General features: G+C 52.1%; 1 protein-coding gene across 3 annotated transcripts; it reads right to left on the bottom strand.

The window, feature by feature from the left end:
* Positions 1-12,564: 12,564 nt before the first annotated feature.
* STAM (signal transducing adaptor molecule) lies at positions 12,565-68,942 on the bottom strand. Of its 3 annotated transcripts, XM_068146403.1 has the most exons (14): positions 68,774-68,942; positions 52,301-52,385; positions 44,064-44,139; positions 43,881-43,976; positions 43,237-43,383; positions 42,492-42,582; positions 35,536-35,728; positions 34,500-34,594; positions 31,400-31,488; positions 29,478-29,565; positions 25,830-25,884; positions 24,868-25,021; positions 21,628-21,803; positions 12,565-19,383 (listed from the first exon to the last, which is right to left on the bottom strand). In XM_068146403.1, the coding sequence occupies exons 1-14, from the start codon at positions 68,811-68,813 to the stop codon at positions 19,134-19,136; spliced, it is 1,635 nt and encodes a 544-aa protein (XP_068002504.1). In that variant the 5' UTR covers positions 68,814-68,942; the 3' UTR covers positions 12,565-19,133. The 3 variants fall into 3 exon arrangements, with proteins under 3 accessions (XP_068002504.1, XP_068002507.1, XP_068002506.1); XM_068146406.1 differs by lacking the exon at positions 21,628-21,803 and having other exon boundaries at positions 19,262-19,383; XM_068146405.1 differs by lacking the exons at positions 12,565-19,383; positions 21,628-21,803 and adding an exon at positions 19,405-21,601.
* Between the last annotated feature and the right edge of the window lie 1,274 nt (positions 68,943-70,216).

Raw genomic sequence — 70,216 nt, 5'->3', positions numbered from 1 at the left:
GCAAGGCAAGGCTGGGGAGGGGAGGGCAAGGCAAGGCAGGGCAAGGCAGGTTAGGGCAGGGCAGGTCGGGGCAGGGCAGGTCAGACCAGGGCAGGGCAGGGCAAGGCAGGACAAGGCAGGAGAGGGTAAGGCAGGGCAATGCCAACCAGGGCAGGGCACGGCAGGGCAGGCAAGGCAGGGCAAGGCAGGGCAGGGGAAGCAGGGCAGGACAGGGCAGGGCAGGGCAAGTCAGGGTAGGACTAGGCAAGGCAGGGGAAGGCAGAGCATGGCAAAGCAGGGGAGGACAGGGCAAGGCAGGGCAGGGCTGGGTAAGGCAGGGTAAGGCAGGGTAGGGCTGGGCAAGGCAGGGTAGGGCTGGGCAAGGCATGGACAGGAAGGGCAGGACAGGGCAGGGCAGGGGAAGGCAGGGTAGGGCTGGGCAAGGCAGGGCAGGGCTGGGTAAGGCAGGGCAGGGCTGGGCAAGACATGGCCAGGAAGGGCAAGGCAGGGTAAGGCTGGGCAAGGCAGGGTAAGGGAGGGTAGGGCTGGGCAAGGCAGGGCAGGGCTGGGCAAGGCAGGGCAGGGCTGGGCAAAGCATGGACAGGAAGGGCAGGACAGGGCAGGGCAGGGCAGGGTAAGGCAGGGTAGGGCTGGGCAAGGCAGGGCAGGGCTGGGTAAGGCAGGGCAGGGCTGGGCAAGACATGGCCAGGAAGGGCAGGGCAGGGCTGGGCAAGACATGGCCAGGAAGGGCAAGGCAGGGTAGGGGAGGGCAGGGCAGGGCAAGGCAGGGCTGGGCAAGGCAGGGTAGGGCTGGGCAAGGCAGGGTAAGGCAGGGTAGGGCTGGGCAAGGCAGGGCAGGGATGGGCAAGGCATGGCCAGGAAGGGCAGGGCAGGGCTGGGCAAGGCATGGCCAGGAAGGGCAGGGCAGGGGAAGGCAGGGCAGGGCAGAGCAGGATAGGACAGAGCAGAGCAGGGCAGGGTTGAGCAAGGCAGGCAGGGCAGGGCAGAGCAGGGCAAGTCATGGCAGGGCAAGGCATGACAGGGCAGGGCAGGGCAGGACAAGACAGGGCAGGGCAAATCAGAGCAAGGCATGGCAGGGCAAGGCAGGGTAAGGCAGGGCAGGGCAAATCAGGGCAAGGCAGGGCAGGGCAAGGCAGAGTAAGGAAGGGCAGGACAGGGCAGTGTAAGCTAGGGCAGGGCAGAGCAAAGCAGGACAGAGCAGGGCAAGACAGAGCAGGGCAGGGCAGGGCAGGACAAGGCAGGAGAGGGTAAGGCAGGGCAATGCCAACCAGGGCAGGGCACGGCAGGGCAGGCGAGGCAGGGCAAGGCAGGGCAGGGGAAACAGGGCAGGGCAGGGCAGGGCTGGGCAAGGTAGGGCAAGGCAGGGCAGGGGAAGACAGGGCAGGGGAGGGCAGGGAAGGGCAGGGCAGGGCAAGGCAAGGCAGGGCAGGGGTGGGGAAGGCATAGCCAGGAAGGGCAGGGCAGGGCAAGTCAGGGTAGGGCTGGGCAAGGCAGGACAGGGCTGGGTAAGGCAGGGCAGGGCTGGGCAAGGCATGGCCAGGAAGGGCAGGACAAGGCAGGGCAGGGTAAGGAAGGGCAGGGTAAGCAGGGCAGGGCAGGGCAGGCCTGGGCAATGCAGGGCAAGGCAGAGCAGGGCAGGGCAAGGGAAGGTGAGGACAGGCACGGCAAGGCAATGCAGGGCAGTGAATGGCAGGGCAAGACAGGGCAGGGCAGGGCAGGGCAGAGCAAGGCAGGGTAAGGCAGGGCAGGGCAGGGTAAGGCAGGGAAGGGCAGGGCATGGCAGGGCAGGGCAAATCAGAGCAAGGCTGGGCAGGGCAGGGCAGGGTAAGGCAGGGAAGGGCAGGGCATGGCAGGGCAGGGCAAATCAGAGCAAGGCTGGGCAGGGCAGGGCAGGGTAAGGAAGGGCAGGACAGGGCAGTGTAAGCTAGGGCAGGGCAGAGCAAGGCAGGACAGAGCAGGGAAGGGCTGGGCTGGGCAAGGCAGGGCAGGGCAGGGCAGAGGAGGGGAGGGGAGGGCAAGGCAAGGTAGGGCAAGGAACGGCAGAGCAGGGCAAGTCAGGACAGGGCAGGGCAGGACAGGCAGGGCAAGGCAGGGCAGGGGAGGGGAGGGCAAGGCAAGGTAGGACAAGGCAGGTCAGGGCAGGGCAGGTCAGACCAGGGCAGGGCAGGGCAGGACAAGGCAGGAGAGGGTAAGGCAGGGCAATGCCAACCAGGGCAGGGCACGACAGGGCAGGCAAGGCAGGGCAGGGGAAGCAGGGCAGGGCAGGGCAAGCCTGGGCAAGGTAGGGCAAGGCAGGGCAGGGGAAGACAGGGCAAGGCAGGCCAGGGAAGGGCAGGGAAGGGCAAGGCGATGCAGCGCAGGGGTGGGGAATGCAGGGGAAGGCAGGGCAGGGTAGGGCAGGGGTGGGCTAGGCAAGGCAGGGGAAGGCAGAGCATGGCAAGACAGGGGAGGACAGGGCAAGGCAGGGCAGGGCAGGGCAAGTCAGGGTAGGGCTGGGCAAGGCAGGGCAGGGCTGGGTAAGGCATGGCCAGGAAGGGCAGGACAGGGCAGGGCAGGGCAGGGCTGGGCAATGCATTGCAAGGTAGGGCAGGGCAGGGTAAGGCAGGGCTGGGCAAGGTAAGGCAAGGCAGGGTAAGGCAGGGCAAGGCAGGGCAGGGGAAGCAGGTCACGGCAGGGCAGGACAGGGCTGGGCAAGGCAGGGGAAGACAGGGCAGGGGAGGGCAGGGAAAGGCTGGGTAAGGCAAGGTAAGGCAGGGCAGGTCTGGGGAAGGCAGGGGAAGGCAGGGCAGGGTAGGGCTGAACAAGGCAGGGGAGGGCAGAGTAGGGCAGGGCAGGGCAAGTCAGGGCAAGTCAGGGCAGGGGAGGTCGGGGCTCGGCAAGGCAGGGTAGGGCAGGGGAGGGTACAGCTGCGCAATGCAGGGTGAGGCAGGGCAGGGCAGGGCATATCTGGGCAGGGCAGGGCAAGGCAGTGTATGGCTGGGCAAGGCAGGGAAGGGCTGTGCAAGGCAGGGCAGTGCTGGGCAAGACATGGCCAGGAAGGGTAGGGCAGGGCAAGGCAGGGCAAGCGAAGGCAGGGCAAGGCAGGGCAGGGCCAGGCAGGGCAGGGCAGAGCTAGGCAAGGCAAGGCAGGGCAGGGCAGGGAAGGGCAGGACAGAGCTGGGCAAAGCAGGGGAGGGCAAGGGAGAGCAGAACAGAGCTGGGTAAGGCAAGGCAAGGCAGGGCAGGGCATTGCAGGGCTGGGCAAAGCAAGGCAAAGTGAGGGCAGGGGAGGGCAGGCCTGGGTAAGGCAGGGTGTCCTGGATGGACAAAAAGGCCTCAAAATTACTCTGAATCAGACATTGAGGCAGAAGTTAGTAGATCTGATTCTTTAGGCTTGCTTGAGCATGTCTCAGAGCCAGAATGAGCCAGGTGGGCATGCTTTTGGCCACGTTTGGAAAGAAGGCTTTCTATAGGTTGCAATACCAGGGTTTTATCCCTAGATCTGTGTTGCTACTGGCCATTATTGCCTCGGGAAATCTATAAGTACCAGCCCAAAGAGCCAGAGCCTGGTCTTGCAATTGTCCACGCTCTGGAAGGAACCACGAGCTTTGCTTGGAAGCTGAACCGTGTTTCAGTTCACCCAGACAAGACAGCAAGGACCCCTCGCTGTTTTCAGCTTTGTAAAGCCCAGAGGACAGAGGCACGTCTGGCCGGGCCGAGAGGCGAAACCCCAGAGGACCTGAGTCCCCGGGACAGTTTCGTTTGACTGGAGCAAGGAGCGAGCGCTGCTACAAAAGGATTACAGCCGAGAAACCTCCTCTCTACAAAGCTTTCAGCTGCAAACCCTTTGGGAACAAATCCTGCCTCAGTAATAAGCTGCAGGCACCAACAGAAAGTGAAACGGTGCTCCTGCAGCTTCCACGTGGTCGGGGCCATTTTGGTTTGATCTTAACGTGTGCCACGAGGTATCAGGATCAGTGAGGGATTACAATATCTGATTTTTATAAGCATCTACTGAAGGTCTGTTGCCTTAGGGGATTCTAGAGCTCCCCCCCGCCCCCCGTTGTGGCCAATCGCTGGTTTCAGTGCCGAGGTTGCTTTTCCTTAAGGTGCTGTTTGCTGTTTCTGGATTTTTGTACATATTGTTTCAATTGTTACTTGTTCCTGCTGGGGAGGGATCTGTTCCACGACCCAACCCCTCCAAGCTGTACATAGGTTTTGATTAGTGTTTTTTCCAGGACTTTTGTGAGTGATAAAATTATTAATATTTTTGTTAATCGCTCCGCTTATTGAACATCAATTTATCCTTTTATAGACAACAACATCTGTGTAGCACAAATCAGCCACGAAGATATCAAGTGAGTGCCTGAGAGGAGAGGCAGTGTGTTGAAATTTGAACCCACATGCAATCTGTTTGGTATCAAACCAGATTCTGAGCTAGCTTCTCCGCTGGAGCAAATCTGGCCAATTCCATTACCTTCAGTGGGGCTGGACAAGAGAAGACTCCAGGGTGACCTCAGAGCTGCCTTCTAGGGCTTGAAGGGATCCTACAGGAAGGCTGAGAGGGACTTTTCATATGGGTGTCCAGCACTAGGACAAGGGGCAATAGTTCTAAGCTGAGGGAGAGTAGGCTTAGGCATGGGATGGGAAATACTTGCTCTTAGAACATCTTATGAGCTTTCCTGTCCTCTAGTGGCTGCCAATTGTGACTTGGCACTCAGGTTGGCATTTCGAAAATAGCTACACAACTTAGAAGCTGGAGACATGTTTCTTGTCAGCAGGACTTGGGTCCTAAACTTAAAAGATTTTCAATCATCTTATCTTGCAAGTCCTTAAAATTTCCTGATCTGAGATGGAAATCATAGGCACTTCCAAAATACCATGGTTTAGTTAGCTGACCTTAACCAAAGGAAGTCAACTGGAGCAACTTTCTCTGCCAGTTTTAACTAGAATAGACTAGAATAAACCAGGTTGGAAGAGACCTTCAAGATCATCGAGTCCAACCTATCACCCAACACTACCCAATCAACTAACCCATGTAACCAAGCACCCTGTCAAGTCTCCTCCTGAACACCTCCAGTGACGGCGACTCCACCACCTCCCCAGGCAGCCCATTCCAATGGGCAATCACTCTCCGTGTAAAACTTCCTCCTGACCTCCAGCCTGAACTTCCCCTGGTGCAGCCTGAGACTGTGTCCTCTTGTTCTGGTGCTGGCTGCCTGGGAGAAGAGACCAACCTCTGCCTGTTTACAACCCCCCTTCAGGTAGTTGTAGACAGCGATAAGGTCACCCCTGAGTCTCCTCCTCTCCAGGCTAAGCAGCCCCAGCTCCCTCAGCCTCTCCTCACAGGGCTGTGTTCCAAGCCCCTCACTAACTTCGTTGCCCTTCTCTGGACTCGTTCCAGCAAGTCAACATCCTTCCTAAACTGAGGGGCCCAGAACTGGACACAGTACTCGAGGTGTGGCCTAACCAGTGCAGTGTACAGGGGCAGAATGACCTCCCTGCTCCTGCTGGCCACACTGTTCTTAATGCAGGCCAGGATGCCATTGGCCCTCTTGGCTGCCTGGGCACACTGCAGGCTCGTGTTCATCCTACCATCAACCAGCACCCCCAGGTCCCTCTCTGCCTGGCTGCTCTCCAGCCACTCTGACCCCAGCCTGTAGCACTGCCTGGGGTTGTTGTGGCCAATGTGCAGAACCCGGCACTTGGATGCGTTAAATCACATGCCGTTGGACTCTGCCCATCTGTCCAGCCTGTCGAGGTCTCTCTGCAGAGCCTCTCTACCCTCCAGCAGATCAACTCCTGTCCCCAGCTTGGTGTCATCAGCAAATTTACTGATGATAGACTCAATGCCCTCATCCAGATCATCAATAAAGATGTTAAAGAGGATGGGGCCCAGCACTGATCCCTGGGGGACTCCGCTACTGACTGGCTGCCAGCTGGCTGTGGCACCATTCACCACCACTCTCTGGGTTCGGCCATCCAGCCAGTTCCTAACCCAGCTCAGAGTGCTGCTGTCCAAGCCATGGGCTGACAGCTTGGCCAGGAGTTTGCTATGGGGGACGGTGTCAAAGGCCTTGCTGAGGTCCAGGTAAACTACATCCACAGGCCTCCCCACATCCACCAGGTGGGTCACCTGATCATAGAAGGAGATCAGGTTGGTCAGGCAGGACCTGCCCTTCCTAAATCCATGTTGGCTGAGCCTGATCCCTTGGCCATCCTGTAAGTGTTGTGTTATTGCACTCAGGATGACCTATTCCATGATCTTGCCTGGCACTTGAGGTCAGGCTGACAGGCCTGTAATTCCCTGGCTCATCCAACCGGCCCTTCTTATGGATGGGCACCACGTTGGCCAGCTTCCAGTCCTCTGGGACCTCGCCAGTGAGCCAGGACTGCTGAAAAATTACTGTGGAGAAAAAAAGAATGAAGTCCTGAAAGGCCTGTTTGAGTCTGATGTTTTGTCAGAGCCCATCAGGTGTTCTGGGGATGGGCAGAAGTTGTTCTCACAGCAATATAAGACCCTTTTTTAATTAGAATAGGAAGGATTTGGGATGTTCAAAAGCGTAGTGTCTTGTTCCAGCTCCTGCAGAAAAAACAGTAGCCCCAAATTCTCTGTTCCACTCTTACAGTCCCTTTGCAGCTCACCCATAGAGCAGAGGAATTGGGGGCTAGGTTCTTTTTTTTAGATTATAACCTCAAATGTTGTCTCTTTTCACTCAAAAATGTGCATTCTATAGTATTTTCTAACTTATAAAGTACCTCATATTCCCTGTCACAATCTGAGATCTGCCTCAGGGAGGCTCCCATTGCTGCCTCAAGGCTGCATTCTGACCCACCTGGCAGAGCCATGGGGCCAGTACCTTCTGATGGTTCAGAGCCCTCTTGGACAGCACCTGACAAATCCAGGGCAGGGAGAGAGGTGATGAGAGCCAGTGGGAGGGACTCAGGCCATGGTGCTATGTCTGCTGGGACCTGTCGTGTACCTTAGGGCACTCACAACCTGCTCAGCAACAAGCCAAAACCTACCAGCCCTTGTCCATGATCCTCAGGGTACTTACAGCCCATTTAGCTCCAAACTGAGAACCACCAGCCGTGTTCTATGTCCCTCAGGATGCTCACAGCCTGCTCAGCTGCACATGTAGCATGCTCTTGCATCCACTGGCTCTGTCCCCCTGCTTCCAGGCTCCCTGCTGCTGTCATGCCTTCATGACCTCTTTGTTCCAGCAGGAGCCTGGCCCCAGCATCTTTCATCACTGTCCCACCTGCCCTTCCCAGCTAGACCCTGGTGGTGTTCCCCTGTTTTGCTCCAGCCAGCCCCTGGTAGTCCATAGGCTACTCCCGAGCTTTACCCAACACAAGAAGCCTCCTCAGCTTAATGTCTCAAATGACATGCTCTGATGTGACTTCCCCACGTTTTCAAAGGCGCACACACACTCCCAATGAGCTCTCTACACAAACACATCCCTCACAGCCTTTCCCATATTTCTGCTCTTTTCCTACAGCTTTGCTGCTATCACGCCAACCTCCCAACCAGGCAAACTTGGGCACCCTGTGCCTTGCCTGGCCTTGGCATGCACTCCCATGGCTGAACTCCCTCGAGTGGTCCCTCATTGCCTGCCTACCTCCCAACCAGCTTCTTGCCTTGCCTTGGCACCCCATTGCCTCACCTCTTTGCCAGCAAATGGTGGGAGCAGACTAAGCTCTCTAAGCAGAGGCTGTGGCTCCTATACCCCCACCCCACTCATGGACCTTCTCATAATCCCCTGGGGGTATGTCGTAGTTTGGGCTGGGTGCCCTCTGCTACAGGGGTGTTTCCTGTGTCCACAAGTCCAGCCCAGTGGGTGGACACAGAAAATTAGGTTATTTCCTACCATGATCCCTTGCACCACTATAAATTATACGGCGGGGTCTGGCACTTCCTCTTTCCTTCCTCTCTGCCACCTGGTAACTGGGGGAGAGATCTCCCGGCTATGGGCCTGGTTAGGCCCAAGGCCACGGGGGGATGGGCAGTCTCAGATCTGGCCAGCTGAGACTAGCCTAGCAGTGGGGAGGGAAGGAGGAGCCCTGGGGGTTTTGGGTGCACCCTCAGGTGGGGATGGGATCTCTCTGGGTCTGTTTTGGGGTTCGTCTTGTCACTGTGTTTCTAGTTCTCTGCACGCACTCGCTGTTCTATTTAAACTTTCCATCACTTTTGCAATCTGTTTGTCTGAGTCGTTATTTCTGTGCGTGGTGGGGAGGGGCTTTGCCCCAACCCATTACATTTTGGCGCCCAACGTGGGATTGGCTGCTGTGCCCACTCTGCAGATCGATTGCAAAGGATGGAGAGCTTAAATTTAGTTCTGGGCGTCAGTTTGGGTTTGGCAGTTGGGGCTCAAGTGATGTTGCCGGGGCGATTGTGTGAGTTCTTGTGGATTGTGGGGGGATAACTGGTGTGTGGCCGGTGGCACAGAGCCTCTCCTATTTCAAGCAGGGGTGGTTCTTGACCATCGGCATCGGGGTACCGCTTGAGAACGCGGAACCTGCCCCTCCTCCATGGCGGGGAGCGAAGTGGGGGAGGGGCAGCGGCAAGCAGATCAGAGTCAGGTCCGTTCTCGCTGCGGGGATAGAGCCAGCCACTGCGAGCGGGCGAGCCAGCTCCCGAAACCCTGGGGGCCTGACGGGGACTCCAGCTGGAAAGCCGTTTTCAAGGGCTCTGAGAACGCGTGTATGGCTTTCGCTGGAGAATCCATTTGAGTGTCTGAGGGGTGGAGGTGTGTGGTGAAGGCACATTATGCCCAGATACTGAATCTTGTCCCAGCATGTGGGCAAGTTCCCCCTCCTCCAGGAGGAAGACAAAAGCCAAGGCATAAGCCAAGGCATTAGCCAGGCTTGCACGCACCCAGCGCATGCAGCGCTCGTGCTGACACCAAGTATGGGCATAATTCTAGCTTCACGCTTTCTATAGGCTGAAGCCAGTTGTTTATGAGAGTGCCCATTGGTCAAGCCCAGCCTCGAGGAATCTGTAAGTATCACCCCAGTTGGTAAACAAGTTGCCCCCTCATTCACTTTGTCTCTGTGCTTGCTCGAGAGAGTAACTCTCGAGCTGCAGCCTTTGCCATTGAGCTTATTGTTGTTAGCTTCTGTTATACATACACGCATACTGGAAGCCCGTGCATGGTGAGAAGCCCAGAGGGAGGACCTTTGCTGTTTCTGAGGAGCTCAGCGTTGCTACAGCCAGTCGTACTGACCGGGAGAGCCTATCGTGCCACCAGAGGACTGGACCAACCCCCGAGGGTAAGATCTGCCCAGTTACCAGGGAGAAGGGACTTGATCGATACCGAGTCCACATATGCCTAGCCCCCTGTAGCGGGAGAGGAGCCGCCGAGTGCCGCTCTGAGGAGCTGCTGTATGCCGCTCTGAGCCCTGTGAATCTCAGGAAAGACTAAAGCATTGTTCGTGCCTATACTGCCCCGAACCCAGGACCACTCTGAGAGTCCCGCTGCTCCTTTAAGCTCAGTAAACGAGAATGCGCCGCCTAACGCAGCCGCATTCTCTCCCCAAGGCTGTTTGCATCAGCGCCGAGGACCGCCGTGGGTAGGCTGACCCCTGTAGCTTTGCCTGCTGCCGCTTCATTTGAGCCCGCTTACCGGCCACCGTCATCCCGCCCTGCCGTGCGAGCCGACTTTGAGCGCCGACCCCACGGGCCAACCCCGACCAGGACCGATCCCTGTTGTCTGAAGGGAATCGAATATCTTCCGCGTGCTTTCCATCCATTAGCGCTCAGTTCAAAGTATCCGCATCTAGCAGAGTAAGCGCTGACGCATAGAAAGATTGTAATATTGCTGTGTATAGCCAGAAGCCGCCCGCGTCCCGCCGAGTCGCCATCTAGTGGCCAAGCGGCAGAACTGCACCCTTCATTATATAAATATATAGTCTGTAATTAGTTCAATTAAGTTATAATCATAACACTAAGCCACTTGTGGAATGTATTTCATGAACGTGCACTAGAACATGTATATAAGTTGGTGATTCATAGGTTATTAATAGTTTGATAATTAATAAAAACAATATTTTCCTAATTTATATTTCATATTAATAAATTTAATAACCTCTTCACCACAAGGTGATTTTGACTCCATGCTGCGGCGGTAGGGGTGGGCGGAGCCCTGCTGTGTGCCGAGCGGCGGCGGCGGGCCCGGCCGTGTGCTTGGAGGAGCGGCGGCGGTGGCCCCAGCCGTGCACTCGGGCTGCGGTAGGGCCGGCTCCGATCTCTTTCCCCAATTTTCGGATGAGTTCCGAAAATGGCGCTGAGCACCTGGTTCCACCTCCCTTCTTCTCAGTGAGCTGTGGTGCAGCCCCTCCCTTTCTGGTGGGGAGTGTTCAGCCGGATGCTGTCATGCCTCGGTACACGAACGCCTAGCGGGGGGGCGGAGTGCCTCGGACATGCATCCGTGTAGTTTTGGACCGCGGATGGAAGCGGTTGGTTGCGGCACCCTGAATGGATTGCAAAAGGCAGTCGTGGAGTTGGATTGTTTCGACTGGGCTGCCCCAGGGGTGGAGAATATGCCGCCGAGTAATCATAGGTGAGGATAAAGGCTTGGCTGAGAAGTCGTGAGGCTTTTCCAGGTGACCAGGATGTCCAACGAATCCATGGAGAACTTGCACTGCAGGAGAATGAGCTCTGCATCGCTGGGCGGTTCCATTGGATGAAGGAAGAAGAACTGGAATGGACAGACACTTGAGCCTGAATGAGAGACTGGGTGGATGCCCAGATGAAGATACGGACTTAGCCAGACATGTCATCAGTTTTCTGATTTGATGATGTGTTTGGGTGCAGGGATTATGGCATGAAATAACGGGTGGCTCCTGTCGTAGTTTGGGCTGGGTGCCCTCTGCTACAGGGGTGTTTCCTGTGTCCACAAGTCCAGCCCAGTGGGTGGACACAGGAAATTAGGTTATTTCCTACCATGATCCCTTGCACCACTGTAAGTTTCACGGCGGGGTCTGGCACTTCCTCTTTCCTTCCTCTCTGCCACCTGGTAACTGGGGGAGAGATCTCCCGGCTATGGGCCTGGTTAGGCCCAAGGCCACGGGGGGATGGGTAGTCTCAGATCTGGCCAGCTGAGACTAGCCTAGCAGTGGGGGGGGGAGGAGGAGCGCTGGGGGTTTTGGGTGCACCTTCAGGTGGGGATGGGATCTTTCTGGGTCTGTTTTGGGGTTCTTGTCACTGTGTTTCTAGTTCTCTGCACACACTCACTGTTCTCTATTTAAACTCTCCATCACTTTTACAATCTGAGTCATTATTTCTGCACGTGGTGGGGCAGGGGTTTGCCCCAACCTATTACAGGGTACCAGCACAAGGTATAAAGGCTGCCAGAGAAGCAGCAGGAATTGTTCTTTTTGTCCATTTCAGGTTTCATATTTGCAAAGTGATCAACTGGGACAGTGCCTCTTACTGGCAATGCTAATGGCTGCAGTTGCACCCATGTCCACTGTGTTGGCCACATCATGGGGAACTATTTAGACTTAACCAGGGCATGTGTGACAGAACACAGGACTCACCACAGGCAGGAGACCTTCAGTGCCCTGATGCTTCTCTCTGCCCCTTCCTCATCCTCTGCCTAACCCTTGCCTACTCAACAGCATACAGCGGAGGATGTGTTGATGCTCTTCATCCCTAAGGCTTCCTTGATAATTAAACTAGGGTAAGAGCTTCCAGTTCTACCAAGCATCATCTCTTTAACTGGCAAGAGTGCCAAGATCTTCGGGAGTATGTCTGAGGGATCAGTTTTAGCAATCCAGAAGAATATTGTGATGCTCAAACTGGCCACTGCTTTGTATCCAGGAATTTCAAGGCACTGAAAACTATAAATGCAGTTGTGGGGAGCGGGAGGATGCAGGCTTGAGAAGCAGAGCTAGAAAGGGAGCATGAATCTGGTTTTCACATGGTTGTTGTCCTGCAGTTGCAGAGAGAGAAAGCTCCTTGGTAAGTTGTTTTTTGGAAAACAGCAACAACTTCCTGGTCACATCCCATACAGTGATTGCTTTTACCTGCAGAGGCCCAAAATACTGTGTGGAGAACTCACCTCCAGGATGATATAAAGTGAAAATCTACAGGATTTACTCCAGAAATGCCAAGCAGAGAAAAGAAAGAGGATGTGGTGAAGAAATTGTGGGGTTTTTCTTTCACTGTCTTGTCTTTTCTTGATCTCTCTTGAAGGCCTTTCTTGAACAAGAAAGTACAAGTGGGGGGGGGGGTGGGAAAAGAGAATGAGAAGAAATGTCTTGACATTTCTTTCCTCTTCTTGGCCTTTATTCAATAAGCAATGACAAGTAGAGTAAAGAAAGAGAAAAGGAGAAGAAGAAATGTCTTTGTAATTGATTGATTCTTCTTGACCTTTCTTGGACAAGGAACACAAGTAGAGAAAAGAGAGAAGCAGGTGAAGAAACATCTTCCAATTCCTTATCTCATCTTGGCCTTTCTTGTTCAAGAATGGCTAAGGAGAGAAAAGCAAGAGAGGAGCTGAAGAAATATTTTCACATGTCTTTTGTCTTCTTGGCCTGCCTTGAAATGCCAAGCCAGGAGAAGAAAGAGGAGAACAAATGTTTCCAATTCTTCAATTATTTTTTATTTGCTTTTTGGCCTTTCTTAAACCAGAAAGGGCCAAGCAGAGAAATGAAAGGGAGGAGGAAGAGAAGAAATACTTTCAAACTTGTTTTCTCTTAGCTGTTCTTGAGCAAGAAATGGCAAGAATAGAAAAGAAAGAGAAGGTGAGTCCTTAGATTCACAGCATGGTTTGGGTTGGAAAAAACCTTGAAGCCCATCCAGTTCCAAACCCCTGCCATGGGCAGGGTCTCCTCCCAGCACCCGAGGTTGCTCAAGGCTTCATCCAACCTGGCCTTCAATACCTCGAGGAAGGGAGGACCCTCAACCTCCCTCGGTAACCTGTTCCAGTGTCTCTCCAACATCACTCTAAAGAGTTTCTTCCTAATCTCTAGTCTGTCCTCAAGCTTCAATGTGTTGCCCCTCATCATACCTCCTAAGCTCTTGTCAAAAGTCCCTTCCTAGCCCTCCTGCAGGTGCCTTCAGGTATAGGAAGGCTGCTCTAAGGTCTCTCCAGAGCCTTCTCATCTCCAGGCTGAACAGCCCCAACTCACTCTCTATTACCATAAGAGAGGTGCTTTATCTTTATGGCCCTCTTCTGGACCCTCTCCAACAGTTCCATGTCCTTCTTATGCTGGGGGTACCAGAACTGGATGCAGTACTGCAGGTGGTCTCAGCAGAGCAGAGGGGAGAGTCACTTCCCTGCCCTGCTGGTCACACACTTTGGATGCAGATAAACCACACTGACAGGTAGGTGCCAGTGTTACTTGCACTTAAGCCCAGAGATCACCTTCACTGGCAACCCCAGAAATGAGACCTCTGCACCATATGGGGCAGTGCAAGAGGTCACACGCAGAATCACACAGAAAATACCTGCTTGGAAGAAACCTCCAAGCTCACCCAGTCCAACTCTCCACCCAGCACTGCAGGCTCAACACCAAACCATGTCCCTAAGCACCAGCTCCACACACTACTTCAACACCTCCAGGGATGGGGACTCCAGCACTGCCCTGGGCAGAACATTTCACTCTTGCAGTGAAGAAATGTTTCCTAATGTTCAGTCTGAACCTCCCCTGGTGCAGCCTGGAACCACTGCCTCAGCTCCTGTCCCTTGTCATCAAGGAGAAGAGGCTGCCCCCTCCTCATTCCAACCTCCCTTCAGGGAGCTGCAGAGAGCCTCTAAGTTGATTCTGTGCCACTGATCACAATCCTCTGAACTCCACTGTGGAGCCACTTCGCAATCCACCCCTCAGACCAATGTGCCTGTGCCACACATTTCCCAAGCTGTTCCATGAGGATGTTATGGAGACAGTATCACAAGTCTTACTGAAGTCAAGGTAGATGACATCCAATACTCTTCCCTCGTCTACCCATCTGGTCATGGTTTCATAGAAGGCCAGCAGAAGGCAGGATCTCCCCTTGGTAAATCCATGTTGGCTACTCCTGATAACATTCTTGTCTTCCATGTGATTAGAGATGACCTCCAAGATAAGTTGCTCCACCATCTTTCCAGTGATGGAGATGAGGCTCACCAGTCTGTAGTTGCCTGGCTCCTCCTCCTTGCCTTTTTGGAAGACTGGAGTGATATTTGCTTCCTTCCAGTCCCCAGGCACCTTGCCTGACTTTAAAAACATGATGGAGAGGCACTCAGCAACAGTATCAGCAGCTCTTGTGGATGCACAAGATGAATGGGCAGAGATGTTCCAGTCCCTTGATCATCCTCATAGCTCTCTGTTGGACTCTCTGCAGTCATTCCCTCTCTCTCTTGAACTGGGGAGACCAAAACTAGACATGGTATTGCAGCTGTGGTCTCAGCAGGGCAGAGCGGGAGGAGAACCTCCCTAGCCCTGCTGGCCACACTTTTCATGATGCACCCCCTGGTGCCACTGGCCTTGTTGACCACAACGGCACACTGCTGGCCCAACCCATGAACTTGATGCAATGAATGAATTGGCTTTGCCACACAGTGAACTAAATGCTCCACCTTCAATCTTTTCCTTCATCCCCAAACAGTGCAGGGTTTTCACTCAGGGCCACTCTCTATCCCACGCCTGTGCAGTCCAGCTAAGACTGCCACAGAGTGGCAGCATCGTCGTGCAGCGCCCCCAGCCATGCACCCTGCCCCTCTGCACATTCAAACCAAAGCTGCTGGGTTTAGGTGACAGAGACGAAAAAGGCTTGGACTTCCATCAGCACATGAAGGGCTGAAGATCGAACCTGATCAGTCTGAGCAGGGAACTTTAGACTTGCAGTTTTACACAGCAGCAAATGGAACATTTTGAAACAACCCATTTCAGAGGGCAGGCTGCAGAAAGGTCCTTTACAGGGGGAAGCGAACCTTCTGCTGTCCAGGCCTTCCTGTGCCTCACTGTGCTGTTGGGTACCAGGCGCAGGAAGGTTAATCTGCACTTCCAGCTGCGATGAATAAGGACCAGCTGCAGTGTGTGGCTGGTCAGCTGCTCCAAGATTCAGTACAGAGTACAAAATGATTCTGCTGTTAGCAATGGAGAGTTTGTAAATTTTACTTTACTTTTTTCCTTCCCAAAGATCTCCCCCTGGTCTGTAACTGGAAAAAACTGAGCTCCATTGCTCTTCCAACAGATACACACATCTTCTCCAAAGGAAGCTGCACTTCTGAGGGCCTGAGTGCCATGGCAACTGCTGGAATTACAGATGCTCCTTTTCATTCTGGCTGTGAAATCCAGTAGCCAAGGAATAAAGTAAGCCCTTGACAGATTAAGACTGCGCTGCCTTTGAAGTGCAAGAAAGTCAGTAAGTGATGTTAGAGAAGATACAACAGTGGAGAGGTATGAAGCAGGTCTCCAGTGTGAATCTGCTGTCCTCACATCTAGCTGCAGAGAACTGGAACAGCAGCTCAGGTCTGATCATCATCACAGGGCCATGCTTTCCAACACAAATTTATCTCCTGTGTCATACCACAGCACCTGCAATTTGCCAGAAGTCTCTGAAGTTCTGTTACTCAGATTCATTCCGGTTCCCCCTGCCTCCAAATTCAGGAATGGCAACTGTCCCATGAGGGCCATGGGCGGCTTCACAGCTGCTCAGCAGTTCTAGGTTGCTCCATTCTGCTAGCCAGCTGTCCTTGGCCAGTAACAGGAAGCAAGCAGCTCCACAGGCACCAGGTGCTAAGCAGAGTTTGGTCCATCTGCTGCCACTGCTCCTGCACTATGCCACAACAGCAGGCTGGCAAATCCTAGTGCCCTTCACTGGCTTCCCTGGGATGTTGTACAGGAACTTCTCTGGTATGCCTACAGACACCGAGACACTGGTGCACTGAGGTGCACCAAAAGCACCTTCCAGAGTTTGCTCCAGCTCATGATAACCAAGCCAAGACCATCCCCCTTCTGAAATTCATCACCATTTCTGTATCCCATAATAAGAGGGTTAAATAACAGAGAGTTATACAAAGGATTATCATTGTATATCACTGTATCATTCCATTGACAAGTTACAGGTAAAGAAAGAAGACATTCATCATTAGGCCTTCTGCTGGAACACAAGCAACCAAGCACCCACAGGGATTCTAAACTTTCCAACAGGTTTGCTTGCTGATAGCTTAGCTGCTAGAAGGCTTTTCCACACCCCTCTCTCCCAGTGTGTCAGCGCTCACTACCACAGCAGGACAGAGCTTGCGTGAACTGGGTCCAAACAAATCACAACAAGGAAGCTGAGAATAAATCACAGCAGAGAAGCCTCAGCAATGGCATCTCCATGTTAATGACAGCAGGCCAGCAGAGAGGAACTGAACTGAAATGCAACTGCTCATAACCATACAGAGGGCAATGGGATGAGTGAAGAGATCAGTAGTGCAGTGACAGCTCTGACAAGGTAGGAGGAGGCATCACTTTACAGAGCAGTGGGCATATGAGACACAATCCAGGGAGAAGACAAAATAATATTTTCTGGTAAAGGAAAAACAAATCCATCTCCAAATTCAATTTCATCTGAACAGTGCATCTAAAAGGGAAATCACTGGATACAGGAGGAATGCTAGGACTGACTGACTGCACCAGCTGTAGACAATAAAAACTGCTCCCAAGTGCACTAAACCTGACCATTTGCTACAGGAGGTAACTCAGAGCAGACATGAAGGAAAAGCAAAGCTGTCCACCCATCTGTGCCCTGTTTTTATTGTACTGGATTTAGGGTGCCGCTGCATTTTAGCAGGTGGAGTTCAGTCCTGATGAACACAAATGAAAGGTGACTTTCATTTTCTCAGAGATGGATAAATGCATCACTTGGAAAGCAGAGAAAGGTCAGCTGCAGGTAAGTATTCAGAGCAGAAAGCAGGAACAAGCGTTTCTGTGCCTTATGGAAAGACAACTGCACACATTTTAAAACCAAAGACACAAATGAGTAACAAAGAGTGGGTTTGCTGAGTGACTTCAGGGTAGGGGTTCCACAGGCCATTATTAGGGGACATGTGAAAACCTAAGAACAAACCCAATTGGTGTCAGGTGGCCTGTTGTGATGCTCCAAGCTCCTCCTTGAATCAGGGCCTAAGTAAAAAGTTCTCCTCACCATGGTGACACTGCCACATCCTTAGCAGTGCCACACCTTGCCTCTGTGCTTTTGGAGTATGGTACCTAAAAGCCACAGAGAGTGCTATCCAAATGCTGCAACATGCCCTGGGGGAACAAAATCACCTCTTCAATCTGCTGCCAATGACCTGACACAAAATCTTGGGGATTTTTATCATTTATTGTCAGTATTTCCTCTCCAGTTGCACATCATTTTGTGATGACAGCAAGTGCTGAAGGAATGACAGTTTGTGGGGGGGCTGAAGAGTCCTTGAGAAAAGCAACATGTGAAAACCCACTATTAAAAGCTCCTATCCAAGCACCAGCTGGCTGGCACATCCCTAACTGGAACACATCAGCTATGGGCACATTTTGTCACCAGCCTAGTCAGAAGTGACGTGAAGCAGTCATCTGAAAGCACTGCCAGGCAAACACCTGTGAGACAAAGGCATGGCAGGTAGCTGTGACCAGACCCAGGAGTGCATAGGACAACTGAGGCCAGCTTATTCTGCAGGGTACAGATGCAAGAGCTCATTCCAAAATCACCACACTGCAATGCACTACACAAAAGCAAACAATCTTTGACATAGGCCCCAACAAGGCTGCAAACACAGACCTGATGGTGAAGCCATCTAGGATTGCTTTGAGAGGAAGCAGAGTGGCTGGTGAAGATCAGAGGAAAGCAGGAAGCACAAATGCAAAGCAACAGCAGCCTTTGCACAAGGAACTCTACTCAAGCTGCCTTCCCTTACCATCTTCCCTTTACAGCACCTCAGCCATAGAGGGAAAATCCCACTCCTTAAAGAGCCACCTGGTTACATCCCTGCAGCATGCAAGGCTTTGGAAAAGGCTACCATGCTTCAGGAGAGAATTCAAAGCAACCTGGGTGAGAATGCAAGGAAGACACCTTGTAATCTATTCAGACTATGGAATGGCTGAACAACTCAGACAGTACCAATGGAAGCTGGAACAGATGCTCAAGGCAGAAGTGTTTGTGTAAGAAGAGTAAACAGAACAAATTGCTAAGCAAGGCCACAAGAGAGAAGAAAGCCCTGAAGGTTTGTTCAGCAAAGTGATCTGAGTGCCCAGAACTCTCCCTGCTCTAATGAAGAGGGCTTGACTGAAGCAGCGTTACTCATGGTGTGTGTTCCACTTCCAAACTCCATCAGTTCTCTCCCACCTCAGTTCCTGTGTCCTTGGTGTAACCTCTACCAACACACAGAGAGCACAGTTCTGGTGCTCCTTGTACAAAGTAGTTTGGAAAGAATAAATTCCCTGCTTCTCACGATGAAATGCAAGACCGTGATCTGTTGCAGGGTCCCACACTGTGTTTAGCAGCCTCTGAATAGCAGTTTTAAGAATCACAATTTGCTGTTATCCCCCCAGATCACTTCCTAGTCACCTAGTCCTTTGGTAGAGAAGCCATCTAATGGTCAGGAGATATTTGTGAGCAATGTAAAAAGGAATCCAACCAGTTTGCAAATCCATAGACAGACCTTTAGCTTGTGAGTGTAACCATGATATGCAGAATTACTGCTCCTCCTGCACTGGAAAAAGACATCACAACTGTCACAAAACTCTGAAGTGTGGTTGTCAGTTCCTGATTCAAATAAAAACAGTCAATTCTTTTGAAACCTTGTGTTAAATACATTCCCATGATCACCACAGCTCTAGGAAATGGCCACAATGGCAGGCACATGCCTTATGGACATAACACAAATGCCACAACAGTTTGCATCTGTGGAATTCTCACAGAGCAGCCAATTTTACCTGACATAAATAATCTTGTACCATTTTTTAGGCTTTTTCAAAGGAATCAAAGGTCCCAAATAGATCTGTTCCTCTGCAACATTAAAAAACAAACAAACCAACCCCCTAAAAAGTCAGTGCAAATTGAACTTGTTCACCAGGATAGATTCATAGTAAGCTGAGGATAAAGAAAGTTGAAGGGACTGAAGGAGGAAACTCATACAACTGCCAACTGCCTTTAGCAGAGGTTAGGGAAGATGAGGAATGGGAAGTCCTGGATCCTATAGCAGAGCCTTCTGTGAGTAACTCTGCTGCGGCTGTTGAGGTGGCAGAGGCTGTGGTTGCTGTGGAGGTGCTTGCTGGCTGCCTGCTGGCTGTGGCAGAGCTGCAGAGGCTAAGCTATAGTTTGGCACCTGGGACAGATTAGTTCCAGCATTCTGATAAGCAGCAACATCAACAGCAGCAGGCGGGGGACTGTACACCGAGGCCTGGTTAGAGTAAGTGTGTCCAGCAACGGAGCCACCCACGGCACTGGAACAGAACAAAAGGACACTTGAGTTAACCAACAAGTTACCAACAGAGCAGCAACACCCTGTTCTGTCTTCAGCCCATCTGCAGATACAAACAGCTCTTGCCTCTGGACACCATCCAGATTTAAAACTGCAGCCAATGAACATTCCAATCAGAATTCCAAATTAGAGTCAAAGGTACCTAACACCCTCCCAGGGAGTTGAAGTAGACAGTCTGTACTGCAGCTGGGTTATGGTTGGACCAGATGATCTCAAAGGTCTTTCCCAACCTCACTGATTCTGTGGGATCCTATCTATTGTCCCTTGCACTCCAGCAAAACAGCAACCCCCAAGCCCCTGAGACAGCAGAATGATCACATGCAGCACATAGGAACTCACTTCACTCCATGTTGTGTCGCCCCAGATGATCAGCTCTGGGGGACAGAAGCTCACAAATACTTTGGTAGCTCAGGATGGATGCTGGACCAATTGGTTGACAAGGAATTGGCTTGAACATTGCACTCAAAGACTGTTGGTCACTAGCTCAGTGTTGAAGTGGAGACCAGTGACAAGTGGTGCTCCTCAGGGGTCAGTGCTGGGAGCAGTGGAGTTTGACATCTCTGTCAGTGACATGGGCAGTGGGGTTGAAGCACCCTCAGCAAGTTTGCCAACGACACCAAGCTGTGTGGTATGTTGACAGGCTAGAGGGAAACATCCAGAAGGACTTGGACAGGCTGGAGAGGTGGATCAATGACAGTTTTAAGAAGTTCAACAAGGCCATGGGCAAGGCCCTGAACCTGGGCTGGGGGAGTCTCAAGCACAAATCCAGGCTGGACAGATAATGTCTGGAGAGCAGTGCTGAGAAGGACTTGGGGGTGCTGGGTGAGGAGCTCAACATGAGCTGGCAATGTGCACACAGCCCAGAAACCAATCCTGTCCTCGGCTGCAGGTCAAGGAAGAGGATTCTGGCACTCTGCTCTGCTCAGACCCCACCTGGATTCCTGTGTCCAGCTCTGGAGTCCCCAACACAAGGAGACCATGGAACTGTTAAAGCAGGTACAGAGGAGATGACAGAGATGATCAGGGGGATGAAGCACCTCTGCTATGGGGACAGGCTGAGAAAATCTGGGCTCTTCAGCCTGGAGAAGAAAAAGCTCCAGGGAGAGCTTAGAGAAGCCTTCCAGTACCTGCAGGGGAATACAGGAGAGTTGGGGAGGGACTTTTGCCAAAGGCCTGGAGTGACAGGAAGAGGAGCAATGGCTTCAAACTGAAAGAAGGTGGTGAGACATTGGAACAGGCTGCCCAGGGATGTTGTGGATGCCCCATCACTGAAGGGATTGAAAGCCAGGCTGGGTGGGGCTTTCAGCAGCCTGGTCTAGTGGAACCCTCTGTCTATCCAAACCTTCAAAAATAAAATCACTTTCTACAGAGAGTAAAAAGCCCAAACCAGACCCTTGCCCTAAGGTCTGGTCCAATCTTTGTCACAATGCAGGTGCTTCAGCTGCAGCTCTGCACCTCTGAGCATCCACTCAGAGTAGAAAAGCCACTGGAGCTCCTCTTCCTGGGGAAGCTGTGGTGAGTGTTTGAAGCCATTTACTTGGTTCCAGAACTGAGCAGAATTCTCCCCATGATCCACAGTGAGGTATTTGGGAAAAGGATAACACAATGGACACCAACTCAGGAATTATGCAAAAGCAGCTGGAGCAGCAGATCATTTTCATCATAAATGGATACAGGAAGTTAGCTAAAGGCAAATCATGCAGAAAGCAAACTCAAGCTTTGTTTTCTGTAGTTTTCTAGAAAAGGAATCTCCATAATTGACATATTTCTTCTGGACAAAATTATCAACTAGAGAGACTTAGAGAAGCCTGAGGTTTGTCAGGAGTGTTTACCATATACATGGCACCAATGAAAAGCAGAGGTTACATAATAGCACTGGAGCTCTTTTAGTTGTGGTTAAAATTCTAACTTCTGTGTTTAATCTTTTCTGTAGTCCCTTCATTCAGAGAATCACAGAATGGCAGAGGTGGGAAGGGACCTCCAGAGATCATCCAACCCCACTTCCAGAGCAGGGTCACCCAGGGCAGGTCACACAGGAACACATCCAGGTGGGTCTTAAAAGTCTCCAGAGGAGATTCCACAACTTCTCTGGGCAGCCTGCTCCAGGCCTCCAGCACCCTCACACCAAAGAAGTTTCTCCTCATATTGAGGTGGAGGAGAAACTTGACTGATTCAGACACCTGAAAAGCAAAGCATTCAAAATTACTTTGTGTAAGAGGTCTGTGCAGGCTGAGCAGGCAGCACGGAGCTGGCAGATGGAGTCCCTGTGCCTTGGCTGTGAGAAGAGAGCTGTTCAGGAGGAAGGTTGTAGCCTGGAACGTGGCCCAGCTGTGTACTCCCTGCCACCAAGTAGGCACTGCTTGGAGGTTGTCCTGCATAAACCTGGGAAGGTAAAGAAAGGAATATTAAAAACAAAATAGAAACCAGCTTGGTGTTTAGGATCCAACTTGGGAACTTAAGGACTGCCCCCTCATCCTTTTCCTGTTTTAACAGAACCCAACAGACTGTCTCCTGCTAAGTGCTGCAGCAGAAAATATCACCACAGGCTCAAAGGACACTGATCACATTCTACACTCAGGCTCCAGCTGCAAAAAGATCAAAGAATCCACTGGGAACTTTGTATTCCAAAGTTTAGCTTAGTGACTCTCACTCATGCTCATGAAGACTTTCTGCCAGAATACATGGAGAGCTTTGCATCAAGTAACAAAGGGCAGCCCAGAGCAGAACACTTTGTGAGGCCCAGCTCTCACCAACCAGAAGGGCTGAACTGCAAAGCCAACAACTGGTGCCTGTGTGTCAGAGCTACCTGACCACTGCATGGAGCTGCTGAGACTGCAACTGGTGAACTGTCAGAGCAGGCCAGGAGAGATAAAGAGCTCCTATGAAAATAGCAACTGAAAATAATGTCCTGCTTTACAACCAGCTAGGGGAAAAGCTTGCCAGGAGATTACAGAATCAGAGAGTGTTAGGGGTTGGAAGGGACCTCTGGAGCATGCAGTGCAACCCCCTGCCAGAGCAGCACCACCTAGGGCAGGTCTCACAGGAACACATCCAGGTGGGTCTTAAAAGTCTCCAGAGCAGGAGACTCCACAACCTCTCTGGGCAGCCTGCTCCAGGCTTCCAGCAGCCTCACACCAAAGAAGTTTCTCCTCATATTGAGGTGGAACCTCCTGGGTTCCAGCTTGTATCCATTGTTCCTTGTCCTGTCACTGGGCACCACTGAGCAGAGCCTGGCACCTTCATACTGACACCCAGCCCTCAGATATTGCCAGACATTGATCAGATTCCCTCTCAGCCTTCTCTTCTCCAGATTAAAAAGCTTCAGTCTTCTTTTCAGCACAGAGATGCTCTAGTCCCTTTATCATTCTTGAAGCCTCTGTTGGACTCTCTCCAGCAGGTCTCTGTCTCTCTTGAACTGGGGAGCCCAGAACTGGACACTATTGCAGGTGTGGTCTCAGCAGGGCAGAGCAGAGGAGGAGGAGAACTTCCCTAGCCCTGCTGGTGACACTTTTCTTGATGCACCCCAGGCTGCCACTGACCCCTTGGCCACTAGGGCACATTGCTGGCCCATGGAGAACTTGCTGTGCCAACTGTATGCTCAATCAAGACTCTGCTTTGGTTTACTGATGAATTACGAGGTTCAACACAAATGACTAGAAGCAATCATCAGGTCCACACACAACTGAATTCATATCGAGTTGGCAATTCAAGTCCTGAGACCCCTGCATCTCAGGTGACATATACAGAGTAGGCTTACTGCTTTGGCTGCAGTATTTTAGAAGGTAGCAAGTGCAGCAGACCTTCTAGCTTCAGAACTTTGTCCTGACTCATTTTCCCTCCAAAATCCAGTTGTCTTATTTCAGAATCCCCCAGGAGATGCCCATTTAAAACACCTGAGAGGGTCACCACCTGGCTGCTTATGGGACACCAAGGGCAGTGTCTCAAGGACACAAGAGCCAGCCAACCTCTCCTGAAGAGACACTGAAAGGAGAGTGCACATTTGTAGGAAGCTGAAAGACTTGCATCTGCTTCAATGTTTCTATAGCACTGCACAGGTGTCTTGGCTTCAAATGATCATTGAACCTCCAGCTGGCCATGTTCTTTGTTCCAATCGAAGGAAAAAGAAGACAGCAAGTGTCAACTAGACCACGAGGAAGTGTCCACTGCACTGTGGAATTCACAGCTAGATGTTTACAAGGCCTTTGCAAATACCATGGCACACAAACCAGACAGAACTCCTCAGAGCAACAGAGGGATGCTGGCATGGAAGAATCCTGCTTTTTACCTGCAGCCATTGCAGTGCTAGATCCTCCTTACTGGTATGTCACCAAAAGGGAAGTGAAAGGAGAGGCTGATTCTAGGGGGGGAGGGCATAATTTTGAGCAGGAATTGTAATCCCTGGGATTTTTGCTTTCTTTGTCCCACTATGCATAGCCAGTGGCTTCAAGGGTGGCAGCTGTCATCTTCTGTGCAAGTCAAAGCACAGAGTGGGTTTATTCCTTGATTAAAACCAACTGAACAGAAAAGAACCAAAAGTGTGAGAACCTGCAAAAGGAGACTCTCCAAGGTAAACAAACTTTGTTTTGACACAGTCATGAGATGAAACCTTGCTCCTTCAGCTGAGACAACAGCTGAGCAGCACAGAATCATAGAGTGGCTAAAGGTGGAAGGGACCTCACACCTCTCAACTACTAGACTCAGCTGCTCAAGGCCTCATCCAACCTGGCCTTGAAAACCTCCAGGGAGGGGACATCCACAACCTGCCTGGGCAACCTGTTCCAGAGTGTCACCACCTTCACACTAAAGAACTTCTTCCTCAGCTCCAGTCTAACCCTGCTCTGCCTCAGCTTTAAACCATTCCCCCTTGGCCTGGCTCCAGACCCCCTCAGCAAAAGTCTCTCTGCAGCCTTCCTGCAGGATCCCTGCAGCTACTGAAAGGTAGCTCTGAGGTCCCCCTGGAGCCTTCTCTTCTCCAGGCTGAACACCCCCAGCTCCCTCAGCCTGTGCTCACAACAGAGCTGCTCCAGCCCTTGGAGCACCTTTGTGGCCTCCTCTGGACTCACTCCAACAGCTCTGTGTCCTTATGCTGGGGCCTCCAGAACTGCAGGCAATATTTGAGGTGGAGTCTCAGCAGAACACAGTAAGGGGACAGAATATCCTCTCTTGCCCCGAGGAAGTTGATTTTAAGGTAGCATCAAGGGAACAAAGGTCATAAAAAGATGTTTCCATCTCAGGGGTGGGAAGAGAAGAGCAGAAATAAGAACCAAATGATGACCTGCAATCAAGGTGCTCCATCACACTTTATGTATCAGTCTGTATTTCTGGGTACTGTGAAAAAGTGTTTGAGCTCACAGGGAAAAGTGCTTCTCATTAGTCATTCCCAAGCAACCAACCCCAGCTTGCCATGTGTGACAGCGTCCATGGCTTCTGGGGGTTCCATACAGACCTGAGAGCCAGAAACCCCAGCTGGCTGCAGGTAGTACTGCTGGTTCTGTAGCTTGGCATACATGGAGCACATTGGGTCTTCATTCATCAATTTGTTATACAAAGAAAGAGCCTCCATTGCTTTAACATTGAGCTCTGAAAGTTCTGAATGCTTCCTAGAAAAGAGAATTTACAGCTCACAGTCTGCAATTTCTACATCTTCAGTACACAACAGAAAACACAGGGCACTCCCATGAGATAAGCAACATACTCCTACTGCCTGTGAAGTGAGGCCAGGGTATCAAGTGGTGCAGAACTATCAAATATTACATGACTAGGCAAAACCACAACCTTTGGGTCTCACAGATTCACAGAGTGGGTTGGGTTGGAAGGGACTTTAAAGGTCATGCTGTTCCAAGCCCCTGCCATGGGCAGAGACACCTCCCACTAGCACAGGCTGCTCAAGGCCTCATCCAGTCTGGTCTTGAACAACTCCAGGAAGACCTCCCTGAGCAACCTGTTCCAGTGTCTCACCGCCCCCACTGGAAATAATTTCTTCCTCATCTCCAGTCTAAATCTGCCCTCCTCAAGCTTCAGTACATTGCTCCTCATACTCCCACTCCAAGCCCTTGTCACAAGTCCCTCCCCAGCTCTCCTGTAGCTCCCTTCAGGTACTGGAAGGCTGCTCTAAAGTCTCCTTGGAGCCTTCTCTTCTCCAGGCTGAACAGCCTAAACTCTCTCCACCCATCCCCATAGGGGAGATTCTCCAGCCCTCTGATCATCTTTGTGGCCTCCTCTGGGCCTGCTCCAGCAGCTCCATGTCGTATGCTGGGGGGGCCCAGAGCTGGATGTAGTGATGCAGGTGGGCTCTCATGAGAGAAGCTCCCAGTGCATCCTCCAGCTTTCTTTGCCAGTATTCAGAGAGACAATTCAGAAATCACTAAGCACCAACACTGCTGTTTCAACACACAGGACACTTCTTACCTGTCTATATCTTCCAACTTCTCATCTATGAGAGGTCCCATCTGGTGGCACATTGCTAGAACAGAAAGACATTAAAACAGATCAGAGTAACAAAGATTTTCACACTGCACAGTCAGAAAGCAGCTTTAAAGACACAAATGATCAGATAGAGATTTGTAAATGATAGCCCAAAGTGTCTGAAAGTAATTTGCTATCTGTGTGCCAAAACAGGGGCCTAGTGACAGAGGTGGTGTCATGGCAAACTGAAGAGATCAACAGAAAATCAAAATGCAGCAAACCAAACCACATTTCAGGGGCAGAGTGTAGAGCTGGCACTATTTTGTGTGCAGATGTTCAGGTCCATCTGAAAGGAAGGGAATGTGCCACCTCCATCACATGCTCAGCTAAGGTGACTACAAAAAGACTGTGAGAGTAAGGCAAGGGAAAAGAGGCTGAAAGGATTCAAATCCCATGCAGGTCAGAGGCTCAAAGAGTTACTGCTCCTCACTGCAGTCCTCCTTTGGAGCAGGAGGCTTTGCAAACCTCTAACTCATACAAACACTACCTGCAAAGCTTAGCAGAAGCAAACTGGACAATAATTCCAATAAACAAAATGCACCCTCTGTCAGCTTCCAGCTCATGGAGCTGCCAAGCAAACCACAGTTAACTAACAGAGACTGTGTCAAATGTAACAGGGAAAGACAAGGCAGCTGCAAGGGGATACTGCAGTCCAACCCTACTCCAGAATCTAGAATGTGCTGCTCAGTCAAGCAAGGAGCTCTTTACTAACCAAGAGATGTATTTATCTCAAGAGCCACTCAACATTCAGAGAGGAGAAAAGCAAAGACTGAGGCAACAGAGATGATCTGAATGCACTGGAAGCAGCTCTGGAACACTGTCACCTCCCACTTTTCCCAACTGGAGATGGAGAAGACCCTGGAAGCCTAGGGGCCATGACAGGTGAAAGGTCATCAGTGATGTGTTCCTTGGTGGCATCCCCAGGTGAGAGTCATGTGAAAGGTCCCCAGCTGCTTCTGTGAATCTGAGATCAGCAAAACAGTGGCAGAAAAGCTGTGGAAAGATGTCGGGATGCGATCCAACGGCGAGAAACGGTGAGGGAAAGACTCGCAGCAGTCAATATGATTGATAAGCAAGCTTCAACTTTATTGTTTGAAAGCATGGCTTACAAAGCATCTCAGCTAAATATGCACAAGTGTCATTATTCCATTGGCTATTAGTCCAGGGTTACACTATAATATCCAGCCTACTTGCAGTTAGGCCTACATGCAACTTCACAACCTCCTTTCTCAGGAGTTCTTTGTTTCACATACACTTTGTTTCACATACTGCTATCTTATAAGCAACTGTTTCACATGGTGCTATCTTATGAGAAACTGCAAGCACAGTCACAGGGCTGTGGTGGCCTTGCTGCATCAGTACACCAGCAGAGCTGTGAGCAGTAAACAAGATGGAGTCTGGCCTACACACTCTGTTCAAGCAACTGTTCCATAGAACCATGTCCCTGCAACTCAAGCCGTTCCTCAACAGAAAGATCTGAACCTGCTGGAAGTTCTGCCAGTTGTATGTATAACATCAAGTCTGGGAAAAGGCACAACAAGGACTGATGGAATGTATGGATGCTAACAGGATGACTGCACTGCTGCCAACCACAAACCCCAGGCTCCTGGAAGTGCTGGGATGAGCTCTCCACTTTAAAGATCTTTGTGGCTGGACGCCTGGATGGCAGAAGAATCTGAAATGTCTTTGGCTCAACTGCTGATCTGCACCTGCCACCACTGGTAGGAACCCGAGATTCCACACAGCTCTAGAACAAAATTCCCAGAGCCTATGCTGAGAACAGCAGCTCCCCAAGGCCCGCCTGAGCCTAGACCACATAGAGGTCTTGCATCTGGCACTGAAAAAATACCTGCAGCCATGTGTTTGGCAAGAGCTGTTGCAGGTGGCTGTGGAGGGAGCACCTGACCGCACACCTTCCAGACTAGGAGCAGTCCCAACAGTGCAGTGTCAAGCTCAGCCCTGTTCCAATAACCTCTCAAGGTGTTTAGAAAGGAGATTCTAAGGTAAGTCACATCTGGAGGTTGTTTGACAACCATATCTTCAACTTCTTTTGCCTCTGTCTTCCACCAGGTGCAGGCACTCTGCTTCTTGGGCAACAGCCTCTATAACTATGGTTGGTACTTGGAAGAACAAAACCATTCCTGTTTCTTTTTCCCTGCTTTAGTCAACTGGAGCAGGTGTGGATGTGTCACAGACATGCAGTTCCTAAAACAGGACTCATGAAAGGTGTGATGAACCAGGTAAGTGTGGAAAGATGCCAGACACCCAAAATCTTACAACCTTATACAACTCTCCTGACTACCATCACTGGAGGTGTTCAGGAGACTTGATGGGGTGCTTGGTGCCATGGTTTAGTTGTTTAGGTGGGGTTGGATTGGTGGATGGGCTGGATGTGATGATCTTGAAGGTCTCTTCCAACCTGGTCTATTCTATGTATTTATTTATGTAACCTCTGTGGAGCTCAGACATCTGCCGAGTCTGGTTCTGTCTGAACTGTCAACTTCAGGCCATCTTCTGTCTCACCAACCAGCTAACCAAGAAGTTTCTTTTATTCCTTTTCCAGAAATCCCTTCCACAAATTTTAGTGCATCCATCAACCCAAGCAGAATCACAGAATGGTTTAGGTTGGAAGGAACCTTAAAGATTCCAACCTAAAAGGTTCCAACCTCCCTGCTGTGAGCAGGGAGACCTCTCACTAGCCCAGGCTGCTCAAGGCTGCATCCAGCCTGGCTTTCAACACTGCCAGCTTTGCAGCCTCCACAAGTTCTCTGGGCAACATGTTTCAGTGCCTCACCACCCTCATGGGGTAATTTTCCTCCTAACATCTCATCTCAATCCAGCATCTTCCAGTTTGAAGCTATCACCCCTCAGCCTGTCACTCCATGCCTTTGTCAAAAGTCCCTCCCCAGCTCTCTTGTAGCCCCTTTAGGTACTGGCAGGCTGCTCGAAGGTCAGCCAAAGCCTTCCCTTCTCCAGGCTGAACAGCCCCAACTCTCTCAGCCTGTCCCCATAATCAGAGGGCTGGAGCACCTCTGCTATCTTAGAGGCCTGCTCTGGACCTGCTCCAGCAGTTCTGTAAAGCCTCTCTGCAGAGGTGCTCTGAAGAACTGGAGCCTGCAGGACTACTCTGATGTGCAGCACACTAGAAGGTATTTGTAAATATTGAAGTGAGGTGGAAGTGAAAGCATGTGGGACACCCACAGGTCTGCTCTGAGCCTCAGCAGCATTTCTGCTTCCTCTCACAGAATCTTCCTTACACTCCTTTTGCAACTCATTCTGTGCTACTCTAGGAAGGGGGAATAAAGGATGAATATGATTGAATTAGGTACTCCTGGCTCTTGAAAAAGGAAAGAATGTGGAACATACTTCTCTTGAGAGAGAATTTTGCTTGTTTTAAGCTACAATTTTGGTCTCTCAGATGTGGGAAAAAGAAAGTGAGAAGAAAGTTACAGCTCAGGTCCTTTCCTCATGCACGCTGGTGATGTACACATAAAGCTCAAGCAGTTTCAGCCCAGTGCCAATTTGTTTTGATAGAAGTAACTACTAGAGAGGAAAACAACAGCAACAAAAATCCTCATGAGATTGTCTTACCCTCAAGATGAAGAAGTTCTGGGATATCTGGCTGGTCATCAGATGGATCTGCACTTTGTAACATCTGCAAGAGTTGGTCCATTTTATCCTAGAACACAAATCCTGCAATCAGGGCATGTGTGAGGGAGAGAAGTAACCTTTCAAGGACAGAAAATGAAAGCAGCTATTTACAAGAGCCATTTGAATCCCCTGGGACTTGGAAAACACCTAGACTAACAATATCTACATCTAAAATACATGCCACCCTAAAGCAATAAAGATGCTTGAACAAGGAAAGCCAAATGACATAAAACTATCAGCAGTTAGAAGTGGAATGCATAGAACACTCTGTCATTCCCAGACATCCGTCTACAAGGTCTTCTGAGCAGCTTCTTCTTCCCCACTCCAGTTGTGGCACAAGCAATACACCACCTAATGGCTTTAGTGGCACTGTTGTGACAGAATGCAGAGAGGGCTTTGAAAAGAATCACACAGTATTAGGGGCTGGAAGGTACTTCTGGAGATCATCCAGTCTAACCTCTTGCCAGAGCAGCATCACCCAGGGCAGGTCTCACATGAACACATTCAGGTGGCTTTGCAATGTCTCCAGAGCAGGAGACTCCACAACCTCTCTGGGCACCCTGCTCCAGGGCTCCAGTACCCTCACACCAAAGATGTTTCTCCTCATGTTGAGGTGGAACCTCCTGGGTGCAAGCTTGTACCTCTTGTTCCTTATTCTATCACTGGGCACCACCAAAAGGAGCCTGGCACCTTCATCTTGACAATCACTCCTCAGATATTTAGAGACATTGATCAGGTCTCCTCTCAGCCTTCTCTTTCCCTAACTGAACAGCCCCAAATCTCTCAGTCTTTCTTCACAGCAGGGATGTCTCAGTCTCTTCATCATCCTCGTAGCCTCCTTTGGACTCTCTCCAGCAGGTCTCTGTCTCTCTTGAACTGGGGAAATGAAAACTAAGAAATGGGAACCAATTCACTGCAAAACTATGCTGGATTTTGTAAGCCCATGAGGCCTATCAGCACCTGAGCAAGGGCATTACTGACACTTATAAAATGAGGTTTTTCAGATGATGTTTGGAGGGCTTGCATGGCTGCCTTGATTAATAACAGTTTAAGTGCAACCCATCTATAAAAACAGCAAAGGGAGCTGGTCTTTATTTCAAAGAACAGCTGCAGAACCCTAGATGAGAAAGAAAAAGGGGAAAATTCTGAAGAAAACCATTCTAAGTCCCCTGGGAAGGAGAGGACAAAAATACAACAACAAACAGGAAAAGAAAAACTGGGCTGAGAGTTCCTGGGAAGCCTGCAGGATCACTGCAGTTATAGTGTGTGGCTCTTCCTGACAGAGCAACACAAAGCTCAGAGGAGGAAAGACAGCTTTCAGCCCAGGGAGAGGCAGTGAGAGGTGTACTGGAACTAAATCTAAGACAGCATCCAAGATGGGCACCTCTGAGGTATCCTGAAGCACTTACAGCAAAACTTGCAAACAAATGTGTCCCTCCTCCAGGAGCTGGCAGCGTAGAGGTGAGCAGCTGCAGAAGCCTGGAGTAAGGCCCTCAGTGGAATGCAGTTTCAGAAATCACAGACTCACAGAATGGCTCAGGTTGGAAGGCACTTCAGAGAATGATCTACTCCAACCTCCTGACCATGGGCAGGGACACCTCTCAACTGGACTTAGTTGCTCAAGGCCTCATCCAACCTGGCCTTGAACACCTCCAGAAGGGGCATCCACAGACTCTCTGGGCAGCCTGTTCCAGGGTCTCATGACCTTCATACTGAAGAACTTCCTCAGCTCCAGTCTAACCCTGCTCTGCCTCAGTTTCAAACCATTCCCCCTTGGCCTGGCTCCAAACACCCTCATAAAAAGCCCCTCCACACAATGCCAATGTACCAGCAGCTGGAATCAGTATGTTCATCAGGCTTACTTCATCAATATAAACTGGCTCAGGTTCAGGTTCTATTGTCTCCACTTGAATTTCGTCACTGAACTGCACAGTTTTCTTCTCAGCTTTCACTGCAAGATAAAGGGGCAGGTTTTATTTTATCCAATAAACCCAAACAAAACAAGGAGCTAGATGTTACACAGCCAGCATGCTGCCTAAGTGCTTTGCACCTCACACATCTACTGTGAAACCCCCCCAGAAAAGTAATTAAAAGAAACTCTGATTTGGTGGCAGGTGAAGGCCTCTGCACAGAGGGAAACAATCTCCTTAAACAATCTGTGAAGTGCATCAAAAGAGGGATCAGTTCACACAGGGCCAATGAAACAGGTTTTAGCAAGCAAATTAAGTGTCTTGATCATGGTGTCCCTGCACACAGCACACTTCTTAATAAACCAGGAAAGCAGGAGGAGGGAAAGGGATTGGAAGCAATGGGGTTACTGAGACAGGCTTAAGAGAAAAGCAGTGGCAGCAGCGCTGACAATCTGGAGTCCTCTTTTCTGCAGAGCAAAGTACAAAACCTGAAGTTGTCCAATTTTACTACTTGCTCTTCATCCCAGATGAACAGAACCACCAAGGTTGGAAAAGATCTTTAAGATCATTGAGTCCAACCACAACCCAACTACCATGACCACTAAACTACATCCTGAAGCACCACATCTACTGCTCCTGGAACACCTCCAGGGATGGTCACTCCAGCACTTCCCTGGGCAGCCTGTCCCAAGCCCACACCACTCTTGCAGCAAATAAATTGTTGCTAATCTCCATCCTAGCCCTCCCCACGCACAAGTGGTGCCTGCAAAAGCGTCTCACTCCTCAGTCACAAAGCAGCACCAACCACACTGCCCAATGTTACTCCCAGCACACCTCTCTCACCACTTAGTCTGAACAGAGAGTAGGTGACTACTACAGATTGGATCCTGCTTATCCCTTTGGCCCACTCCTACTGAAATCACAAGACATTGGTCTTACAAACCCACATGGGTTTCAGGACCTGCAAGCCCTGTCTAATCAGCCCTTCTGTAGTGTATTTAGAGTGGGCTAGGCTGATATAAAGAGGTGCAAGAAGATACCCAGCAGGCAGGAGGCACGCCTCGTGCCATTATGTCACACATTCCCAGGAGGTCTCTGGCATTATCTGAAGAGTGGCAATCTGCCTCCCACTCCTATCTGCCCAGGGGCCTTCTGCTGTCCTTGATTAGGAAAAAGGCAGTTTGGGAAAACTCTGCTGCTGCCTGCATGCATCTAGGTGTGGATGGAGCTGTTAAATGAGGCTCAAGGAAGCTACTGCCCAAGCCACTAGTAGGCAGCATCATATCTTCCAACAGGTGCCAGCTTGGCAACCTTGGCTTGACACATAAAGAGATTTTTGACCTAAAAGACCCATGAAGAGCAATAATACCTCCAAAGTGTCAGGAAAACCAGTTAACTCTCAAACTTGATCTCCACATGGACCACAAGACACACCATAATCAAACATAAAGCTTCTTGTCAAGAGTCAACAACTGTGACCACTTTGGAATGAACCAGGTGCCTGCATGCCAGTGACACTGCTGGCCAAGAAGCCACTTTCTGGCACAGCACTATGTGTAGGTGCTTCTACTTTCAGACAGAGATTACAACTGATGAGATGCAGACATCAACACCTTGACCAACTACTGAACGTTCCACTTGGGTACAGCTGCAGGTGAGGGCAGCAGCAAACAGTCACTGAAGCTAAAAGAGCATATTTAAAGGAAGTACCAAGGCCTCAAATTTGTTCTGGAACTGTTGGTTGGTTTGTTTTCTTTCCAGGGAATGCTGGTTGGTTTAATTGTATTAACAGCAAGGGCTTCTGACTTTTGAGTATTAACTTGCAACTGAACTCTACCATCAGGGAGATGAAAGAGGGCAAATAAATCACTGCAGAAATATCCCTTGGGCCAGTGCAAGCTGAAAACACACACAAATGTTTCATAGTTTCATAGTTTCATTCAGGGTTGGAAAGGACCACAAGGATCAGCTAGTTCCAACCCCCCTGCCATGGGCAGGGACACCCCACACTAGATCAGGCTGGACAGAGCCTCATCCAGCCTGCTCTTAAACACCCCCAGGGACGGGGCCTCGACCACCTCCCTGGACAACCCATTCCAGGGCTTCACCACTCTCATGGTGAAGAACCTCCTCCTCACATCTAGCCTGAATCTCCCCACCTCCAGCTTCATTCCATTCCCCCTAGTCCTATCACTGCCTGAGATCCTGAGCAGTCCCTCCCCAGCCTTCCTGTAGGCCCCCTTCAGATACTGGAAGGCCACAATGAGGTCACCTCGGAGCCTTCTCCTCTCCAGACTGAACAGCCCCAACTTCTTCAGTCTGTCCTCATAGGAGAGGTGCTCCAGCTCTCTGATCATCCTCCTGGCCCTTCTCTGGACACCTTCCAGCACCTCCACATCCCTCTTGCAATAGGGGCTCCAGAACTGGACACAGTACTCCAGGTGGGGTCTCACCAGGGCTGAGTAGAGGGGGAGGATCACCTCCCTCGACCTGCTGGCCACACTTCTCCTGATGCAGCCCAGGATCTGATTGGCTTTGCGGGCTCCAAGTGCACACTGAGAGCTCCTGGTGAGCTTTTTGTCCACCAGCACCCCCAAGTCTCTCTCTTCAGGGCTACTTTCCAGCCAGTCCCTGCCCAGCCTGGATTTGTGCCTGGGATTGCCTCGACCCAGATGCAGGACCCTGCACTTGCTCCTATTGAACCTCATGAGGTTGGCCTGTGCCCACCTCTCCAGCCTGTCCAGGTCCCTCTGGATGGCCTCCCTTCCCTCCAGCATGTCTGCTGCACCACACAGCTTGGTGTCATCAGCAAACTTGCTGAGGGTGCACTCAATGCCACTGTCCATGTCACTGACAAAGATGTTGAATAAGACAGGTCCCAGGACTGATCCCTGAGGGACTCTGCTTGTCCCTGGCCTCCACTGGGACATGGAGCCATTGGCAGCCACTCTTTGGGTGCGGCCATCAAGCCAGTTCCTTATCCATCTAGTGGTCCACCCATCAAACCCATGTGTCACCAGTTTGGAGACCAGGATGATGTGATGTTACTTACTCATTTCTGGCTCAGCAGAAAGGTCAGCTGTTACAAAATTCGATGGAAACAACCCTACACCCTGATGAGTTTCACCTTTCCACCAATTTGGATCACTAAAGATAAAAGAAAACCACATTAAGACCTTTACACATTAAAAACCTCACAGTCAAAGGGAATTCTCCTACAAAGTGCCCAGCATAGGGATCTATAATCCTTGTACATAAATACAGCTTGTACAGACACACAGAGCTTCACAATGATCTGTCAGCATGCAAAAAGCCCTTTGTATGTGCAAACACTAGGAGATCACTAAATCAAGTATCTAATGAGCAAATAGATTGTACTGCCTGCTTGTGGAAGCAAGGCATCACACAGCAGCCTGAATTGGGACCAGGTTGCTCAGGCCTTGAACACCTCCAGTGAGGAGGCATCCACAACCATTCTGGGAAATCTGTTCCAGAGTCTCAGCACCCTTGTACTGAAGAACTTCCTCAGCTCCACTCTAACCCTGTTCTGCCACAGCTCCAAACCATTCCCCCTTGTCCTGTCTCCAGACACCCTCAGGAAAAGTCCCTTTCCAGCCTGCCTGCAGGATCCCTTCAGCTATTGGAAAGCTGCTCCAAAGTCCCCCTGGAGCCTTCTTTTCTCTAGGCTGAACACCCCCAACTTCCTCAGCCTCTCCTTGTAGCAGAGCTGCTCCAGCCCTTGGATCATCTTTGTGGCCTACTCTGGGCTCAACCCAGCAGCTCTGCATCCTTATGCTGGGGACACCAGAGCTGGAGGCAGCACAGGAGGTGGGATCTCAGCAGAGCAGAGCCAAGGGGCAGAACCCCTTCTCTTACCCTACTGCCCACACTGCTCTGGCTGCAGCTCAGCACACAGCTGCCTGCTGGGCTGCATGAGGGCACTGCTGGCTCCTGGGGAGCTGCTCAGCACCCAACACCCCCAAGGCTCTTTCTTCAGACATGACAATTATCCTATCTTTCTACATGATTTTCCTCCACTGATTTCTGCAGTCTAAGAGGACTCTAGCAGGCAGTCTCCTAAAACTTACCTGTCATCAAGGATAGTTATGAGCTCTCCAGCTTTAAAGGTCAGCTCGTTGTCTTCGGCAGCCTCGAAGTCATAGATGGCACGAACCTTCCGGCCCTCGTGCTTGTGATTGGTGAGCAGGCTGGAGGTGCTCGGGTACAGACTGGAAAGAGCTGTTTGTTGCTGCCTTTGCTCCTTCAATGACAGCTCAATAGCTGCAAAAGAAGAGTTACTCACATGAGCACTTCCCAGGGAAAGGGGATGAACCACAGGACACTTCAACTGCAGCAGCAGAAACTTCTGCCTTTAACCTCAACACAGCATCAGGAAACAAAGAGATGTTTGACAGCTAGAGTGCAGGGCTCTGACCAGAGGTTTACTGCAGCTTTCAGCATGAGCAGGAGAGCTAAACAACACCTGCAACCTGAGGGGATACCACACTGCAGCCAGCCATTCACTGTTCTGGGACTGCTATTACCCTGAGCTGCTCAGGCTGCAGTCCCACTGAACTGTGGCAGATTGCTTCGAAGCTTAAAGAGCCCCACAGCTGCTCAGGAGACAGCTTCTCTGTTCCCTCACACAGGCACACACTGAGGCTGGCAGGAACCTCTGGTGCTCATCTTCTCCAAACCCCTGCTCAAGCTGCATCACCCTGAGCTGGCTGTGCAGGACTGTGTCCAGATGGCTTTTAAGTATCTCCAAAAATGGAGACTCCACAACCTGACTGAAACAACCTTTGCTGGAGTTCCATCACCAGCCTGGACAACCTGTGCTGGAGCTCCATCACCTGCCTGGACAACCTGTGCTGGAGCTACATCACCTGCCTGGACAACCTGTGCTGGAGCTCCATCACCTGCCTGGACAACCTGTGCTAAAGCTCCATCACCTGCCTGGACAACCTGTGCTGGAGCTCCATCACCTGCCTGGACAACCTGTGCTAAAGCTCCATCACCTGCCTGGACAACCTCTGCTGGACTCCATCACCTGCCTGGACAACCTGTGCTAAAGCTCCATCACCTGCCTGGACAACCTGTGCTGGAGCTCCATCACCTGCCTGGACAACCTCTGCTGGAGCTCCATCACCTGCCTGGACAACCTCTGCTGGAGCTCCATCACCTGCCTGAAACAACCTGTGCTGGAGCTCCATCACCAGCCTGGACACCCTGTGCTGGAGCTCCATCACCTGCCTGAAACAACCTGTGCTGGAGCTCCATCACCTGCCTGAAACAACCTGTGCTGGAGCTCCATCACCTGCCTGGACAACCTGTGCTGGAGCTCCATCACCTGCCTGGACAACCTGTGCTGGAGCTCCATCACCTGCCAGGACAACCTGTGCTGGAGCTCCATCACCTGCCAGGACAACCTGTGCTGGAGCTCCATCACCTGCCAGGACAACCTGTGCTGGAGCTCCATCACCTGCCTGGACAACCTCTGCTGGAGCTCCATCACCATCCTGGACAACCTGTGCTGGAGCTCCGTCATCTGCCTGGACAACCTGTGCTGGAGCTCCAACACCTGCCTGGACAACCTCTGCTGGAGCTCCAACACCTGCCTGGACAACTTGTGCTGGAGCTTCATCACCTGCCTGGACAACTTGTGCTGGAGCTTCATCACCTGCCTGGACAACCTGTGCTGGAGTTCCATCACCTGCCTGGACAAACTGTGCCTGGACAACCTGTGCTGGAGCTCCATCACCTGCCTGGACAACCTGTGCCTGGACAACCTGTGCTAAAGCTCCATCACCAGCCTGGACAACCTGTGCTGGAGCTACATCACCTGCCTGGACAACCTGTGTTGGAGTTCCATCACCAGCCTGGACAACCTGTGCTGGAGCTCCATCACCTGCCTGGACAACCTGTGCTGGAGCTACATCACCTGCCTGGACAACCTGTGCTGGAGCTCCATCACCTGCCTGGACAACCTGTGCTAAAGCTCCATCACCTGCCTGGACAACCTGTGCTGGAGCTCCATCACCTGCCTGGACAACCTGTGCTAAAGCTCCATCACCTGCCTGGACAACCTCTGCTGGACTCCATCACCTGCCTGGACAACCTGTGCTAAAGCTCCATCACCTGCCTGGACAACCTGTGCTGGAGCTCCATCACCTGCCTGGACAACCTCTGCTGGAGCTCCATCACCTGCCTGGACAACCTCTGCTGGAGCTCCATCACCTGCCTGAAACAACCTGTGCTGGAGCTCCATCACCAGCCTGGACACCCTGTGCTGGAGCTCCATCACCTGCCTGAAACAACCTGTGCTGGAGCTCCATCACCTGCCTGAAACAACCTGTGCTGGAGCTCCATCACCTGCCTGGACAACCTGTGCTGGAGCTCCATCACCTGCCTGGACAACCTGTGCTGGAGCTCCATCACCTGCCAGGACAACCTGTGCTGGAGCTCCATCACCTGCCAGGACAACCTGTGCTGGAGCTCCATCACCTGCCAGGACAACCTGTGCTGGAGCTCCATCACCTGCCTGGACAACCTCTGCTGGAGCTCCATCACCATCCTGGACAACCTGTGCTGGAGCTCCGTCATCTGCCTGGACAACCTGTGCTGGAGCTCCAACACCTGCCTGGACAACCTCTGCTGGAGCTCCAACACCTGCCTGGACAACTTGTGCTGGAGCTTCATCACCTGCCTGGACAACTTGTGCTGGAGCTTCATCACCTGCCTGGACAACCTGTGCTGGAGTTCCATCACCTGCCTGGACAAACTGTGCCTGGACAACCTGTGCTGGAGCTCCATCACCTGCCTGGACAACCTGTGCCTGGACAACCTGTGCTAAAGCTCCATCACCAGCCTGGACAACCTGTGCTGGAGCTACATCACCTGCCTGGACAACCTGTGTTGGAGCTCCATCACCTGCCTGGACAACCTGTGCTAAAGCTCCATCACCTGCCTGGACAACCTGTGCTGGAGCTCCATCACCTGCCAGGACAACCTGTGCTAAAGCTCCATCACCTGCCTGGACAACCTCTGCTGGACTCCATCACCTGCCTGGACAACCTGTGCTAAAGCTCCATCACCTGCCTGGACAACCTGTGCTGGAGCTCCATCACCTGCCTGGACAACCTCTGCTGGAGCTCCATCACCTGCCTGGACAACCTCTGCTGGAGCTCCATCACCTGCCTGAAACAACCTGTGCTGGAGCTCCATCACCAGCCTGGACACCCTGTGCTGGAGCTCCACAACCTGCCTGAAACAACCTGTGCTGGAGCTCCATCACCAACCTGGACAACCTGTGCTGGAGCTCCATCACCTGCCTGGACAACCTCTGCTGGAGCTCCATCACCTGCCTGGACAACCTCTGCTGGAGCTCCATCACCTGCCTGAAACAACCTGTGCTGGAGCTCCATCACCAGCCTGGACACCCTGTGCTGGAGCTCCATCACCAACCTGGACAACCTGTGCTGGAGCTCCATCACCTGCCTGGACAACCTGTGCTGCAGCTCCACAACCTGCCTGAAACAACCTGTGCTGGAGCTCCATCACCAACCTGGACAACCTGTGCTGGAGCTCCATCACCTGCCTGGACAACCTGTGCTGCAGCTCCACAACCTGCCTGAAACAACCTGTGCTGGAGCTCCATCACCATCCTGGACAACCTGTGCTGGAGCTCCATCACCTGCCTGGACAACCTCTGCTGGAGCTCCATCACCAGCCTGGACAACCTGTGCTGGAGCTCCATCACCTGCCTGGACAACCTGTGCTGGAGCTCCATCACCAGCATGGACAACCTGTGCTGGAGCTCCATCACCATCCTGGACAACCTGTGCTGGAGCTCCATCACCTGCCTGGACAACCTCTGCTGGAGCTCCATCACCTGCCTGGACAACCTGTGCTGGAGCTCCATCACCTGCCTGGGCAATCTGTGCTGGAGCTCCACAACCTGCCTGGGCAATCTGTGCTGGAGCTCCATCACCAGCCTGGACAACCTGTGCCTGGACAACCTGTGCTGGAGCTCCATCACACTCACAGTACAAAACTGCCTCATTAATTCATAATTAAGCAAGATTTTTGCTTAGCCAGGCCAATTTTGTCCATTTCTCTCTCCCCATAACTCCTTGAATAATTTTACATCTCTTGGTGATTCTCAACAGACTTGACTGAGAAGAAAGGCTTCACTCATATTGAACTCCTCCAGGATTATGACAGAATGGTTATGTTTCAGAAGGGACAAAAGCCCCTGGAGGCCACCCCTTGAACACTGTGTTCAGTTTTGGCTACTCACTGCAAGAGAACAAATATGAGAAACCTACCCTTTAGAAACAGATTTTGGTGGGGCAGCTGGTGAAGAGACTCTTGGGAAGATGTACAGAAGGGCTGCTGGTGTGTCATTAGATCACAGAATTGTTTGGGCTGGAAAAGCCCAACTAAAGCAGTGGTTCAGTAATGGCTGTGTCATTAGGTAACAGTTAGTAGGTTGCATTAGGTAAGAGCTGACCAACACCAGACTGTGCCAGAGAGAGGGGCTGTGAACATCCACAACTGCCGGTGCAAGAACGTCCCTCACACTGTCAGCAGGCAGCGTCACAGCTTTAAGCCCAAAGCCCTGGTGTCATGGAATCACCAAGCCAGAGCAGCATCACCCAGGGCAGCTCTCACAGGGACACATCCAGGTGGCTTTGTCTGGGGGCTTTTTAAAACAGCTAAACCAGTGGTTTTCCCCTGGCTGAGACTTTAACCTCTGTAAGACTTCCCTGCTTACAGCAGACTGCCAGCTGGCTTGTTGCTCAAATTCAGATGCAGTTCAAACTTGCTGGTAGGGAGTTTTCTGTGTTTTGCTGGATGATGTCATGGGGAAGTGCTTGAGAGAGCCCAGCACAGAGGCACAGAGCTGCTGCAGGCAGTGCAACATCTCCCTGTGAGGCCAGGCGGAGGGGGCTTGGAGCAGAGGAGCCTGAGGGCTGCCCTCACTGCTGGGGATAAAGATGTGCAGGGCTGGAGCCAGGCTCTGCTCAGGGATGGCCAAGGACAGGTGGTGCCACAGGAACAGGAGGGAAAACTTTGTCCCTGTGAGGGTGCTGGAGGCCTGGAGCAGGCTGCCCAGAGAGGCTGTGGAGTCTCCTGCTCTGGAGCCTTTCCAACCCCCCCTGGCTGTGTTCCTGTGTGCCCTGCCCTGGTGATCCTGCTCAGGCAGGGGGGCTGGCCTGGAAGATCTCTAGAACTCCCTTCCAACCATTCTGTCATTCTGTGCCATAGCAAGGTAAAGAAAAAGCTCCTCAGGGACAAGTTTGAAACCAATATGCCACAATGTCTGAAGTTCTCCTGCAGTTTGAAGTTCTTGTGCTAGGTTTCTTAACTGGGATCTGCTTTCCTCTCTTAACCAGTTCTGGTCCAAGACAAGCTGCCTGTTACTGTTTTAGGCAGAGGCTTGGAGTGGAAAATCTCTGGGTTATAGGTTTTCTTTGCACCAGTCTGTGAGCTCCCTTGCAGGCCTGCAGCATTTTCTACGTTGATCCTCTTACCCCTGAAGCCAGGGGAGACTGGGGCTGCTCTTCATTCAGCAGCAGGTTTTGCCTTTGTGTTACATGACACAGCCTCTCCTTTAGGTCTGCCAGCCACTTGTTTGCCTCCAGAGTCCTTGTTGGAAACTTCTCATGCTTCAAAGATGCTGCATTTTCTCTTCAGATACATTAACTATGGTTCAGTAACAGAATCAGGACCAATCCTGTTCAGCCTTTCTCTGTACCTGAAGTGTTGCAGTGTATCTCCAAGAGCTGAAAAGTCTCTCTCTTCACTTCAGCCAACCAACTAAATCAGGTTTTACCAAGTTAGGATTTGACTGAATACTTCTCTGACTATTTTCTTTCTTTGGTGTGAAATCCAAAGGCTAAATGATTACAGGTGATGCCTGAAATTTTAGAGAAAACACTGGAAGGAAAATGAATTCTCAGAGTCATAGAATGGTAGTGGATAGAAGGCACCTCCAGAGATCAGCCAGTCCAAGCCCCCTGCCACTGTCACTTGTCACTGAGCACCCCTGAGCAGAGCCTGGCCCCTTCTTCTTGACCCCCAGCCCTCAGCTATTGATAGACATTGATCAGATCTCCTGTCAGCCTTCTCTTCTCCAGACTAAACAACCCCAGGGCTCTCAGTCTCTCTTCACAGGGGAGATGCTCAAGTCCCCTGAGCATCCTCCTGACTCTTCCTCCGACTCCAGCAGGTCTCTGTCTCTCTGGAACTGGGGAGCCCAACACTAGACACAGCATGCCAGGTGTGGTCTCAGCAGTGCAGAGCAGAGGGGCAGCAGAACCTCCCCAGCCCTGCTGGCCACACTTCTCTTGCTGCACCCCAGGATGCCACTGGCCCTCTTGGCCTCCAGGGCACATTGCTGCCCTGAGGAGAGCTCAGTATTTAGAAGGGCTAAGGCTTGATGCTTTTGCTGAAGGTTGAGGTCAAAAACCAGTACCCAGACCAAAACTGACCTTTAAATGTACTTCAGTACAACAGTAAATCAAAAGAAACCCTCTTTGTTTTCTTCACTGGGCCTGCAGGGAGACATTTAACAGCCACTTCCCCTTACAATATACCCTTCAAAGGTACCCAGCAGCATTTAAAGGAAGAAAATTTTCAAGTAGAATACCCAAAATCTTTGGATAAAACTTGCTCCTCTCCTTTCATAAATGTTGGCTTTGCAGTGCCTGTGCTTCACTTGCTGCAAGGAGAGGGAAAGTCCAAGTGCAGAGCTCTGATCAAACACATCCAGAGTGTCCCTGACAGGGGCACAGTTTGTAACTGCATTGGTTCACTTTGGCAAAGAGAATCAAAAGGGAAAACATATGGGGTTCTTTCTGTTTTTTCACCTGTGTACAGCTTTCCCCTCCAGCCCTTCAGGAAGTGCACAAGAAGAAAGAACAGAAATGATTACCACAATCCATGGCAGGCAGGTGGAGAAAGGAAAGGAAGCTTTGCTCTCCTGCTTTATTTGCTATTGGCCAATGTGCTCCTCAGCTCAGCAAGTAAAGGCACTCACCTTTAGCTAAATCCTCCTCTTCCTTTTTGTTGGCCACTGTACCAGGATCTTTGGCAACCAGGGCTGGGCTTGCTTTTGCCTGTTCTGCAGCCTAGGCAAAAGTGAAAGATGTAAAAATGAATTCAGCAACAAGCTGGCAGTGCATGAAGTTCACTGTCTGGATCTGTATTCATCTGCAACATAAACATCCAAAGTACATCAGAGAGAGCATCCTGCACCACATCATCCTGGCCTGGATCAGCAATTGTGTGACCAGCTGGATCAGGGAAGTGACTGTGCCCCTGGACTCAGCACTTGGGAGGCCACACCTTGAATTCGGGGTTCAGTTTTAGGGCCCTTGCTCCAAGAAAGGCAATGAAGTGCTGGAGCAGGCACAGAGAAGGGCAGCAAAGCTGGTGAAGGGTTGAGGAGCAGCAGGGTTGGTTATTCTGGAGACCACCTTGCTCTCCACAACTTCCTGAAAGGAGGTTGGAGCCAGGTGAGGGTTGGTCTCTTCTCCCTAGTAACAAGTGATAGGACCAGAGGGAATGGAATGGAATGGAATGGAATGGAATGGAATGGAATGGAATGGAATGGAATGGAATGGAATGGAATGGAATGGAATGGAATGGAATGGAATGGAATGGAATGGAATGGAATGGAATGGAATGGAATGGAATGGACTAGGTTGGAAGAACTGAGGATGACAAAAAACATCAACCAATAATTGTGATCTCTTCTAAGAACAGCCCCACAGTGAGCGTACCTGGGAGCCAATCGCTGGGAAAGTAACCCCTTGCTCCTTCAGGTTTTTAATCATAGCAGATATCAAACTAAGCTGGGGGTCATTCTTGAATTCATCAGTCCATTCCACCATGAGGGCCTTCAGCTTTTCACAAACCTTTGGATGACCCTGCAAGAACAGCAGACAGTAGTTCAGCAGTGTGGGAATTTGCTCTGAACCTTCTGCTACAAACCACTTCACGTTCCTGGTAGGTTGAAGCCCATTGTATTCCTGAGGGATGCCTTTATTAGAAGGGGAGCACAGTGCCCCAGCCTTGTGTTTTGGGATAAGCACTGGACCCAAAATCAAGAAAAGTAAGGTTACAGGGAAGCCCTGTGGTATCTCCAGCTCACCACACTTGTCTCCAGAGTTTCATTGCTACTATTCAAGGTGAAAATCAATTGCTAGATTTATAAGTTAAGATCCCACCTCCCCCCAAGAGAACGCATGAGTAAATGCAGTAGGATGTGGCATTCAAGCAAACCTTTGCCACAGTCTTCCCAGTCATTCTGTACCCTTCCCCTCTGCCACCAAATTCCAGCCTCCTGAAGGCAGACTCTGCTCCCCTTCCAGCCCAGCCCAAGCTGTGTCTGACTTTGCTCTCCTGTGAGCTGCAGATACCTTACCTTATTCAACACATTGCTTACTTCACTGGCAAAATCTCTTGAGCAGACTTCTAAATGGAAGATTTTCCCACAGTTTGATACACAGGCTCCTAGAAGCTGAAGAAAGAAAGATTCCAACTCAGAGCAAACTTTCTGCAGCAGAGCTCTGCAGGAAGGAGCAGCAGAAGGTTCAAAAGAGCTTACTGTTAATGCCTGCATAGCAACATGAGGATCTTTGTGGTTCACTCTCTTCATGACAGAACGGAGGCAGTCCTTAGGCCTACACAGCACAGGAGAGGGAGAAAAAACCACAATGAAGTGAACAGTTTCAGCTGCATGGCAAGTGACAACAAGTGCTCCCAAACATCATCAGGGCAGCACGTAGTAATTTGAATATAACATTAAACAAAACAAACCAACACAATTAAGGAGTAAAACTCTTCACTTTGAGGCTGGCAGAGCACTGCTACAGAGAGACTGTGGAGTCTCCACCTCCAGAGGGATTCAAAACCCACCTGGATGTACTCCTGAGTGATTTACTGTGTGATCCTGCTTCGGCAGGGGAGTTCAACTAGATGATCTCTAGGGGTCCCTTGCAGTCCCTGACATACTGTGATTCTGTGTTCACTTAAGAGTTGTGGCCAGGGCTGTGAGCTTCCTTAGTCAGCAAAACCTCAGAGCAGGTTCCTTGACCTCGTGTAAACAGAATCCCTTCAGTCAGAGAACTGGGATTCTCCGCAGTCCATGCAGCTACTCCTCCTGCACTTCACAGACATACAGAGAATATCTGCTTCCATACCAGTAACACCCAGAGTATCTTCTTCTACTTATCTTTTGAATCACAGCTAATTGTGACATAAAAGAATTCATCATGCAATGAACCAGCAAGTGCTACAGAATTTGTTAGCCAGGATGCCTCCAAGCTTTGAAACAAGCAAAGACAGAATTCAAGTGCTAGCTCTGTTGTGGTCAACACAAATAATGTGAGAAGGGAATTAGGAGGTTCAGACAGCTCAGTGTCCAACATCTCTGTGGATTCCTGTGGTTTTGTTCTCTCTTTAAAGGGGCTGGAAGGCTGAGCGAGCTGGAGGTAGGAATTACCATGGCTTACAAACATTACCCTCTGCATCCAGAGGAGTGTGGCCAGCAGGGCAAGGGAGGGGATTCTGCCCCTTCATTCTGCTATGCAGAGACCCCACTCCTAATGCTGCCTCCAGTTCTGGTGTCCCCAGCCTAAGAAGGACACAGAGCTGTTGGCAGTGAGTACAGAGGACACCACAAAGATGATCCAAGGGCTGAAGCACCTCTGCTATGAGGACAGGCTGAGGGAGCTGGGGGTGTTCAGCCTGGAGAAGACTCTGGGGAGACCACAGAGCTGCCTTCCAATAGCTGAATGGATCTTACAGGAAGGCTACAGAATGACTTTTCATGAGGGTATCTAGAGACAGGACAAGAAGGAATGGTTTGAGTCTGAGGCAGAGCAGGGATCTTAGGAACAAGTTCTTCAGTAGGAAGGTGGTAAGTCACTGGAACAGGTTGCCCAAGGAGGTTGTGGATGCCTCCTCTCTGTGGGTGTTCAAGGACAGACTGGATGAGGCCTTTAGCAGCTGAGTCTAGTTGAGAGGTGTCCCTGCCCCTGGTGGGGAGGTTGGAGGAGATGAGCTCTGAGGTACTTTCCAACCTGAGCCATCCTTGGATTCTACAAATATCCCTCAAAAGATGTCCCTGAAAGAGGGTAAGTAGGGAAAGAGGAAAAGAGAACACACATGAAACTACAAGATCTTCTGCATTTCTGGACTACTCACAGTAGGTTTTGAGTTTTCAGTATTATGATTTTTCTCCTGACCTGACATAAAAGAACCAACCTGAGGCCTAGCTGTGCCCCTGCTTGGCTGTGTCTATGTCTACATGTGACTGCAATGGCCACCTCATGCCAATTACAGAGAATGCTCTCACAGAGCAAAACTCCCTGTCCACCATGGCATCCCCTCCTAGAAACAATTGTTCCCACTGAAGGCCACAAGGCAAACACTGCCTTTCATCTCTTATTGATTCAGGACTTCTCCTTTGTTCACATTAGCTGAGAAAGAACCCCTGCCAAAAAGCTCAGGAATCCTGCTGTTCTGGCCAGCAATTTCTGCTGGGATCTGGGCACGCACCCAAAAGGTACATGTCCATCGACTGCTAAGTCACAACTGGCTGCAGGATCAAGAGTTTGCAGTTCAAGAACAGATCACTAGCCTAGGATTTCTTTTATTGAGGAATCCAAAGGCTTAGTAAAAACTAATAAAGTAACAAGAAAGCCTCAAAGCCAGCCGACTTTCATGGAATCACAGACCAGGCTGGGTCAGAAGGGACCTTAAAGGTTGTCTAGTTCCAATCCCCTGCCATGGGCAGGGACACCTCCCACCCCCCCGCCAGGGTGCTCAAGGCCTCATCCAACCTGGCCTTCAACACCTCCAGGGAGAGGGTATCCACTGCCTCCCTGGGCAGCCTGTGCCAGGGTCTCAATAGCCTCACTGGAAAAAAAAAACTCATCTCCAGTCTCAATCTGCCCTCAAGCTTTAACTCACTGCTTCTCATCCTGCCTGTACAAAGCCTTGCCAAAAGTCCCTCCCCAGCTCTCCTGGAGTCCCTTGAGGTACTGGAAGGCTGCTCTAAGGTCTCCCTGGAGCCTTCTCTTTTCCAGGCTGAACAGCCCCAACTCTCCCAAGTCTGTTCCCAAAGGGGAGGTTCTCCACCCCTCTGATCATCTTCATGGCCTCCTCCAGGTCTCTGCAACAGTGGGTCCAGAGGACACCTTCCAATTTTGAGAAGAATTTTAAACCCAAAGCCTCCAACAGCCAGCAGCACACCCAGAAACCCCTCAGTAGTCCATAAAACACCTTTAAAAGAATCCCTTTGAGCTGGGAGGGATTCTTGATCTGCTTGAGGTCTTGTGACTGTCTTAAAGGTCTCTTCTAACCAAAATGATTCTGTGATTCTATGATGCTGTGTTTACCAGAAACTATCATATTGGAGTGGTAATGTTGTAGCATGCCAAATGTGGGGGGGGTTAAAATATTTTGACTTCAGCTACACCAAACTCCCCATCTAGGCTTCCTAGTCCTCAGTCACACAGCCTAGGAACCCACTCTAGACAGATCTACAAGCCTTACTTCAACTTCAGATCATTTCAGCCTGCAGTTCAGTTGGCAAATGGTGAGAAGTCCTGTGCAGAAACTGGAGGGAAGGCAGGCACCCTGCCAGAGGAGAGCTCTTAGCTGTTCATCAGACATCTCTCCAGCCCACAGTGAACAAGTACTGGGCTACAGTTCTGCTCCAATGATTCCACTAACAAACTTTCACAGGCAACACAGTGCGTGGCAGCAAGAGATCAGCAGGGGCGTCCCAGACTGCCCAGCTGGCCATGGGGCAGGCAAACAAGCAAGCAAGGTGACTTAGTAGCTTCCAGACTAAGGTCCTTGCCAATCAGCAGCGTTGGTGTCCAGCGCAGAGGCAGCAAACCGCTGCCCAAGAGGCGAAGGAGGCAGTGCTGTGAAGATCAGACAGCCCTCCCTTGGCTGCCACGGGGGGAGCTCAGCTAGCACAAACACCCAACTGCAAAGCAGCTTTCCAGGGCCAGGGTGCCAACCTCTGCCTGATTAACAGCAATTTTAGCAGGCAAGGTGACACCCCTCAGGGTGCTAATAAGGACGAGCAAATCCCTGGTAAACAGCTCTGACTCTTCCTCTACAGTCCTCCCAAAGCATGGGAAACAATGGGTGCCAGCTGGAGCAGAGGTTTCAGCTCAGCATGAGGAGAAACTTCTTTGGTGTGAGGCTGCTGGAGCCCTGGAGCAGGCTGCCCAGAGAGGTTGTGGAGTTTCCTGCTCTGGAGATTTTCCAAACCTGCCTGGCTGTGTTCCTGTGGGCCCTGCCCTGGGTGATGCTGCTCTGGCAGGGGGCTTGGACTGGCTGATCTCTGGAGGTGCCTTCTATCCACTACCATTCTATGACTCTGAGAATTAGCCCTTTTAAATACTGAGCTCTCCTCAGGGCAGCAATGTGCCCTGGAGGCCAAGAGGGCCAGTGGCATCCTGGGGTGCAGCAAGACAAGTGTGGACAGCAGGGCTGGGGAGGTTCTGCTGCCCCTCTGCTCTGCCCTGCTGAGACCACACCTGGCATGCTGTGTCTAGTGTTGGGCTCCCCAGTTCCAGAGAGACAGAGACCTGCTGGAGTCGGAGGAAGAGTCAGGAGGATGCTCAGGGGACTTGAGCATCTCCCCTGTGAAGAGAGACTGAGAGCCCTGGGGTTGTTTAGTCTGGAGAAGAGAAGGCTGAGAGGAGATCTGATCAATGTCTATCAATAGCTGAGGGCTGGGGGTCAAGAAGAAGGGGCCAGGCTCTGCTCAGGGGTGCTTAGTGACAAGTGACAGTGGCAGGGGGCTTGGACTGGCTGATCTCTGGAGGTGCCTTCTATCCACTACCATTCTATGACTCTGAGAATTCATTTTCCTTCCAGTGTTTTCTCTAAAATTTCAGCAATTTTAGCAGGCAAGGTGACACCCCTCAGGGTGCTAATAAGGACGAGCAAATCCATGGTAAACAGCTCTGACTCTTCCTCTACAGTCCTCCCAAAGCATGGGAAACAATGGGTGCCAGCTGGAGCAGAGGTTTCAGCTCAGCATGAGGAGAAACTTCTTTGGTGTGAGGGTGCTGGAGCCCTGGAGCAGGCTGCCCAGAGAGGTTGTGGAGTTTCCTGCTCTGGAGACTTTCCAAACCTGCCTGGCTGTGTTCCTGTGGGCCCTGCCCTGGGTGATGCTGCTCTGGCAGGGGGCTTGGACTGGCTGATCTCTGGAGGTGCCTTCTATCCACTACCATTCTATGACTCTGAGAATTCATTTTCCTTCCAGTGTTTTCTCTAAAATTTCAGGCATCACCTGTAATCATTTAGCCTTTGGCTTTCACACCAAAGAAAGAAAATAGTCAGAGAAGTATTCAGTCAAATCCTAACTTGGTAAAACCTGATTTAGTTGGTTGGCTGAAGTGAAGAGAGAGACTTTTCAGCTCTTGGGACATACACTGCAACACTTCAGGTACAGAGAAAGGCTGAACAGGATTGGTCCTGATTCTGTTACTGAACCATAGTTAATGTATCTGAAGAGAAAATGCAGCATCTTTGAAGCATGAGAAGTTTCCAACAAGGACTCTGGAGGCAAACAAGTGGCTGGCAGACCTAAAGGAGAGGCTGTGTCATGTAACACAAAGGCAAAACCTGCTGCTGAATGAAGAGCAGCCCCAGTCTCCCCTGGCTTCAGGGGTAAGAGGATCAACGTAGAAAATGCTGCAGGCCTGCAAGGGAGCTCACAGACTGGTGCAAAGAAAACCTATAACCCAGAGATTTTCCACTCCAAACCTCTGCCTAAAACAGTAACAGGCAGCTTGTCTTGGACCAGAGCTGGTTAAGAGAGGAAAGCAGATCCCAGTTAAGAAACCTAGCACAAGAACTTCAAACTGCAGGAGAACTTCAGACATTGTGGCATATTGGTTTCAAACTTGTCCCTGAGGAGCTTTTTCTTTACCTTGCTATGGCACAGAATGACAGAATGGTTGGAAGGGAGTTCTAGAGATCTTCCAGGCCAGCCCCCTGCCTGAGCAGGATCACCAGGGCAGGGCACACAGGAACACAGCCAGGGGGGGTTGGAAAGGCTCCAGAGCAGGAGACTCCACAGCCTCTCAGGGCAGCCTGCTTCAGGCCTCCAGCACTCTCACAGGGACAAAGTTTTCCCTCCTGTTCCTGTGGCACCACCTGTCCTTGGCCATCCCTGAGCAGAGCCTGGCTCCAGCCCTGCACATCTTTATCCCCAGCAGTGAGGGCAGCCCTCAGGCTCCTCTGCTCCAAGCCCCCTCCGCCTGGCCTCACAGGGAGATGTTGCACTGCCTGCAGCAGCTCTGTGCCTCTGTGCTGGGCTCTCTCAAGCACTTCCCCATGACATCATCCAGCAAAACACAGAAAACTCCCTACCAGCAAGTTTGAACTGCATCTGAATTTGAGCAACAAGCCAGCTGGCAGTCTGCTGTAAGCAGGGAAGTCTTACAGAGGTTAAAGTCTCAGCCAGGGGAAAACCACTGGTTTAGTTGTTTTAAAAAGCCCCCAGACAAAGCCACCTGGATGTGTCCCTGTGAGAGCTGCCCTGGGTGATGCTGCTCTGGCTTGGTGATTCCATGACACCAGGGCTTTGGGCTTAAAGCTGTGACACTGCCTGCTGACGGTGTGAGGGACGTTCTTGCACCGGCAGTTGTGGATGTTCACAGCCCCTCTCTCTGGCACAGTCTGGTGTTGGTCAGCTCTTACCTAATGCAACCTACTAACTGTTACCTAATGACACAGCCATTACTGAACCACTGCTTTAGTTGGGCTTTTCCAGCCCAAACAATTCTGTGATTCAAAGGAACCAAACTGCAGTGTTACACACAGTCTAATCTAAAGCATTATCACAGCCTGGCAGCTGGCAGCTCTATTGCTGCTCCACAGAGCAGCACAGGAGGCTCGATATGCTGGGCTATTTATAAGCACCCTTCTGGAGACCATCTCCAATACTAGGAATAAGCCTATTTCCAAACCTGTCCTTTGCAACAAAAAGTCCTAGGTAGGGCTTTGCTGCCTGGCATTCCATTCTGTTTTCTGAAGCTTTACAAGGCAATCCAATTCCTCAGCAGAGAAGGCTTTCACAAAACAGCAGCACTTGCCTACCTCTCTCTCTGAGGCCACTACTTATGCGGATTGTTATTAGTCATGCTTGGAGAAGTTGAATTTAAAACACTTCCAAAGCTTAACACTGCTCTGAATACATACACTGAAGATACACTGAAACAGTGGTTTAAAACTGTCAATTTTATTTGCTAATTCAAATTACACTTCAACTTTTCGTGTCCAAACCAGTAGCACAGGCAGGAATGCCCAGAGCTGGGTAAGGAGGCAGCAGCAGGTGCATTAGCAGCCCAGGCTCAGCTCTGCTTTATTCAGCATCACATTTTCAAAACATATAGCATCAAAGCCCTCAAGTCAGAGAACAGCTTCTCAAAACAAGGGGAAGACACAGAACCTGGCTGCTGGTGGTCTGTTGGTGAGGGCAAGGGAAGGGCAGCAGAAGCGTTTTGCCTTGGGTTTAGCCACGTTCTGCCGTGCAGCTGAAGCTCCTTACCACCCAGCTGCTTCACCATGATTGGAGCAAGCGATGGTAAGGGTGGAAAAGTGGCTGGCCTCCCAAGCTCCAAGAGTTATCACCAGCTGTCCAAATTGAAGCTAGGGGGAAATAAGTAGCAGGGTCCCTCAGGGATGTCTGCTGGGCCCAACCTGAACAATGGGAGGCGATGCAGGCAGGAACTTCACTGCAACACTGCAGGCGGGGGGCAATCAACCTACTGGAGGGCAAGGCTGCTCCTCAGAGGGACCTGCACAGGATGGAGAAATGGGTAGCCAGGAACTTCATGAGGTTGGACAAGAGCAAGGGCAGGGTGCTCCGTTTCAGATGGTCTGCCCCAGCAAAGGCCACGAGCTGACCACCCAAACGGGACCTTGGCCAGAAAGGATCTGCAGGTCCTGCTGACCGGCCGCGGTCGGCAGCGCAGCCTGGCAGCCAAGACAGCCAACCGCGTCCTGCGTCAGATGAGTCAGCGGTGCAGGCACTTGGGGTAAGGAAGTGATTCTTGCCCTCTGGTCTTGCACTTGCAAGACTGCATCTGCAGTACTCTGCCTATTTTGGGTTTCTCCAGAGCAAGGAGGACATCAATGCACTGAAACATGTGCGATGGACAGTCAGACTCACACCCAAGAAGCGATGGAGAACTGCTGTCAGTTCTGGGAAGAGCAGACTAAAACGGAACCTTACTGCTTTCTACAACGAATTCATCAGGGAGTAGCTTCCTCCACCCAGCCAGACTCCTTGTTTAGAGCTGCACAGCCAGAGGAGAAGATGCAACAGGGCAATGCTAAACTGATTGAGAGATTATTTATTGCTGCCAGGGCAGCTGCAGGCTGAAACATGCTGCCCACAGAGGCTGTGGAAACTGACCTTGGAGGCACTCGAGACCCCACACAATCCTGAGCAGCCTGATCTAATTAGACTTGTTTCAAGCTGGCGTGTTGGACCAGATGACCTCTGGAGGTCCCTTCAGATGATTCTGTAGGGAGGTCTCTTGGGCTTACAGTGACCCTGCTGAAACAGATCAGTTCATTTACTCTGTCACACTGGTGAAGAGCTGCTGTACACCAGCCCCAACTTGAACAGATCAGCCAGGATCTCAAGAGGAAGAACTGCACATCAGGTGAGCAGAAAATCCACACCTCAGCACTGTGTTACACTCAGCTGCTGCATGAGTACCAAGGGAACAAAAACTTCAATACAAGACTGCCATAAAAAGTTACCAGCTGGGGAAGGCAGCTTCCCGAGTCACTTACCCTGTGCGTGACTGGCCAACCTTGTCACAGATGTCCAAGATGAGGCCCCAGTCCTCTGCAGTGTTCATCTCACTGGTTGCTTTCTCTGACAAAGAGAGTATGCATAAATCAAAATCCACACTCCAAAGCAAAAAGGTAACAGGATGTAACATAACTGCCACAGAGGCTGCAGGGTGAGCTCTCTGTGTACTACTGGCTGCATGAGCACACCCCAGGGTTCACAGCCCCACGTCTGAGAGCAACAGCACACCTCCCTCCTGCTCCTTGTGGAGTGCTCGCTTGTGGCCAGGAATTTAAACCCAGAACAAAAGGATCTATCTGGGGGTACTAAAGACACACCCAGAAAATGACAACAGCAGTAGAGCTACCTACAGGTTTGTATGTTTTTTCTCCCCTGGGAACTGTGAAGTTCAGCAGGATATGAAAACCCAAAGTATCAGCTGACTGTGCATCTGCACTGAGCAGGCCACAGACACTGCGCTGCTGCAGCCTGCATTTCCTGTCAGTGTGTTACAGCCCAGCAGGGAGGACGCAACAATTCCTTACTCATGGCTAAGGTACACTCTCCTCATTCCCACCTCTGCACTGGCTGATACACTTCACTGTCTCTTTTCAGATAAAAGGACTGAAGAAGGAATGTGTTGGCTGATGGTATGCAAAGGGGCAACAACTCAATGTCCAGATGGAGATGTGGTGTCCCTCAGGGGTCCGTACTGGGACCAGTGCTGTTCAGTACCTTGATACAGTGAGATTAAGGGACCCTCAGCAAGTCTGCAGATGATACCAAGTTAAGTGGTGCAGCTGATAAGGTAGAAGGACAGGATGGGTACCATCCAGAGAGACCTGGACAAGCTGGGGAGGTGGGCTGAGGAGAAGGCGAAGTGCAAAGTCCTGCACCTGGGCTGGGACAATCCTCCTTATCAGTGCAGGCTGGGGGTGATGAGATTGAGAGCAGCCCTGCAGAGAAGGCCTTGGGGGTGCTGGTGGGGAAGAAGCTGGACAGGAGCCAGCAATGGGCAGTGGCAGCACAGAAGGCCAAGGGCAGCCTAGGCTGCATCCAAAGCAGTGTGGGCAGAGCTGGAGAGAGAGGATCCTGCCCCTCTGCTCTGCTCTGCAGGGCTGTGTGTAATGGTTTAAGTCAGAGCTGCATTTCAAAATCTGAAGGGGAGCTACAGGAAGGCTGGGAGGGTCTGTTTAGAAGGGCTTGTGGGGAATAGGTCAAAGGGCAATGGTTTGAAACTGGAGCAGGGCAGGTTTAGGTTGGCAGGTTTAGGTTAGCCAGGGAATCATAGGCCTGTCAGCCTGACCTCAGTGCCAGGCAAGATCATGGAACAGTCATCTTGAGTGCATTAACACAGCACTTAGAGGATGGCCAAGGGCTCAGGCCCAGCCAGCATGGAGTTAGGAAGGGCAGGTCCTGCCTGACCAACCTGATCTCCTTCTATGAGCAGGTGACTGCCTGGTGGATGTGGGGCAGGCTGTGGATGTGGTCTGCCTGGACTTCAGCAAGGCCTTTGACACCATCCCCCACAGCAAACTCCTGGCCAAGCTGTCAGCCCCTGGCTTGGACAGCAGCACTCTGAGCTGGGTTAGGAACTGGCTGGAGGCTGAGCCCAGAGAGTGGTGGTGAATGGTGCCACAGCCAGCTGGCAGCCAGGCACCAGTGGTGTGCCCCAGGGAGCAGTGCTGGGCCCTGTGCTCTTTAACATCTTCATTGATGATCTGGATGAGGGCATTGAGTCCATCAGCAGTAAATTTGCTGATGACACCAAGCTGGGGACAGGAGTTGATCTGCTGGAGGGTAGAGAGGCTCTGCAGAGAGACCTGGACAGGCTGGACAGATGGGCAGAGGCCAAGGGCAGGAGATTGAACACATCCAAGTGCCAGGTTCTGCACATTGGCCACAGCAACCCCAGGCAGTGCTACAGGCTGGGGTCAGAGTGGCTGAGAGCAGCCAGGCAGAGAGGGACCTGGGGGTGCTGGTTGATGGTAGGATGAACATGAGCCTGCAGTGTGCCCAGGCAGCCAAGAGGGCCAATGGCATCCTGGCCTGCATCAGGAGCAGTGTGGCCAGCAGGAGCAGGGAGGTCATTCTGCCCCTGTACACTGCACTGGTTAGGCCACACCTCGAGTACTGTGTCCAGTTCTGGGCCCCTCAGTTTAGGAAGGAGGTTGACTTGCTGGAAGGTGTCCAGAGAAGAGCAACGAAGTTGGTGAGGGGCTTGGAACACAGCCCTGTGAGGAGAGGCTGAGGGAGCTGGGGTTGCTTAGCCTGGAGAAGAGGAGACTCAGGGGTGACCTTATTGCTCTCTACAACTACCTGAAGGGGGGTTGTAAACAGGCAGAGGTTGGTCTCTTCTCCCAGGCAGCCAGCACCAGAACAAGAGGACACAGTCTCAGGCTGCACCAGGGGAAGTTCAGGCTGGAGGTCAGGAGGAAGTTCTACAGAGAGAGTGATTGCCCATTGGAATGTGCTGCCCGGGGAGGTGGTGGAGTCACCATCCCTGGAGGTGTTCAGGAGGAGACTTGCTGGGGTGCTTGGTGCCATGGGTTAGTTGATTAGGTGGTGTTGGGTGATAGGTTGGACTTGATGATCTTGAAGGTCTCTTCCAACCTGGTCTATTCTATTCTATTCTATTCTATTCTATTCTATTCTATTCTATTCTATTCTATTCTATTCTATTCTATTCTATTCTATTCTATCAGGAGGAAGTTCTTTACAACAGGAGTGGTGAAATACTGGATCAGATTGTCCAGGAATGTGGTTGTGGCTCCAACCCTGAAGACATTCAAGATCAGACTAGAGCAGGCACTGGGCAGCCTGCTGTAGTTGGAGGTGTCCCTGCTGCCTGCAGGGGAATTGGACAAGATGACCTTTGAGGTCCCTTCCAACCCAGGGCTATCTGCGAAATGGAATCTGTAAATCAAAGCTCATCTCACAGAAACCATTGGGGCTCGCTCTTCCAAATCTTTTGGATAGGACAAGAAGAGTCTTGTTGAAGAGAGGGCAGGTGGAGAAAAAAAGAGATTCCACTTCAGAAACAAACAGGAGACTCCCTCCTTATTTCTCCCACAGAAAAAAATTAGGTGCACAGAGAATAACAATAAATAAAAGTGTTAAAGGAAAGAGAGCTCTAGGCTGCAGCTGAACAGGAGGTGATCAGGTCAGGGCTGGGGAGCTCAAGAGAATGCATGAGCAGTTTCCATCATTCACCAAACAGAAGGAAAATGGCCACAGGATAGTACACAGACTTTGTTTCCTATCCCTGCTCCATGTGATATTCACCTTTTCATCTACAACCTGGAAACAATGCCTCAGCAATAAATAGCATCCCTCAGGGAATGCCTCAGATTACTTAGCTGCAAGAAAGGAAGCAAAGATTGCCTTAAAAGTCTTACCTACCATGTCCCTGCAATTCAAGCCATTCCTCAACACCTGCCAGGAAGGAAGCCTTATCCAATTAGCACTTGCAAGGCTGCAGACAAGGGAAAGCAAAACATCTCATCTGCAAAGGTTGCAAGGCTGAGAGCTTGTCATCATGGGAACAAGCTTCTCTGTCCTAAAGCTGAGGCAGGTGAATTGGCTTCTTAATCCAGGGCAAAACTGCAGAGAAGCAAAGCTCTACAGTTTTGCACTCTCAGAAGACTCCTGAGGAAAAACTGCATGCTGCCACACACCTGGAACGATGACCCAGCAGGGGGACTGCCTGCTGCAAGGAGAACAGCAGAGCAGGACACCAATGACCACTCTCTGTGTTCTCTCCAATTAGCCCATGGAGCAAACTGGTGGAGAAACAGAACACTGATCTGATTACAAACACCTGTCATAAGCAACAGAAGCATGAAGAAACCCTGGGGAGACTCCACACCAACACCTGGCACTGAGGGAAACCAGCTGATCAACCAACCACTTCATTCTTCCTGTAGTCCACTCTTGTTCCAAACAATGCTTAGCACTAACAAGCAGAGAAACCCCAGACTTTTCAATCCTGCTGGCAAAAGAAAGAGCTCAACTCCAGAGCAGAAATGGAGAGACCACAACAGCAGGATCTGCTCAGCATGCTCAGTACAAATGGCAAAGCACCAGGGGGCAGCACCCTGCTGGTGTCCGTCAGAGCAGCTGCATCACTCAGGGTCCTTAGCTGGGGACACCTTACAAATATAAGCCAATGAGGCTGGGGGGCAAAGGCAAGGCAAAACCCAAGGCAGAAGCATGCATTACACTCCTGCTGCTGGTTACTTAGTGTTTTAACATTGCCAGCTCTCAGCCATCCATAGAAAGAACGTTTGTGCCATGGGGGTAAGAGCCCTGTACTTGCACAGAGCCACCACAGACCAGGACTGCCTTCTGTACCATGGTCCATGAGCACAGGAGCTCTATTGCTGCCAAAGGCAGCCTCAAACCTGAGCACCAGAGCTTGCTTTTTTGAATCCCAGGAGCTAAGCCACCTGCACTGCACCCCCAGCTGAACCCAGCTGGCCAGCACAGGTCACCGACACAAAACCCAGACGCCTGGAGGCACTTCCCCGGCGGGACTGCGCTAGCGCAGCTCGGCAGCGCTGCCGGAGCCGGAGCCGGAGCCGCTCCGCCCCAGGCGTGCCAGCATGCTGCTCTCCGCAGCCTTCAGCTGCCGCCGGGCTCAGGGCTGGCCTGCAGCCTCACAAAGCCGCAGGGTCCTCCCTCAGGCAGCACACCCTCAAGCTGGCACTGCGACCGAAATTTGGCCTTCGCCATTATGCTACAGCACACTTGTCTGCAATTCTGGCAACACCTGATGCTTCTTTCCTCACAATGCCAGCAGAGAGAAAGAGCATGGGAGTGGATGCTGTCCTTCACAAACCAAAGGGTAACCCAAGGCAGGCTTAATGTTCTGAGATAACATCAGATTTTGATGTTTTGAGACAATTTTGAGTTAATGTTTTGAGATAACATCAGGTTTGTGCTAATTTAAACAGTTCGGCTCAAGCTGCAAGCACGACGGTGACTGATGAAACCCCCAACACATTAACCACACTGATTACAACCTTGACTTTAATGCCCATGAAGAGCCAGGTTCTGCTCAGGGATGGCCAAGGACAGCACAAGGGGCACTGGGAGCAAGCTGGAGCAGAGGAGGTGACAGGGGAACAGGAGGGAAAACTTTGTCCCTGTGAGGGTGCTGAGGCCTGGAGCAGGCTGCCCAGAGAGGTTGTGGAGTCTCCTGCTCTGGAGCCTTTCCAACCCCACCTGGATGTGTTCTTTAACATCTTTGTTGATGATCTGGATGAGAGCATTGAGTCCATCAGCAGTAAATTTGCAGATGACACCAAGCTGGGGGCAGGAGTTGATCTGCTGGAGGGTAGAGAGGCTTTGCAGAGGGACCTGGACAGGCTGGGCAGATGGGCAGAGTCCAAGGGCAGGAGATTGAACACATCCAAGTGCCAGGTGCTGCACATTGGCCACAGCAACCCCAGGCAGTGCTACAGGCTGGGGTCAGAGTGGCTGAGAGCAGCCAGGCAGAGAGGGACCTGGGGGTGCTGGTTGATGGTAGGCTGAACATGAGCCTGCAGTGTGCCCAGGCAGCCAGGAGGGCCAATGGCATCCTGGCCTGCATCAGGAAGAGTGTGGCCAGCAGGAGCAGGGAGGTCATTCTGCCCCTGTACACTGCACTGGTTAGGCCACACCTTGAGTCCTGTGTCCAGTTCTGGGCTCCTCAGGTTAGGAAAGATGTTGACTTGCTGGAAGGTGTCCAGAGAAGGGCAACAAAGCTGGGGAGGGGTCTGGAGCACAGCCCTGTGAGGAGAGGCTGAGGGAGCTGGGGTTGCTTAGCCTGGAGAAGAGGAGACTCAGGGGAGACCTTACTGCTCTCTACAACTACCTGAAGGGAGGTTGTAGACAGGCAGAGGTTGGTCTCTTCTCCCAGGCAACCAGTACCAGAACAAGAGGACACAGTCCCAAGCTGTGTCAGGGGATGTTTAGGCTGGATGTTAGGAAGAAGTTCTACACAGAGAGAGTAATTGCCCATTGGGATGTGCTGCCCAGGGAGGTGGTGGAGTCACCATCATTGGAGGTGTTCAAGAGGAGACTTGATGGGGTGCTTGGTGCCATGGGTTAGTTGTTTAGGTGGTGTTGGACGATAGGTTGGACTTGATGATCTTGAAGGTCTCTTCTGGTCTGGTCTGGTCTGGTCTGGTCTATTCTATTCTATTCTATTCTATTCTATTCTATTCTATGTGATCTGCTCTAGGTGCTCCTGCTCTGCAGGGGAGCTGGACTGGATGATCTTTGGAGGACCCTTCCAACCCCTAACCTTGTGTGATCTTACAGATTTCCTCCTGGGTACAGTCAGGAGGTTTGCCCCCTGGCTACCTTCTTTCTTGGAAGGCCAGCCTGGCCCTGTACTAAAGCTGTCAGGTGCTTGCAGTGCCCTCCCCCTGCTCAGTCAGGGCACTTCCCTCCCCAACAAGCACTAGAAAGTTACCAACTGAATGGCAACCTGGAAGGCTGTCCCACTGCATCATTTCTTTCTCTTGCAGTAACAAGCATCCACTAATTCCCCTGGATAATGAAATTAATTGCAAGACATGAGAATAAAAAAAATCTGCCTCCAGAGTTTTGGCTGCTTCTGGTCTCAAAAGCTAAGGGCATGCTCTGGATGGCAGCAATAGACTGTGTGACCCTGACTGCCCACCAAAGGCCACCATCTAATTGTATGAAGGATAATAGTGTGAAGTTCAACAAGGCCAAGGGCCAGGTCCTGCCCCTGGGTCACAGCAACCCCATGGGGAGCTCCAGACCTGGGGATGGGTGGCTGGAAAGCTGCAGCTGGGAGAGGGACCTGGAGGTGTTGGGTGGCAGTCACTGAACATGAGGCAGCAGTGCCCAGGGGGCCAAGAAAGCCAAAGGCATCCTGGCCTGGATCAGAAGCAGGGTGGGCAGCAGGGCCAGGGAGGGGATCATCCCCCTGTGCTCAGCACTGGGGAGGCCACCCCTGGAGTGCTGTGTTCAGCTCTGGGCCCTCCCTGCAGGAAGGACACTGAGGGGCTGGAGCCTGTGCAGAGCAGGGCAGCCAGGCTGGAGAAGGGCCTGGAGCCCCTGGGCTAGAGGAGGGGCTGAGGGAGCTGGGGGTGTTGAGGCTGGAGAAGAGGAGGCTGAGGGAGACCTCCTTGCTCTCTGCAGCTCCCTGCAGGGAGGTTGCAGTGAGGAGGGGACAGCCTCTGCTCCTGGGTGTCAAGGGCCAGGAGCAGAGGCAATGGTTGCAAGCTGCCTCAGGGGAGGTTCAGGCTGGATGCTAGGAAATCTTTCTTGCCTGGAAGGGTTCTGAGGCCTTGGAATGTTGTGCCCAGGGCAGTGCTGGAGTCCCCATCCCTGGGGGTGTTGAAGCAGTGTGTGGAGCTGGTGCTTAGGGCCATGGTTTGGTGCTGAGCCTGCAGTGCTGGGTGGGGGTTGGACTGGCTGAGCCTGGAGGTCCCTTCCAAGCAGCTGTGCTCTGTGAGGCTGGGAGCTCTGTCAGCATTACCAGGTGACTGTAACTTTTCACCACTCTAGGAAGAGGAGCCACAAAAAGGCTTTCACAGAATTCCTGTATTGCTTTTGTGGTTTTGCAGACAAAATTAAGACTTAGAGCTCCTGAAGTTAAACTACTTACATTCTTATCACTTCAAATCCCCTGTTCTAGCAGGAGGCATATGTTCATAGCCCAACCCCCCTTGATGTACACTCAGCATTTGCTGGCCCTAACAGCTGGCACCATGCCAGCCTTCAGGTACAGCAGGGGTGCCACTGCCAGCCTGCCCCTCAGGATCACCAGGGACTCTGCTAGGGAGGGAGAGCCAGACATTGGTGTGTGAAGTCTTAGGGTAGGTTGGCACAGTAGACAGAAGAGAACTTCAACTACAAATGCTCTTCATCTATCTCTGATCAGAGAGATCTCTGCCACAGCATCACTGATCTTTACTTCAGGCTCTGTCCTTCAAAACCTTGCCCAACACTGTGAATGCAATATTAGGGTCAGGTCACATTTCAGACTCTACTGAAACAGCCTCTAAAGACAGCTGCCTCCTTCACCAAAAGTTCTGAAAGCTTACTGATGCTCTGCTGATGGTTGAGAACCTCCAGAGGTCCAATAAAACAGAGTGCAAGGTCCTGCACCCAGGTCAGGGCAACTCTTGATATCAATCCAGGCTGGGGGATGATGAGACTGGGAGCAGCCCTGCAGAGAGGGCCTTGGAGGTGCTGGGGGGAAGAAGCTGGACAGAAGCCAGCAGTGGGCACTGGCAGCACAGGAGGCCAAGGGCAGCCTGGGCTGCATCCAAAGCAGTGTGGCCAGAGCTGGAGAGAGAGGATCCTGCCCCTCTGCTCTGCTCTGGGGAGACCTCACCTGCAGTGCTGCATCCAGTTGTGGGAGCCCCAGCACAAGAGAGACCTGGAACTGCTGGAGAGGATCCAGAGAAGGCCACCAAGATGATCAGAGGGCTGGGGAACCTCCCATATGAGGACAGGCTGAGGGAGCTGGGGTTATTCAGCCTGGAGAAGAGAAGGCTCCAAGGAGACCTCAGAGCTGCATTTCTGTACCTGGAGGAGACCTACAGGCAGGCTGGGGAGGGACTGTTCAGAAGGGCTGTGGGGATAGGCCCAGGGCAGGTTTAGGTTAGACATCAGAGGAAGTTCTTTACAACAGGAGTGGTGAAATACTGGAACAGGTTGCTCAGGGCTGGGGTTGAGGCCCCATCCCTGGAAACATTCAAGACCAGACTTGCTGTGTTCCTGGGCAGCCTGCTCCAGTGGGAGGTGTCCCTGCTGCCTGCAGGGGGGTGGACAAGATGACTTTTGGGGGTCCCTTACAGCCTGATCCAATTTGTGAGTCTGCCAAACATGGACTACATGACAGAGAGGCACAGGGGTGAATTCAGCTCCAGCTTTCACACACAGACCTGGCCCACCCAAGCCACTGCTCTCTGCCTTACACTTCTACTTCTCTAGGAGTCATTCAAAATGATCTTCTTAGCATTCATTCTGCAAACACAGACACCCAGGGTGGTGAGAGCAATCACTTCAGGGGAGAAGAATGCTTACAACTCTCTGCTTTGGCCAGCAGCAGTGATTCTGCACATTAAGAATGCTTTTCTAGATCATTCCCAACAGGTTATGCAATTCCTACCACAAAGCCAAGACACTAAGGCAGTGCAGCCCTTTTTTAAAGCCCTTTGCACAGCACCCAGCAAGACTCCACAACCTCTCCAGGAATCCTGCTCCACAGTTCCAGCACTCTCACAGTAAAGAAGTTTTTCCTCATGCTGAGATGGAATTTCTGGTGACTGAGTTTACATCCATTGCCCCATGTCCTATCACAGGGTATAGCTGAGGGGCCTGGCTGTATCCTCCTGACAGCCACCCTTCAGGTATTTGGAGACATTGATCAGATCCCTCTCAGCCTTCTCTCCTCCAGACTAAACAGCCCCAGGGCTCTCAGTCTCTCTTCAGAGCAGAGATTCTGCTGTCCCTTCATCATCCCTGTAGCCTCTGTCAAACTCTCTCCAGTAGTTGCAAGTCCTTCTTGAACTTGGGAGTCCAAAACTGGACACAATATTCCAGATGTGGCCTAATCAGAGCTGAGTAGAGGGGGAGAAGAACCTCCCTTGACATACTGGACACTCTTTTCTTAGTGCACTCAGGAGTACCATTGGCCTTTTTGGCCACCAGGGCACACCACTGTAGCATGCATCAACCAGGACTCAGAAGTCCTTCTCTGCGTAGGAGAGGTCAACCCCTAACCTCTACTGGTGCCTGGTGTTACTCCTCCCCAAACTAACCTTGGGGGTGTTGGTTGGTGAGCAGCTCCCCAGGAGCCAGCAGTGCAGTGCCCTCATGCAGCCCAGCAGGCAGCTGTGTGCTGAGCTGCAGCCAGAGCAGTGTGGGCAGCAGGGTAAGAGAAGGGATTCTGCCCCTTGGCTCTGCTCTGTAGAGACCCCACCTCCTGTGCTGCCTCCAGCTCTGGTGTCCCCAGCATAAGGACACAGAGCTGCTGGAGTGAGGCCAGAGGAGGCCGTGAAGATGATCCAAGGGCTGGAGCAGCTCTGCTACAAGGAGAGGCTGAGGAAGTTGGGGGGATTCAGCCTGGAGAAGAGACAGGGGGACCTCAGAGCTGCCTTCCAATAGCTGAAGGGATCACAGGACATTGGGGGTTGGAAGGGACCTTCAAAGATCCAGTCCAACCCCTGCCAGAGCAGGAGCAGAGAATCCAGCACAGGTCACACAGGAACACATCCAGATGGGTATTGAAAGGCTCCAGAGAAGGAGACTCCACAACCTCTCTGGGCAGCCTGCTCCAGGCCTCTGGGACCCTCACAGTGATGAAATTGGAGGACAGCTTCCTGCTGCAGCTGTTGAGTGAGCCAACCAGGGGTCAGGCTCTGCTTGACCTGCTGCTCTCCTACAGAGAAGGGCTGGTGGGAGAGGTGATGGTAGGAGGCTGTCTAGAGTGCAGCCACCATGAGATAGTGGAGTTCTCAATATCCAAGGAGATAAGGAGGAGCAGTAGCAGGACCCTCACTTTGGACTGCCAGAGGGCAAACTTCAGCTAGGTCAAACAACTTATTCAGAAAGTCCCCTGGGCAGCAGCCCTCAAGAACCAAAGGGTCCAGGACAGTTGGACCTACTTCAAAGAGCAGCTCTGGAAGGCACAGGAACTGGCTGTGCCCAGGGGCAGAGAGGTGAGCTGAGGGGAAGGCTCTGGGCCTGGATGAGCAAGCAGCTCCTGAAGGAATAAGGGGAGAAAAAGAGGCAACATCACCTTTGGAAAGGGGGGAGGCAACTCAAGGTGTGTTTAAGGATGGTGTTAGGGCATGGAGGAGGAGCACTAGAGAGGCAAAGCCCAGCTGGAGCTGGAGCTGAACTCTGCTGTGAAGGACAATCAAAAGCACTTTCATAAATCTATTAATGCTAAAATAGGGCAGGAAGAACCTGCACTCCTCATTGGTCCTGGAGGGGAACACTGCAGCTAAAGGTGAGGCAAAGGCTGAGGTCCTGAACACCTTCTTTGCCTCAATGTTCAACAGCAGGGCAGAAGGAGTTCAGGAGGAGTGGCTCCTGAGCTGGGTGATGGGGTCAGGGAGCAGTGGAGTGCCCCAGAAATCCATGAGGAATTAGTCTGGAACCTGCTGAGCCACTTGGACACTCACAAGTCCATGGGACCGGATGGGATCCATCCTAGGGTGCTGAGAGAGCTGGCAGAGGAGCTGGCCAAGCCACTCTCCATCATTTTCCTCCAGCCCTGGCTCACTGGAGAGGTCCCAGAGGACTGGAAGCTGCCAGCGTGGTGCCCATCCACAAGCAGGGCAGGCTGGAGGAGCCAGGGAGCTATAGGCCTGTCAGCCTGACCTCAGTGCCAGGCAAGATCATGGAACAGTCATCCTGAGTGCAGTCACACAGCACTTACAGCATGGCCAAGGGATCAGGCCCAGCCAGCATGGAGTTAGGAAGGGCAGGTCCTGCCTGACCAACCTGAGCTCCTTCCATGCCCAGGTGACTGCCTGGTGGATGTGGGGCAGGCTGTGGATGTGGTCTGCCTGGACTCCAGCAAGGCCTTTGACACCATCCCCCACAGCAAACTGCTGGCCAAGCTGTCAGCCCCTGGCTTGGACAGCAGCTCTCTGAGCTGGGTTAGGAACTGGCTGGAGGCTGAGCCCAGAGAGTGGTGGTGAATGGTGCCACAGCCAGCTGGCAGCCAGGCACCAGTGGTGTGCCCCAGGGATCAGTGCTGGGCCCCAGCCTGTTCAATATCTTTATGGATGATCTGGATGAGGGCATTGAGTCCATGAGCAGTAGATTTGCTGATGACACCAAGCTGGGGGCAGGATCTGTTAGAGGGCAGAAGGGCTCTGCAGAGGGATCTTGCCAGGCTGGACAGATGGACAGAGTCCAAGAGGATGGCATTCAACAAGTCCAAGTGCCAGGTGCTGCACCTCAACATGAGGAGGAACTTCTGCACTGTAAGGGTCATAGAGCCCTGGAGCAGGCTGCCCAGAGAGGTTGTGGAGTCTCCTGCTCTGGAGCCTTTCCAGTCCTGTCTAGATGTGTTCCTGTGCCACCTGTGATAGATTATATGGCCCTGCTCTGGCAGCAGGGGTGGACTCAAAGATTTCTAGAGGTCCCTTCCAGCCCCTGCCATGCTGTGATCAAACCATACACTGCTCAAATGTGGGATCCCATGGTACTCACAGATACTAAGCAACATCTAAGCAGCCACAAGCATTAAATGATCAATAACTGCTGGAGTTCATAAAACACAGGAACAATCATTGCAAGTGGCATCAGGTTGACAGTTCTACCACAGTGCCAAACCACCTGCTTCATTTCTTATTGCTGCAAACAGTAAGCCTGTGGTGCCTCACATCACCACACCAGGCTCAGCTGCCCCAGCCCCACACAGCCACTTATGCAACCAGGCCTCTGGGCCAGTCACACTGGGGAGTTTCTGCTACTCAGCTCCAGTTACAACTTGCTCCAGCTTCCAGTGTACTGGGCTGTGGGGAGCCCCCAGCCACTGCAGAAACAGAGATGGGTTGGAGCCCTCTGTAACTTAATGGCACAAGGGTGCACAGTGCACCAGTATCTACCAGAGCCCTATTCTCTTCTGGGTCTAATGTGCCAGGCCATCAGATCCACAGGGCCCAGTAAGCCCAACTGTCCCTTGGCTGGAGCCAGAGCCCCTTTTTAAAATGACACAGAAGTCACCTTCCTCCCAGAGTCTCTCTCTTGGCAGGGGAGTGTCTGCTCCTAACAGCTGAGACACAGGACTATACAGGACCACACAGGGGGAGCGGGACACGTCCTCTTTGAATGGCTGGGACTCCTGGGACAGCTCCTCCACAGCCCACAGAGAAGAAGAGAAACTTCTCTCATATTGTCAGAGCTGGCTAGCCAGTTCATCCACTCATGTCCCTGGCCATCTTTCCAAGCCACTACTGCCAAGGAGCTGGCATTGCACGGTGGTGCACTTTGTAGGAACTGCCTCCACGTGGGTAGTGTGCACTGGACTTCACCTGGATCTGCAGGCGACCGCTCATCTTCCTGACAGGTTCAAATCATCTCCAGCACAGCTAATGCCCTGGAACACAGCTGTATTTTGCTGCATCAAACTTCTGGTTAATCCTGCACTTCTCAGAACAGTTTTCTGGGAGAAGTTTCACAATGAAGGTGATCACTGCTGTGTACCATGGCAGAAACAGACCTCCTGTCAAACTAAGGCCTTAAACAGAAACACAGAATGTCAGGGGTTGGAAGGCACCTCCAGAGATCAGCCAGTCCAACCCCCTTGCCAGAGCAGCATCACCCAGGGCAGGGCACACAGGAACACAGCCAGGTGGGGTTGGAAAGGCTCCAGAGCAGGAGACTCCACAACCTCTCTGGGCAGCCTGCTCCAGGCCTCAGCACCCTCACAGGGACAAAGTTTTACCTTCTGTTCCCCTGGCACCTCCTCTGCTCCTGCTTGCCCCCAGTGCCCCTTGTGCTGTCCTTGGCCATCCCTGAGCAGAGCCTGGCTCCAGCCCTGCACATCTTTATCCCCAGCAATGAGGGCAGCCCTCAGGCTCCTCTGCTTCAAGCTCCAAGCCTCAGCTCCCTCAGCTGTCCTCACAGGGAGATGTTCCACTGCCTGCAGCAGCTCTGTGCCTCTGTGCTGGACTCTCTCAAGCAGTTCCCCGAGGGCCTTCTTGAACTGAGTGTCCCAGAACTGGACACAACATTCCAGATGTGGCCTCACCAGAGTAGAGTAGAACCTCTCTGATGTACTAATCAGAGTCCTTCTAATCTACCCCAGGATGGCCTTGGCCTTCTTGGCCACAAGGGTACATTGCTAGCTCGTGGGCATCCTTCTGTCCACCAGAACCCACAAGTCCCTCTCCTCTACATTGCTCTCCAGAGACTAAAGTCTCTTAATTATTAACCTCAGCAGCCCAGTCCTTAAAGATTTTCTTTTGTTAAATTCCAGCATTCTGTTCCTTCCTCCCACATACTGTCAAAGGTTTGGGAACTTCATCATGAAAATCCACACCACCTTGCCTCACCTGTGCCACCTTCCCATTGAAAAATCCCTGGCTGGGGGCAAAAGAGGCTTCTGGAAGCAAAACGTACCTGGGCTCCATCCGGAGATTTGGACTCTCTGAGGATGACAATGGCTTACCTCCTCAGAGGCCTAGCTGGGCAGCTTAGAGCATCTCTTAGTTTAACAGTGATGACAAAGAATATTCTTTTGCCAGCCACACCTACAGCAGAGATGCAAACCTCAAATCCCTCTGCAAAGTGGCTGCCAAATGGATGCCAAGGCTGCCCAGCAGAGGCACGGTCCAGGACTACTGGCAGGCAAACTGGGAGGTATCTCCTTCTGAAGTCAGAGACACCTCTCCTTCTCCAAACACCTGAACACAATTCCAGCCCAGATGTCTTCTCTGCAATTCATCATCCTAAAATAATTCCCAACTACCTGCATAGCTGTCCAGCAGAGGAAGGCTCCCAGCTGTCTCAGCAATGCCATCAACTACACATTCTTAGGGACAGCTTCTGACTGTCTTCCTGCTTCAGGAACACGGTTTTCCAAAGAAAACTTGCTTTCTGGGCCAGAACAAAAGCAGAGCACTCAACTTTCACTCTGAGAAAGCTGAAAACTAACCCTACTGCTTCACAACTTTTGGAAGTTTCCAGAGGAGAGCTCCTTCAAGCTGGCGTTACCTTATGAAGCCTGCCGAGAGTTCCTCCAGACAACAGCACACTCCCAAGGGGCCTCAGGGAAGAAGGGCCCAGGGACACTTTCCAGGAGACTTCACTCCCACCTTCCTGGCACAATCCAGTTAAGAGATGGATTAGGAAAGCAGGCAGCCTGCTGCTCCTTCAGTCTCCCCTCAGGACAGCACAAAAGGGCTGACAAGGAGAGGCTGTTTCTGGTGAAAATTAGCCCAAGGCAGGCTACCAGCTTTCCCAAGAGCAATTCAGGATTGAGTGGCTGTTTCCCTGGTGATGGTGCTAGGTAAGCACAGCAAGGTGTTGGCACCCAAGTAAGAGTTGGGTGCATTCTGAAACTTACAGCACTGATGAGAACAGCCATCAGATTTGGCTCAAGAGAAACCCACTCAAGCCACCAGACCTTCACCGCTAGAGAAAAGTAGCCTTAGGAAGTCAGACAACGAAGGTTTGTTAGAGCCTCCCCTGCTGCTTTTGAACCTTACTAGCTCAAATCCTTCCACGATAAAGCAGCCAATGCTCCCATCCTTCAGTGCTCCGTGGAAAATTGCTAAGTAGTGCAAACTCCTCCTCATTTTCAACTACCAATTTACACTAGAAGACAACTAGGGAAAATCATTTACCGGTTTTCAACACAAGTCATTGTCAGCTTTGCTCTTCAGTGCATGGTTTTCTTGATGGCAGTCTTCAGCAGTAAAAATACAGCTACCTGCTCAAAAGGGGAGAAAAGCGAGCTGTGCTTCGGTAAGAGGGAACAGACTCAGAATTTCTGACGGCACAGAGGCACAACCTGCATCACAGTCCTCGCTTTAGGCAGTAGCCCTTCCCCAGGCTCAAACAGTCCGAGTGGGGTTTGGAATACTTGGAAGGAGTAAATTGCAGCCCTGACTGCTCAAGCTGGATAAATGTCAAGAAACAAACACTGTATTTGTAGCAGAAAGCCACCGCCAGCATAAGGCTACCGAAGAGATTTGTTCCAAGCAACAAACCCAGCACCCGGCCGCAGGAGGAAAACCAGGCAGAGATGGGGGGCAGGGGGGCTTATGCAAACACGAGAAACAATCCCCTTCTGTATCGTGCCACTCCCCAGCGCGTTTCTCACTCACGCACATCATCAGCCGGTAGGTGACAAATCGCATTACACAATCACGAAGCTGACTGGGAAGCGCCTGTATCTTATTTACCTTTACTTTGCACACACCAGCATTAGGCACAATTTCTGACGAGCAAAGACTGACGCTCCCTCTCCATCTACTTTGTTCTTACAAGGTGGTGGGGGTGAAACCTGGTCTCAGGCCATCACGTTTCCCTTGGAGGGGAGAAAGTAAGCTCCCCCAGGCAGTCGCTTTAAAGCCCCGAACGCAGAACGCTTTAACAATTGTCTGATGAAGCAACCGCAGACGGTGCTTTCTATTTCCATCCTTCCAGGGCGCACAGGCTCTGCCGCGCCGCAGGCCGGACCGCCCCTCGCAGCCCCCCTGTGCCAGCCAGGGCCTACCGCAGCCGCCGCCGCTCCGCGCTGTCACCGAGCAGGCCGCAGCCGCCGCCAGCCCCGGGAGGCGCCCCCGGCCCGGCCGCTCCCCGCCGCACCACGGCCGCCGCCATCGCCGGCCCGCACGCCAGGCCAGCCGGCCCCAGCAGCCGGGGGCTGCGAGCGGGGGGAACGGGGTCCGAGAGAGGGCCGGCCGCGGGGTTACCCCAGGGGAAGACCGGGGCGCAGGGCCAGGCCCGGCCGGGCCGCTGCGGGAGCCACTCACCCACATCCTGGTCGAAGGGGTTGGTAGCGAAAAGAGGCATCGCGGGGCAGGGGGGGGCGGCGCGGCCACCCCTCCCGGCAGCGCGGCGGCGGAGCGAGCAGGCGGCGGCGAGGGGCAGCAGCTCCTCCTCCCTCCCGCCCGGCCGGGTACCGCCGCCGCCTCCTCCCAGGCCGGCAGCCAGCCCCCGCGCGGCATGCTGGGAGCGCGGGGCCGCGCCGGGAGCGCCCCGCCCGGCCGGCTGTGCCCGGGCAAGGCGGGTGAGAGCCCCGAGCACGGCAGGTGAGAGCCCCGAGCACGGCAGGTGAGAGCCCCGAGCACGGCAGGTGAGAGCCCCGAGCACGGCAGGTGAGAGCCCCGAGCACGGCAGGGCAGCGCCGCAAGCACGGGAGGTGAGAGCCCCAAGCACGGGAGGTGAGAGCCCCGAGCACGGCAGGTGAGCGCCGCAAGCACGGCAGGTGAGCGCTCCAGCCACGGCAGGTGAGCGCCCCAAGCACGGCAGGTGAGCGCCCCAAGCACGGGAGGTGAGCGCCGCAAGCACGGCAGGTGAGCGCCCCAAGCACGGGAGGTGAGCACCCCAAGCACGGGAAGTGAGCGCCCCAAGCGCGGCAGGTGAGCGCCCCAAGCACGGGAAGTGAGCGCCCCAAGCGCGGCAGGTGAGCGCCCCAAGCGCGGCAGGTGAGCGCCGCAAGCACGGCAGGTGAGCGCCCCAAGCACGGCAGGTGAGTGTCCCAAGCATGGCAGGTGAGCACTCCAGGCCTGGCAGGTGAGCGTCCCAAGCATGGCACATGGGCCCCCCCTGCACAGCAGGTGGGTGCCCCAGGGTTGGCATGTCGGCGCCCCGGGCCCAGTATGTGAGCACCCCGGGCTCAGTATCTTCATGTCTCATCTGCCCCAGCGCCACCAGCCAGGCAGCCGAGTGCCACAGGACCGCTCCAAGCTGGGGTGGTGTTATACTTGCTGCAGCAGAGCCCTGCTGTACCCTCCTCTCTAGGAGGTGGGTCTGGTCCCTGCCCAGATCTGTGTGCTCCATGTAGAAAACGCACAGAGTTTCCCTACGCAGTGGGCTGCCCCTGACCTTCTGTCACTGGTGCTACCATGCTGCTTCTGAAGTGCTGGCCTGGCAGGGTGCTGGTCACGGCAATGGCTCACAGCGTGGGGTGGTTTCGGTCCCGCTGAGCTCAGTGGTTGTTGGCAGGACGCTGCATGTCCTGTGACCTCTGGTTGCACAATCACCTCCTTCTGCTTCCCTTTGTACAGGTGGTGTGGTTGGCGTTGATGCGGTGTATCCCACGACAACAATTCGACTCAGAGGGCGTGACGTGTTCTGCCCATGCCTGCCGTCACACACAACTCGAGTAACTTTCCTAAAGACTTCTAGTGCTGTGTTATTCCTCTGAACCAGCTAGATCACAAGCAAAAAATAATCCAAAGGGCACACGCCTG

This window comes from Melanerpes formicivorus, unplaced genomic scaffold (assembly GCF_026170545.1).
Source record: "Melanerpes formicivorus ecotype bairdi unplaced genomic scaffold, bMelFor1.0.p_v2 SCAF_13, whole genome shotgun sequence".
Taxonomy (NCBI): Eukaryota; Metazoa; Chordata; class Aves; order Piciformes; family Picidae; genus Melanerpes; species Melanerpes formicivorus.
This window is presented reverse-complemented; position numbering and strand designations above follow the sequence as displayed.

What these genes read in the sequence shown, in the direction of transcription:
- STAM (XM_068146403.1), bottom strand. Translation starts at nt 68,813, where the DNA reads ATGCCTCTTTTCGCTACCAACCCCTTCGACCAGGATGTGG. An exon ending in TAAGCAATGTGTTGAATAAG is followed by an intron (nt 43,384 to 43,880) that starts GTAAGGTATCTG and finishes CTGTTCTTGCAG; the next exon opens with GGTCATCCAAAGGTTTGTGA. An exon ending in AAGTTGGAAGATATAGACAG is followed by an intron (nt 25,022 to 25,829) that starts GTAAGAAGTGTC and finishes TCTCTTTTCTAG; the next exon opens with GAAGCATTCAGAACTTTCAG.